Raw genomic sequence first — 72,089 nt, forward strand, 5'->3', positions numbered from 1 at the left:
ACCTTCAAGTTTCACGTGATCCCCCAGAGTTGCACATAACTTTCTTTCTATCCACATTTATGTCTTACTATCATAAAGTAAGAACAGTCATACAGGATCAGACTAAACATCTGTCTAGCCGGGTATCCTGTTTCTGACAGCAGCCTGGGGGAGAGTATAAGAAAATGTCAAGCATGTACTGATCCTTTCTTGGTGTACTCTCCTACCTTCTACTGAATCAAGGCTTTGGGACTTCCTGAGCCAGAGATAATACTAACATTTTTCATCCTTCCTCTCAATTCCATTAGCAGTGCAAGCCTCAGAAACTTACTTTCTATTTTATTCAAAACCCCTTCTTGTTTTCCTACATACGGCACCTTATATAAGCACTTTTCTTGCATTGAACCATAAAGCTCCTATGTTATTTTCTCCATTTAAATTCCTCTTTGGAACTCACTTCTTCCTTGACATCCACCTGGATAATTTAGTAGTAATTTATTTCATTTATGTACCCTGTTAGTTTGCCACTCATTGATGTGAGGGGAAGGGTGTGGGGATCTCTAGGGAAGCTGTGAGCTGTGCAGGCTCTGGGAGGAAGGCTGCATTTGAGCTCTGTAAGAAAGAGCAGGGAGGACTTAAGGCACTTAGTCCAAGACAAAATACTTGAAAGCTAACAGCTCTGGGAGCCTTTCAGCTTCAGAAACCCAGTGTTTCTGTGCAAGACAAACATATAGTCCAGATCCCAATATGACAAGAAACAATGCAATTGCCACTGACACTGTTTTTGAATGATGTGGATAATCAAATAGTAAAATCAAATAGTAAAATCATTTCTTTGGCTCCTGGTGCCCTACAGGTTGTGGCTGGTTCTCTTCTAAATCAAACCTTGTCTGAAAAAGATAAATGTTGTTAAACTACACAGTGCCTCCCTCCCCCTTCTTTGCAGCAGGAAGCAAATGCCTCTGTGAAAGTACTGTGGTGTGAGCAAACACAATATTGAGCCAGGAAATGTGTATTCAGGAGCATGTGAAAACCTGAAGGGAAATGTAGGCCTAAAAAAAAACCCAGAACCATACCCAATAACCATTTCCCCTTTCCTGCCAAGTATAAAGGAAATTAAAATTGCTTGCTACTTTAGTGCACATTGATTTTCAGAAAATGCATTCTAGAAGTGCTGTGATTGTGAATTAGGCCACTTATTTCCAACTTCAGTATTGGCATGTTTGCTTGGACGACTTGATAAGCTGATGCCAGTATTGTAAGAAGAGCGGATCCACAGTCTTTGCAGCTGTAACGTGAAAATCTCTAGGCTCCTAAATTTGAACTATTGCCCTTATCACTGAACTAGTTACTCAAATTCTTATCTTAATAGACAGGAAGAAATCAGGAAGGAGGAGGTGATCTCTAAAAAATTTATACATAGGAAGGAAGCAAGAGACATTACTGAGTCATTCTTTGTCACATGGTGGCCATCTCCAGCTGTGACAGAGTTTATCATTTTTTCTCTTGCTATTTTTACATGCTGATAGTTTCAGCTTAACTGGAACACAAGATGAAGTCTGTGTGTCAGCCAATCCAGTTCTGACCCATACTCTCTTATCTCTGTGAAGAGGTTCCCTTCTGCTTTAGCATCTTCTCAGCTAATTTGGACGATCTTAAACCTATCCATATTTTGTGATATAAGACAGATCAGAAATATGTCCTCATCATTCACTCTAAGCAAATTAGAAGATGTTGAAATGGTTTGCCTTCTAGGCAAACTCATAATTGTATTACTCAAATGTTTTACTCTGGAAGCAGTGACTTATTTCTCCTTTCATTCTCATAGGAAAAACAATCTGAAATCACCTGCTTCCCCTTCACTTTCAGCTCTCAACAATTTTGATGACATGCAGCTGTCTTTATGCATCTCAGTTTTACAGACTGGTCCTCCTCCTACATCAGTTTCAAATATAGACTCCTCCTGTTCTTGTTGCCACGTTTTCACTGTTGCTAACCATCTTTCAAGTCAGTCAAATATTGTGGTACTTGCTAGTGAGAAACAGACACAAGAATCAGTTGAAAAACTTGGCTGCAATAAATGGGAGAAAAAAAAGTCTGTCATAAGCAAGTTATGTCCCACTTTTGCATTCTGCGAGTAAACTCATATTTGTTGAGATCAATTTCCAAGAGATTGACAATTTTCTGCACCCAAACTCCCTTTGTGTAGAATGGGTGGGAAGCAACTTGTTAGAGACGTAGCAGCAGTGCTTATTACTCTGCTGTTTTCAAGTTTTCAGTTGTACAGGATTATATACGCGCCAAAAGAAAAGTGTTATCCTAAATTTCAGGGTTGGGATTTTTCACTAGAGCAAAGTAAATATTTCCATGCTTTGGAACATTAAAACTGGTAGTGGACTAGAAAGTATTAGGAGGTGAGAATTTTTCAGAAGTAAAACTTGTTTTTTATTTTTTTTTATTATCCTGCTGAACTAACGTCACACCAACACAATAAAATAGCTGCTGTGCTTGTACCAGGGTCAGAGCTTTAGTCATAGTTTTATCAGTGTTACTATTTTGGGGAAATAAAGCCATTCACCTTCTAGCTTCTGTATGCATATCTCTGATTTGGAAATAAACAAAAAGCCACTGCACTCAAGTACAGTGCAGTACTATTCCTTGTCATCCGTTTGTTTTTTTTCATTAATTGGAATGATGGTGGATGTTGATCTGGAGGAGACAAACAGATAATTCATATGCCAAAAGCTCAGTTAGGAATACAGACTGAAAAAAAGATAAATAACTGTATGCAGCTGTGACTGCTGCCAGCTGGCACATTTTCTTTGCTGGTCTGCCATGTACATCTGCAAATATTTTATTTTATTAATGATAATAGTAGCATTGGCCTCCTAGTATTGAATCTTTCCCTGCATTTCTGGTTTGGAAAACTTGTGCTATGATTCCTCTTCCTCTTATTAAAACTACTATTGTTATTGTTATTAACATAGTCATGTTTAAGATGTGAACTATGACCTCTAATGATAATGATAACTGCTACAAAAATACACCAGCAAACTTACCCTCTGACACAAGAGATAAGATACATGGATGGAAAATATAGTGAAATTGTATTCAGCACCGTGTATGGAAGCTGGACATGTCATCATCTTTATTGCTGCTGAGGTTTTTGAAAGACTAAAGTGAAAGGAGAAGATGAAGGTAGGCTTGTATGAGGATAATGAAGTTGTTTTGCTGTTATTGAGGATTTCCTGCCTCTGGTGGAGAACACTGCAGAGAGCACCAGCAGTTACCCAGAAGGAGAAACAAGTATGCGTGGGAGATATCATGGGTGACTTATGGCCTTGAATTAGTCTCTAAATGTACAAGGTAGATATGAGTCTCTGAGGCATGGTCTATACATGCAAGTAAAGATGAAAAGAACTGTCATACATTTGAATGTGTGACAAATTATAATAGTGAAGGAATGTTCAGTGAGATGGACTAGTCTCTGAAGTGCTAATGGCCTGGGGCTATGCCTTGTGGACATCCAGATTCTGAATATACTCTTTCACTCCTGCTGTATCTTCATTAGGTGGGGTGGCTGTTGGAATCGACTTTGTGTGGATACTGATCAACACCCAATTCACTATGAAGCTATTTCTGGCCTTTCAGTAGCCCTATTTGAACTAACCTGGCCCAGCCCAGTGCTGTTGTCAAAACTGCATAATCCATGGATTTAGTTGAAGCTTTGTACAATTTAGTGTTGTTGGTGCTGCTGGAATTGCAGTTTTAAGTTCATATTCTGGAGTTGGATGATAGTGTTCATGAGCCTATTAATGGATTCTGCTAATACTCTGGATTTTAAGCCTGTAGGTGTTCTGACAGAAACTGAGTAGGCCTGGAATGCCTACAGGCAGGATGGGCAGTGAATACAGAGGCAAGCTGTTGGCAAAGCCTTGTGCAGGAATGGCTGAAACTTACCTAACTTACCTAAGCAAGATTTAAGAGAGTTAGAAACATTTTTAATAGTTGATTTATCTGTCGGTGTGCTGAGAATTCACTGTTTTCTCTACTACCTTCAGTGTGCTCTAACTCCTTTGCTGACCACATTCCCTACTTTTCAAACCACATCTTTGGTCCTGTGCTTCTCCTATTTGCTCCTCTGCAAGGAACTTCACTACCCATGACATGCATTGCAAGGGCTTGGAGACAGCTGTCATATGTCTTGATTTGGAATGGTGGTAATGAAGGACTGGTAATACAACCACTTCTCTTTTTTTTAATTTTCAACTTCTATAATTATGAATTTTAATATGAATTTTAATTTTAATATGAATTTATTCACTGAAATTATGTCTCTGTTGTACTATGTAATTAACCATAGGCTTTATTTGCTATATTTTAAACCTCACTGCCTGCTACCTTATCAGTTGTTCTGTAGATGTGTATAGATATTTTTTTTATTAGGTTTAAGAGCTTGTAAATTAATAGAGTAGTTCTGAGAGCTTCCGTATGTACCTGCCCGAAAAAATAGCAATGGTGACTTGATATATGATTTGTCTTTGCTTTCAGTTTGCGGAATGCATCTGAGAGACAAGATTCCTGCTAGCCAATTTATTTTTTAGATAACAAGGAATGTCTAGAAGTACATTCAGAAGGAAAACACAGTAATTAATTTGTCACTGAAACCTGAGGGGTCCTCTTCCTCATATAGGTGATAATGAAGGTTTTGCATGTAATTAGCAGGAATAATTAGCACGTTTCTGGTAACAAATAGACGGAGTGCTTCTCTGCAAATAAATTAATTGTTGTGTTAACACAGGCAATTGTCTCTTTATTGTCTGACAATGGCCCTTGTTTGCACTAAAGCTTATTTCAGTCCTTAGCAGCTTTACACAAATAGGAAAGAGAATCTATAAAATTGTGGCTCATCCATCTGCTTCTGAGAAACTTCAAGACCACCAGGGGACTTGTTTGTCAAGGCTTGTTAAACAATTTGTAATCTTGAACATGTGTTTCAGTATATTAACAAATGAATTGTTCAAATTAACTTAGTGGGCAAGCCAGGAAAACCACAGTAATCAATCAAATCCCGAGTCTGGGCATCCAGGAACAGAAATCTCCAAGAAATAATACAGCAATAAAATCATAGCGAAGCTACGTGGGAGCCAAATGAATCCCGGAACGTTACATATAACCACGCAGCAAAGCGGGACTGTTGTTACGTAGTTATGGTCCTCATAGTGCGAAATCACGTTGTGATGTATGTACCCTTAGCGGCGAAGAACCGCGGCAGACAGCCCCTAATGCCTGCTCCTGTTCCTTTCTGAATTGCTGAAAGGCTACTGCTGAGATAAGCCTTTCTTTTGCTTTAGTCCCCTCTTCTCAGATCTAATTGTTATCTCAGCAGTAATCTTATATTAACTTCTGGGGAGCTGTTTGTGTTGAAGTCACGGCTAGCTTTAGTCCTATCTAATGGATCTATGGAAAAAAGAGGGAGAGGAAAGGAGAGAAATGTAGTTTGAAGATAGGATACTACATGTACCCTATTGGATTGGGTAAAATCATGCATTTGTTTTGTGGGAAGTACTGGCTCTTGTATATTTTTCCTCTTCCGGTGACGATTCTCCATCATTTCTCTGGAATGAAAACGTTGGGTATGTATATATGTATATGTACATATATATATTATTTATTTTTCTTGAGGGCAGGGTTACCATATTTTTCCAAAATATCAATTTGTAATTTCATTTTCAGATGAATATTTATCTTCATGTGTGTGGAGTTTTTTTAATTTTTTTTATTTTTTATTTTTTCCATTGCTTCCTAAATTGCACTGCTTTTGACAATTGATGTTAGAGTAATAACAGTACAAAAACTAAAATTAATCCCCAAACATAATGCTGGCAGTTTATGGAATGCATTTTAAAGCTAGCCCTGCATTTTTTAAAGAGAAATCTTTTCTAATAAATATATTTTATTGTATAAATAAATAAAACTTATTGGAAAAAAAAAAAAACAGGAAAAAAAAAAAAAGAAAATTAGTTTCCTAAACTAATGTTTTCTGCATTAAGTGAAAACGTAACCATTAGTCATAACATCCCCTTTTCTTGCCTTATTGGAGAGATGTTACTTGTACTACATACGTGTTTTTTGTTGTAGTTGACTAATATTATGCATGGGAATACTAAACAAAACATATGACCAAACAGTACTTTTGCAAGTATCTATACAATTGTGAAATCTGAGGCACATCTATACTTGTAGCTGGTTGACTTCAATGCCCCCAGACTAGCATAGTGCATGTCAGTGAGCTAACTTTAGAGTAGGAAAGAGGCCTATGAATGGCCTACCTCAATGATCAGGTGATCTTTAGGACCTCTGAACTGCTTGGAAGATGTGTGGCTTCTGGGAGATGTGAAAGCTTCTGTCATTCAGTTTTGCCTGCGATTTCTGCCTCCTGGGTTTTTAGGCTGGCTGCCACTGTTTTTCTTGTGTGTTGTCTGGTGAACATTTTCTATCATCTCATTTTGTTTTCTTCTAGTGCATGAACAGCACTTAAACTCATTGTGTGGGGTATCTCTACTTGTATGCTCTGTCTCTCTTTGCATGCTCTCAGAACATTCAACTGACCAAGGAATTAAATAACAGCAACCCTGAAGGAAAGCCAATTTGATGGTAGCTGCAAAGGCAGAAGAGCATTAGAATTATTTTTCTGGCTCACAGGTTCATTACTGCCATCAGCTTTAAGCCTATATAAGGTTTGGTAATTTGACTAAGTTATACCACACAAGACATCTCAAAGTAGAAACATATTTTATGGAAGTGTAAACATTATTGTTCTTTTTGATCCCTGCATAATTCAGTTTATGTTGTGCTGTGCTGATTGTTGACAGCTAGGGAAGAGAATTTAAGCCAAAGGATTACTGATACCATGCAGAGGTGGCAATGGTGGTCCTGATACAGGCTGACTGACTGGTCAAAACAGTCTGTGATTCACTCATTACTCCATTTACACTCCTGTGGGCTCCTCAGTAGTGCAGGGTGCCAGTGTATCATCTCTTCTGGGTGCCTGAACCCCTTCCTTGTTGCACTCCTTAGTGCTGCTCTGTTTGTGCAGGGCATGTGCATTCAATCCTAAGAAAGCTTTGGTATGCACAGCTGTGTAAGAGGAATGTATGAGATTTACATTTCTACCTGGTTGGTCACTTGTAAGCAGTATGCATGGTTCTAAAGAGGGGTAAAGGCTGTGATGAGTGCCTCAATATGTGGTGCAGCCGAGAGACACTATTCATGTTTGAGTTGCTGACTACTGTATTGTATGCAAAGAATTTGGTGGGATGAACTCAATGTAATTTCCCAGCTTTTAGACAAAGCATTCGAGATTTTTTACTTCTACTGCTTTGGAGACTCCTGTATATGATGACAGCATAGTAGTGGTGTCATCTCTTTACCTGCATTCTTTTTGTAACAAGCTAAAATCATGTTCTTTATGAAATCATTCACAAATCTGTTATTCCAATAGAAATTGAAGTAACAGTTTCAGTTCCTGCGTAATCTCAGTGCTTTATCTCTGTTGAGATAAATTAGGTGATCCACAAATTTGAAATGTATCAGAATGTGACAGACATACGTTAGCAGCTTTCTGTAGTAACTCTTCAAAAAGTTATTAACACCAGAACCTCTTGGAATCACACACTGCTGCTGTATATAATAATGAGTAATGAAGACCAAACAACCTGTAGTGTTTGACTAAATCAATTTCTGCAAATTTCTCTAATATGGTCCAAAATCCACTACAGTGGATGACAATCTTAGCAAACAAGCAGATTTGGTGCTAATTTTCTCTGAATGCTCAGCAGTACTGATAACTTTCAAAAACCTTATGGAATTTGCTTTAGCCATTGCTGATAGCCGGACTTAAGGTAGAGGAATTAACAGAAGGCACTTAGAAAAGCTAGAAAAGGTTTAGTTGGCTGTTGTTTAGATTTTTCCTCTTGATTTAGTTTTAATCTAATCTCTTCTGGGCACCAAGCAGAGCTGAAAAGTGAGTGATTTTTTTATCTAAATTGAAGTGATAGCAATTGATCAGGTTTTCATCATCTGTCTTTGCTGTCTTTGGCTCTTCCTCTGTGATCTAAAGTTGACTGAAGGAAATGAAAACTTACTTGAATTCTTTAGATATATGTCTGTTTACAGATCAGTATGTTGAAGCACGGTGGTACAGGGCACAGTTATGTTTCTTGCCATGAACAGAACATCTTTATTGATTTAATTGAGAGCAAGAACAAATTTGATGCTACATTAAAACTCAGGATGAATCTTAGCCTTGCACCATGACTTGGGAACTAGTCATTAGACATTGGAACTACTAGTCAGTAGTTATACTTACAGTGTAACAGAGATTGGGGTCATCCTAGTAAGGGTACAGGTAATGCTAATCTCCACCCTTTTCCTTTTGTTACTCAGAAAAGGTCTGAGAAGGCCTTAAAATATATATCTGCAAAAATATATTGATAAATATCTTGTAGAAGTCTTCTAGGCTTCATACATTCCATTCACACATAGGGAATTCTTCCAGCTCAGGTTATATGTTAATGGAACTTTCTGCTTGCGAACTGTGATGCTTTTTAACTTTAGGCAGTAGGAACAACTTCCCTTGTCCCCCCAAGTCAATGAAACAATGCTTTGAGCACTGATTCTCTTTATAATTGAGTAGGCTATAATTTCAACTTTTTTTTTTTTTCTTCTTCATTGAATCATTCTATTTTCAAACACTCTGGCACTGAAATACATTCAGGATTTTGGGGGTATCTATGATATTTATTGCAATAAATGCCTTTAAATACTTCTTGCTAATTTACCATATGTTCCAGACTTGATCTAAGCATTAGAGTAAACACTGGCAGCTCAGATTATTCTGAAACAGAGGAGAAAGACCTAAGAACCAGCAAAGGCTCTTGTTTACCATGAATATAAATGCTTTTCTGTTGTTGTTTATTTTTCCTCCTATATTGTGTAGGTGGCTTTTCCCCTGTATTCAAGGGTGGAAAAAGTATTGGCTCAGAGCAAGTCTTTTTTTGTTTGGATCTCTACCTATTGCTCATTCTTACTGATGCTGACTGAAGCATCAACAAAACACTCTGAAACATTTATTCGCTGTCATTGTCTATAAACTGCAAACAGCATCTGAGACTTCATTGGACCTTTTATAATATTCCAGAGGGGTAAAAAAAAATTCAGCAAGCATTGGAATTTAACATTCTTATTACTAATCAACAGCTTCCAACCATCACGTAAACAACTCTTATTGAAGCTCCGGGTAAAACTGCAATATGTTTCATAGTGGCAAGATAGGTTTTAGGTGGCAGTAGCTTCTTTAGACCCTGCGAGTGTTACTAATTCCAGTCACTCAGCACTGTCATTTATCCGAATGAGTGCGTGTAGAATGAAAGTTGCTGTTGATGGCACTGTCCTTTTCTAGTCTAAGGAGTGTTTATTGCTGTGATAGTAGAAAATGAAATCATATGCACCAGGCTAATGAAATGCTGTAGATGTTGTCACTGTATGCTGAAATCTAAAGATACGTAATGGAACAGACCTGATTATGTCTGTGAGCATTCAAAGGATGTCTGTGGATTACTGTCATTAATTACTTCAGCTGCTTAATAAGAAAACAACAAGAATGAATAGCCATAAACTTCAGCAGGAAGGAGGAAACTTATATTTGAAGAATGAATCAGGAAGCCTTGCAAGAATTCATTCTTGGGTTAAGGATTCAATCACTGAAACTGTTTTCTGTGTGGAGGGGATATGAAGAGACGACTGGAGTTGAAAAAGTCAGGAAAAAAAAAAAAGGGTATTTGGGGAAGTGTGTAGAGCACAGTAAAAACATTCCATGTTTTCATAATAGTAAGTATCAGTTTAAGGAAGCCTAACCTTTCCATGTCTGGTGAGTTCCAGTTTTAAGAAGGATGGATCCCAAATTCAGATTAATCTTTCTCACTTTATAAAAAAGAGGTTGAGATATTTGGCAAGTTTCAAACTCTACAAAGTCAACTCAGGTCCCTTTTTAGGAGCAATTATGCAATAGCAAAGGCTGCCAAGGGCTGTTTTGTAACCGGTATCACTGGAATATGCAAGACTCAACAAGATACTTATCTGTCAGGGGTGATGTAGGATTAGTGAAATTATGCTGCAGGAAGCTTGGATTCAGATAGCCTTTGAAATCCTACAGACTGAAATTTTTCTTAACCTACATGATTCTAGGAACACATTCGAAGAGCTGTTACATAATGGGATCAGTATTAAAAGGAAAATGTATGTATACTGCTCCAAAATCAATGCCAGTTTCTTTCCATGGATACTACAGCAGATACAAAGAACACAATAACACTATTTGATAGAGTGAATTCTCAGCTACAAAATATTATTTTTCAGTGTAGTCACCATCTTTAGCAAAGTTATCATTAAAAGGTACCTTTGGCAGTCACCTAATCTGGACACCCGTTCAAGCATTGTGAATGTCACAGACTGTAGTTCATAGAGTTGGAGAAGAACAATTTGACTAGTCCAGAATTTCCAGTGAGTCCTAGAAAGGTGAACAGAGCTTTAAGGATACAAAACTGATGGATACTCCTCAAATTTACTGAACACTACTTACCTCTGTTTGTGCTTACATATAACGGTGACAATTTTGCTACTTCCTAGAAACTTGTTCTTTTGTCCACAATGCTGTTTTATTCTTACTCTTCCTATTTATTTTAAGCCATTTTAATATGATCTTCTTCATTCATAATCTGTGACGATAATTCCATTCCTGTCCTCTTTTTCAGAGGTTCCTGTAGGTTTTGGAAGGGTCATGGAATCTCTTCCCATGTTCCTTCTTTGTGGGTGAGCCATCTGAGTGGCTTGTCAATGCTAGTTTTGAGGCGGGCTATCAAGCACAGGTTGAATTACATGTGGATCATCTGTATCTCAGTGACTTCTGGAGAACACTATTTTTTTCCCCCAAAATTTAAATTTACAGCACAGTTATGTAGTAGAATTTATGCAGTGGTATGCTTGCTAACATGTTAGCTTGGACCATAATTCCTCCCCATTTCTCTTCCCATTTCCCTTTCCTTTTTTCTCCTTTTTCCTTTCCTTTTCCTTCCTTGTTAGCTATACTTTTTTTTTTTTTTTTTTTTCATTCTTTAATGTGATAAATTCTTGCAGAGTTTATTAATAGATATTGTAATGTGCATAAAAGCATGATCTACACAAAGACAAATAGGGAAAAATGTAACTGAAAGCAGTGATTGTTTAAAGCTGGAGGGCAATTGGAATGTGAAGCAAGAGAACACACCAAGACACATTGTAAGAACCTTAGGAGCTGAGAAAAGGAGTGCTGTGTCTAGTAGATACAGATGCCAAATTAGAGGTGAAGCTAAAAGTGAGGCTAACTGTTGTTGTTGTGTTTATAGAAATACGTTTTCTTTCCTAAGAATGTGAGGTGTGTAAATTGAGTACTTTTATAAAAAAATTTTTGGGGAGGTTTAAGTTTTCTATAATCCAGCCATTCAGCAGCCCCGAGAGTCAAGACATCTGCTCTGGAGATGTCATGCCTTGATGAGCCTTAAAGCATTGTGATTTTTTGACATAATGCTGAAATGAAATCTTTGATGCCTGTCAGCTGCTGGCTGCTTGGAATGCTTTTGTTATTTTCTTTTTTTTTTATTGCATTTTCAGCGTGATGTTTACTACGCACAATATGAATGTGTGTCATTTTAAAGAGCAGCTTTAATTCCTTTTATCCAATGAGCTTTCTGTAGAAGTGATAAATTCCTAGAAGTTAACATTCTTTAGGTGGAGAATGCTGGCACAGCTCTGTGTATGCGTGCAAGAGTACAGAGTGGGGGTAAAAGGCTGTGTGAATTTCTGCATGTAGTAGAAGAAAGATGCCACCGGATGTAGCGCTGCATCTCACGTGATCATTTTGGCACCACTGATCAGTGCTTATTACACCTGATGTGAGTTTCAGCCAGGTTGATGTCAGGCTTCATAAAATGAAAGCAAAGTCTTTTGGATGCGCTGTTACGGTGCTACTTATAGAAACTGTAAAACCAGATGGTGAACTCCTGACTCATATAGGTGAGTGATGCAGGAGCAGGCCCACTGTCACGGAATGATGGTGGCCAAGAAGACTTGAAAGACGTGTGATCATACAGCATAGGAGCAGACAGCTTCTGTTGGCAGTAATAGATGCCACCTGTGATCTGTGAAGTGATCATGGACCCAGTTAGGATGGATGGTTTACACTAATGCTATGACAACCCTTAGGGCAGTTTCTGTGCAGCATTTTATCTTCTGTTTATTAAAGGTGGCATCTGCCCAGCTGTTCTTCACCAGCGATAGTCACTTTTTGTTTAGGTTAAAGGGAGAGAACAGTGAACTCACTTCATGCAGTGATGGCAGAAATAACATGAGGCCAGTGTCCAAGGCTGTGGAAAAGCCAAACAGGAACTCTGACCTCTGGGATAAGAAGTTTCAGAGGGAATGCCTGCTGTATCAGCTGATGTGCAGCTGTCTGTGCATGAGGGCCAGCAGAGAAGAGAAAGAAATAGAGGAGCAGAGATGGCAAACAAAGATGTTTGCAGAGTTTAAATGTACAGTACTTACTGGAAAGGCAGTCTTAGATTTCAAAATAATTATATTCATCACTGGTATTGTTTTTTTCCTTTTTCTGTTCAGTGAAGCTGGACTGATGTATAATCTTTCTTTCTCAAACAAGCGCAAATGAGTGAGGTCCCAACTACTGAAAGACTCTCAGTCAAGGTGGAAACAAATTTTGCTTAATTTCCTCAAGCATCAGTACCTGTGGCAGTTTTGTGACACATGCCCAGGCCTCCCCACTACTTCTGGGGTCTCTCCTGTGAGGTGTTAAAAATTCTGGCACCAAGCCTACAGCATGATAGATGACAGATGATAGATGATTTTGAATGTGCACTTGGCCCCATGACTTCAGTGGGAGTACTTACATGCTTAAAGTAAACACATGCTTAAGTGCTGCACTGCTGCGGAGCCAGAATTCCCAATGACCTGCAGGATCCTTTCTTCGGAAATCAAATTAATGCATTTCTGTCCTCTATAAATCTATCCACTATTAGGTGTCTTCATGCAGAGATGATATCAAGCTTGTTTCATGAACACAGGGCCTTGGATCTGGTGCTAACTTGGTATTAGCCCATGCTCTACTGACATTTAGGAGGCCCAACACTGTGCTATTTAATGGAGGTGACTGAGTCTATATTTGTCTGTGCAAAGTTTGTTGGTTGCATTATGCATACAGATTTATGTAATTAGGACAGTAAATTCCATAACTATGGCTGCAAATGTGAGCCATTTCTCTAGAACTTATTGTAGCTGTTGCATTCGTGAAGTATTCTTTTTTGTTCACTTGTTTGGTAATACAGCTTTGGTTATGCCAGGATTCTTAATGGTCTATCATACTCTTTCATGCTTTTAGCAAAACTATGGCAATAAAAGCTTTAGTTATAGGCAAGCCTTCTGTTTAGTTCAGTTTTCTTGAGATTCTAGTTGCTGCTTTATAAAATAACCAGCCATTGTCTTGGAAGCTGAGTAGGAAGCTGCATTTAACTTGATCTTCCTTACAAACATAAGCAAAATATAAGCACAATGAAGTAATCGTTATGACCATTTTATATTAAAAATAAAATGAAGAAATCCTAGTATTATGCAGCGAAATCACAGTTAAAAGCAATCAGTTCAATTTATAGAAAGAACAATATTGCTCATCACAGGAAAGACATTTATGAAATTGATTCATCAGGAATCTTTAATTCATAGTTTGTGATATATTATACTTGTGGAAGTTGTCTCTGTGGCTTAGGAATGTCACTAATGTATCAGAAGAAGATCAAGCTTGCAATTTTTTCATTAAGAAATGCCATATTTAGTATTTTCTAGAAAGTTTTCCTGTTAGTGATGAGTCAAAAATCCAGGAAAGGGGAAGTGATCTTTGAATAAATCCTTAACATGGCCCAGAGTGTATTTCAAGAAATTACTATTTGTCAGGCTGGAGGAATTGGAACAAATCTAAAGCTTGCATCCTATGGAAGGCAAAAAGGAATGACTGTGAATATTTAACTTCAACATGGAAAAACACATTATCTATTGGACGTGATAGGATATTTGTGCCTGGTGAAGAAATAGCTTGGATGTCTGCAAGATAACAACTGATATGAAAATGGTGTGTAAACATTGAAGTTGTAGGTAAAACATAAAAACATTCATTGTTTCTTCCAGTGCAGGAATAAGGACCATGACGTGAGTCTGGTGGCATCCTTGTTCAGAACAGTCAAACCAAAAAGTGAAACTGGAACAACTGGACGTTTCCTTTGTGCATCTTGTATTTCCAAGAACAGATTCTGAGTTCTTCCTCCGTGTGAGGGACAAATGTTTTTTTTAACTTTTAAATGGTTCTTATCATTTAAAATAATTCCCGAACAAATAATGATAAAAATGAGAATTAGAAGCTTGCTTGATGGTTCAGTCCAGCAAATTGTATGTAATGTATGCAAATTGTATGAGGCCCAAACATATTGAATACCCATCAAAAAGAGCAGCTACTTTTTTGCCATTTTTGACAACAATTTGCTGACATTAAAATTGACTATTATGTAGAGCTTTTGAATGCCTTGTGTAATGTGAATTCTTTCGTTTGCATGAGGGAAATATCTAATGGTAGCAGACTGCTTATTTTGGACAACTTAAAATGACTTGCTGCAAGCATCTTAAATGAAATGCTGGCTGAATAACCACAAGCTCAATTATAATTCTGAATTATTTTCTACTGTGCTTGCCACTTTGTCCCTAGCAGCCAGAGAAGATGATGCCTCATTGGTGACTGGTCTTGTGACACATGCATGTACACCCTCTAAATATTAGCAAAGTAAACACTCAGTGTAGGAACTCATCAGTAATTTCATGAGGCAAATTCTGATAAGTACATCACCTATGAATTGTAGTGCAAACTGTCAGAGTACTGGAACTATTGGAACTGGACATCTATGTAGCTCAAAATCAGCAAGTGCTGGGCTTTTCCCCTTCTGCTTCCATCTGTCAAGGCCAAAACTGATCATGTAAATCAGCTATCTTGTGTTTTTCTTCCTAAATGGAAAAATATATAACTTCATAAGAAAAATATGTCTTAAAATTTCATTCTCTCTTAGGTATCTTTTAATATCAGTTACTAATCGCTTATGGAGATTCTCCTTAAAGAAAGCAAAACATAGTTGCCCCAGATGACCAGAGTCTTGGAAAGAGATATCATGAAACTACAAGTTCTGCAACATATTTTTCCTTGCTGACTGTATTTCTTTGCAATTCTTTCATGCTACTTTCAAGAATTCTGTTATATCTGGAATAAACAGTAGATATGATACGTAAGGTAATCCTCCATCAGCTCCGGAGAGAAGCCATAATGGCACAGATAATCCTCTTGGTAAGGATCAGGTGTGGTGTGTGTATGTAACCAATGGGACCGCACACAGTTTATAGAAGTTAAAAAGTTAGAAGCTTTGGCTTACAGATGTTGAGTATTTATACTTACTGTTTGTTTGGAACAATGCACTAAAATCTCCCTTTTCCCTGGTTTGGTACGTGGAACAGATCCATACCTAATTTCCATCAGCACAAATACCTAAAGAATTGTTTGAAAATGTTTTATTCCCTTTGGCCCTGAAGGTTCCTCTGGAATTCATCATGTTGACTGACTACTTGCATTGCCCAGTTACTTGTAAAAATTTAGCTCACTGTCATCTCTTCCTTTCAGCAACAGAGAATGATACAGCACAACTTTGGGAAACGGCAGCATTAAATTAGAGATGCAAGCTGCAGACTGCAATATTAAAAATGTGTTCTCCTACTGTGGCCTAATTTGCCTTTTTCTTTTTATGCTGATAATGTATCTGAACCCACACTGTGAGCAGTGTGTAATAAGTTTCTAGGCTTTTGGCATCTGTTATGGACAAACTGTGGATTCTTTGCAACTTCAAACAGCAAACGAAATGAGAAGATCGATGGTATTCGTGTCTAGATGTGTGACATGGAAATCTGCCTAAACAAATGTAAGTTTGCAGCGGGAGCACTTAAATTGTGTTGAGGCTAAAAAAGCATATCTTGCTTATCACATGAATTAATTAACTGCGAAACATTTTCTTTCTCCTGTTTTTACAGAAAGTAAAGGGATGGGAATTTGAATCCAGCATTACAAAACTCTGTGTGTCTGGCTCAGAGAAAGCCCTGAAACCACAGAATGTTGGAAGCATAACTGAGGGAAGGATTGCTGCGTGCTTGCCTTGTTGATACTTTTCCTCAGGCATTTGCTACTGGCCACTGTCAGAGGCAGGATACCCAGCTAGATAGACCTTTGGTCTGACCCAGTATGGCCACTCTTATATAAGAATACATGCGAGCTGGGGTGATTTTGATCTTCAGCCCCTTCCAGGGCTGGGTCACGACTGAGGATGAATGAAGCTGTGACTGGAGTTAATTTTAAATCTGTTACTCAGGTTTGGAGCAATTTCAAGGAATGTTGTGCTGTCCAAAAATATGAAAATCCAGTGTATGTACAGTGCTTCTCAGAAGAAGTAAATTTTGTATGTTCAAACATTGAAAAAGGATTTGGAGTAACAAAGAGAAATTATGACTGTAATTTAGCAATGGAAAATATGTTGATGGGTGTAGCAGAAATGCTAAGTCATGGCTCGAACCTCTGATTGAGCACTTGGTGGAAGGCAGGGCCAACCCAGGGGAGCTCCATTGCATGTAATGCACCTGGATGATGGGAAAGGGGTACCACAAGGATCCTCCCCTTCCCAGACTTCACGTAAGAGCTGGCAGTGGACATGAGGAGATCTCTGAGTGCCCGAGGCCTTCCAAGGGTAAGCAGATTTTTTTTTCCCCTTTGTGTCTATACACATAGCTGCTGTATTAGCGCTTATCCTTACTTGCAGCAGCCTAAGACTTTGCTACCCTGCAATTATTGCTGTGCTTTCCATCACATTATAGTGTTACAATGGATGTTTTGCTTACACCCTTCCAGTGTAGCTGGGTATCAGTTTTGCATAAGTAGTGTGAAAACTAATTATTGTTCTCCTTATTATTATTTTTTTTAAAGTAGGGTATTTTTTGTAGCAATATTCTGTAGTATACGTCACTAACATGCTAAGCACAAGAAGCCCTCTTTTTATTTGGAATCTTCAGAAATTGCAACATAACAATATTTTAAGCTGATATGATAGTAGCCATTTTTTTTAAATGAGAGATTCTATAATCTTCCTGAGATGCACTTTCCCTTTCCAGATCACAGGCATTTACTGAAAGCTTCATTTAAATGACTGGTGATGATACTTTTAAAAGTGTAAGTTAGATTCAGAGTTCTGCCAGTAATGGAATAAATAATTAATTCCTTTGTTTAAGTGATACACCCTCTATCCTTAATCTCTACTGCTAGGAACATAGATGTGGCCCTGGATTATTGCCCCTTTGTGACTATGGAATATGAGAGGTCTGAGTGTGACACTGTGAGGTCACCTTCCTGAAGCCCACAGTGAGGGGAAGCCACATTGGGAGTGGGCAAGTGAATTCAGATTTGACTTTAAGGGAGCATGGTCAAGTGCTGCTTTTAACCGTAGCTGTTTACATTGTGGTGAGTAAAAAGAGGATTAATACCATTGTACTTGAACCAGTAGCTGAACTGTTTTCAGTGTCTGGTTTTATACTGGCTAGTGTTTGGGTAGAAGCAAGATGTGTTCAGTAGCTGCTGTCAAATAAGGGAGCTTTTCACTGTCAGTATTTATTGATATTTACCCTTCAGATGCCTGAAACAGTGTTAAAATGGAGTAGCTTCCCATGCAGATGTCCAAACTGTTATTTGATTGTTGCGCGAGAAATACCTATTATAATTCAAAATATAAAGAGTGGTCCAGTCCAGTACATTTGCTGTGGCAAGAGATTCTCACTCCATGCAGTTTGATATTGCTCGCCTGAACTGATTTGGTGCAGTTCTCCTTCAAATGCCCTTTGGATAGCATGATCTAAAGGTGGAAAATGAATATGGAGCTAAATCTATTCTACAGTACTCAGACCAGAAGAAAGAGAATGTTGCAAAGGAAGCAGGAAGTCTGAGAAAGTCTTGATCTAATTTCCATAAATGTTTGTTCTAAACATACAGCAAATACCAATATAAAAAAAACTATTGAAATAATCCAGTTACTCTCCTTTTTCTGCAATTTTGCTGATTACAACTCCTTCTATAACAGTTTTTTTTCCCTTTGAGTGCTATTATTCTGTACAGTTGTATGAGCCTGTATTTAAAAGTAATGCAAAGGGGAAAAGAAAATCCTGCAGTCTCAGCAGCACATATCTGGAGGGGCCACAGTTTCTGTTGAAATGAAGTTGTTAATGGAATTAGATTCACAGTGACATACTGTGAAAGATTTTTCTTTATTGCACCCCTAAGATTTATGAAGGAAATGGTCCAGACTCTAGCAAATTCTTGTGAACAGTGAGGAATATGTTTTAGTGTGCCAGATGAGAGCAAATGAAATTGTAGTGTATATTTCAGCTGGGATGGCCTTCTGGAAAAGTTCACTGTCTTCACACAAATGTAGGGGTTGGAAGGGATCTCTGGAGATCATACAGTCCAACCCTCTGCTAAAGCAGGTTCCCAATAGTTGGTTACACAAGAAAGCATCCATGAGAGTTTTGAATATCTCCAGAGAAGGAGACCCCACAGCCTCTCTTGGCAGCCTGTTCCAGTGCTCTGTCACCCCTAAAGTAAAGAGAATTTTCATTCATGATTATATGGAACTTCGTGTGTTCCAGTTTGTGCCCACTGCTCCTTGTCCTGATGTAGGACACTGTTGAATATGTCAGCACATCTTCCTAGCTTTGTATCATTACCAAACTTGCTGAGTGTGGACTTTATCCTTTCTTCCAAGTCACTGACAAAGACGCTGAAGAGGACCAGACCCAGCACTGACTCTTGAGGAGCACTGCTGGGTACAGGCCTCCAACCAGACTGCCACTGATCACTGCCCTTTGAGCTTTGCCAATCAGCCTGTTCTCAGTCCAACTCATGGGACAGCTGTCTGCTCATCTATTCCATGCTTTCTAAGCTTCACTACAAGGATCTTGTGGGAGGCAGTGTCAAAAGCCTCACTCAAGGCACACAATTCTCTTTTCCTGAGATTTGATATCTGAACAGCTACCAGACTAATATCTGTGGTAAGAAGGTAGAAAAAAAATCTCTTTAGTGGAATTTACTCTTTATATTTCAAAAGCAGTTGAAAGAACTCGTATGAGTAGTAGTAAATGAGAATGAGGCTGTGGAGGGAAAGAAAGACTGTGAAGTAAAAAGAAAGAAAGTAAGGGAACTTCAGAGATTAGATAAGCAGCTATAATTTTCAGTACATACTTGCTCCAAACCTCAGAAGACACTATGGTTCGTATATCACTGGATTTTGACCTGTGTTGGAAATTCTTTTTAGCAGAACTACTGTAATAAATTGGCAAAAAGCATATACGTTTTCTTTGAAACGTTTTGCATTTTTGCCAATGTAAGCAAGAGAAATGCTTTTACCATAAGACTTTAGCTTTCCTATAACCCTTCATTTCATCTTCGTTTCACTCTTAACATATTTTAGCAGTGGCTTATGTCGTTTTTTCTTGCACTGATTTATTTTTTTGGCATTTTTTTGCAATTTTAGAAGGGGGTTTGTTGTAATGTGTCGTGGAACATTTATTTTTCTGCATATCTTTGTCTCTCATATTCAATCATCATAGCATATCAATGGACAACACTGAATGTTAAAACATATGAAGTTAAATTAGACTCTTCTGCTTCACAATAGTTCCATAGGCAGAAGCCTCCCTGCCACTTAGAAAGTAACTAGCAAGTAATGTATACTTTAAGCTGAAAATATATTGGCATTAAAAGTTTGAATTGTAATCACAAATGAGCAAGTATCAAAAACAGTGATGGATGGAATGAAGCCAAGAATTTATCAGTTTTTCAAAACACCATTACAAGAAGCATAGTTGATTTTTTTTTTTCTTTAGTTACACATCCATAGATATTATGCAGGCTGCATATTGAATCACGACAGAAAGATCTTTGGTGTATGAGGTGGTGGGTTTTGCTTCTTCAAGTTTTTCCTTTGCTGCTGTTTAATTTGGAATTGGTCTCTATTCCCATTCATTTTAATTGTCTGCTATGAATTTAGAGGTTTTATGTTGGTATATTTGGCATACTTCCATTTTATCCTTCCTTGCCATGCTGGAAATGGGCTCCAGATCAGACACTGCAAAGGATATGCGTTTAGAATCATTCTTTTGAAAACAGGCCTATCCCCAGAAGCACACATCTGCTCCTTGATGCTGCTTTGCAACTACAAATGCTCGTCACTGATGCAATCTTTCAGTGTCTAATAATAGTATGCGAACCAATATAGTGAATATCTCTCTAGCTTCTCATTCACTGACATTTTCAGGCTATTTATGAAGGCCAGAGGGTTGAAAATGTTGAATCTGGAGCAAACAGGTTCTTCGCCCAACTACCTTTGAGCATCAGCATTTGAATACTGCAGAAGAGTGTTTTTTGTCTCCTGAAATTCTTATTTGTAACCTTTGTGGTCAGCTGAAGTGTCAGTGTCTCCTTCTTCGCTTCTTGGCTAGCATCATTTTTCTTCACAAATCCCATATGACATACCTGGGGATACCTGGTAGTAGGCATGCTCATTGCTAATGAGGATACTTGAATTCTTCAGCCATGCTTTCTTGAGTTGGTTGATCCCACTGACACGGAGAAATACCATGTTTTGTGACACAGGGCTGACGTCTTCCATGATGGTTCTAAAGGTGTGTGGCTGTTTTACTATGATATATCACAGTTGGTGCATTTTTCTACTCTGGGGCTGTAGCTACATAACATGGCCTTTTCCATTTTGTGATTTTAATATCCTGACATCGGTGATATTTTCTCAGGTATGGTTTAAAGCTTAGAATAGTGTGTCAGGCGTGATCCTTTGCTTTTATGCAGACATCATTTCTTAGATGGAACAAGTCTTTTAATCTCTCTGTTCCTAGTTTTATCTCAAGGTAATGTAGTTAGGTGTATTGTTGTTCAGAGAGGTGCTGTGTGATGAGTCTGAATGAATTGCTTGCAAAGATTTGTGTTAAAGATCTTGTTTAATGCTATGGGTCTTGCCAAGTTTCTGTGTGGAAGACTGATCTTCAGGCTCCCTGTTGTAAGCTTGGAACAGAAAATAATGGAAGGGAGGAGAATTCAGGAGTGAAAATGCATGTAGTGTGTGATCTACTTTGTGCTGGCCTCTTGCTCTTGTTTTTGAACCTAGTGATTATTTTTAATTAAGCCAAACTCTTTTTCTGCCACTTTGTTATGGCTCTTAGGCATGATCTTACTCTCCTAATGCATGTCTTCCTAAATCCCACTGCACTTTCCTGCCCAAAAGGTGAGCCTCAAAGAGATGGGAAATACACCTTTAAAGTTTTTTTTTTCCTCCCGTGTGAGCACATAAATGAAAGAGATTTTGGCTTGTTGAGAGTTTTCCTTGTTATGGTACAGAGTTTATTTTGTTTAAAATAAACTGAAATTTTCTGTTTGAGTAAATTTTATTTTGCTGACAAAGTCTGTGGTGCTTAAAGTGAAACCCTCTTTGGTAACCGAACAAAGCCACCAGATATGTTATTTGACTTGACAGTCTGGTGTTTGATTAATCAAACTGTTAATTTGATTTTAAATGACTGATGCTCTTTTAGTATGTCTGACTTAAGTGCCGTTTATAATTACGGTACTGAATCAAAGGCTTTTCTCAACCATTGTACAGATTAATTTGGAAAGATGTGTTTTGATTTTAGTAGTCATAAAAAAAATAGCATTGGTGTTTACTTTAAAGCACAAATATGTTCAAAGAAACACATAGTTAAAGTGATAAAGCAATGCCCTCACACTTTTTATCTGAAAAAGGAATGCAAGGGTGCAATCTTTAATAAGTTATATAAACAGCACACTTCATCTTCTAAAGAGATAACTAGTTTGGAAGCATTTGCAGCAGTTTGATTGGTGGGTACTTAGCTTTGTGTAGTGAACATATATCATGCAAAACTTTTGTGAAACTGCTGGAGGTAGAGGATCACATGCAGCTGCTGTGTCTTACAGTTTGCTGGGAATCTGTAAATTCCCAGTGAACTTGGAAGCTAAGTAATGGTATCCTGTAGCAGTTCATAACTGTGTGTGTTGAGATGTATTTTCGCATGGGTTGTTGTTCAGGTGTTAGGATAACTGGATGTCTGACTGCAAGTGAAAATCACACATCTTGGGTAAGGTCCTAGCATTACAAACACAGTTAAGCACATGCTTCGTTGAAGTCACCCATCTTGTCTCATTTGCTCTGATCAGTACAAGAATTCTTAAAATAAATGCAGATGCGATCTATTAATTTCTATGTATACGATATCTGTAACTGTAGCAGAGTGACTGCATCTGAAGAAAACCATACTAATGGCTATAACAACACTCACTAGTGATTTTCATGACCCAAAATTAAACACATGGTAAATTCATTGTCTAGTAAATGTGAAAAGTAGTCCAGAAGTATCAGTCTTGACGTAGCAAAGAAAAAATGTCTGGAGGCATTATTTTTGCCTATTTATAAACTATGTGTGTTGGATGATGTATTCTTTTCCCTAGTTTTCTTCACAAGCTGCTTGAATATCTCAAGGGAATATTGAAATCCTGTAACCGTATAGCAGATAACAATCCCTTAACAATGTCACTGTTAATTCCAAATTTTTTATTTATTTATTTATTTATTTATTTTTGTGCACTGTAGTTAAGTAGGTGTTTAAAAAAGTAATCTAAATTTAGTGAAAGTTTTCCATGCCTCCATTATTGGTTTCCTGACTATATACAGTTTTAAGAAGCCTGATTTTCAGAGGAAGGATACTCAGCGCTTCTTGGAAACGAATTGCCAAAAAGGTGACTTAGGTATCCGGACAGCCAAACTCATTAGTTATTCTTGAAAATCTTGAAAGAAGGACACTGGACAGCACAATCTCTATTTCTGTAGGTATTTCAGTTTTCTGTTCACAGAATCACATTTCTTTGTTCTCATATCATAATTTCATAAATTTTTCTGTCACTGCATCTTTGCAGGCTACATAGACCTAAATTTTGACTGTAAAACCAAGTTAAACCATCTTCTTGAGGTTTTTTCTTTTGTTTTTCATATATTGTAGAGAGCAGTATGAAAGGATCAGAAGTCATTCTATTTATTTCCTAAGCATGCGCTCTAGAGGAAAAAGATTATTCTGTCAATGAAAGAAGTGTGGGGAAATCATTTATCTCTCCCCACCTCTATTCAAACCCTAGGAAGCTTATAATTCTCAATTAGCATCCTGAGATGACCCTTAACATAGTTGGCATATGATTGCTAACACAGATATTGGCGTATTTAGACAAGTCCTGTAGTTTTTCAGTTTACTGGAGGTTCTACAAGGCTCTGTTCTTAGCTTGTGGTTAAGTACATCCAAGAAGAAGGTATATCAGTACTTCCATCTGATACTTATTTCTGTTTCTTGGTTCTGTCTTCTTGTTCAGTTCACAATTGGTCTTCAGAAGTAGAATATATTTGTGAGAGTTGTGCAACCTGGATATTCAGGGCGCCAGAGTAGAGTGATTCTGAGTTGTGGATACAGAGAATCACTCTGGACCCTGATTTACTATACCCATCTGTGCTCAAAGCATTGTAGATTTGGGGTGCAGAGCTATGTAATTGTGATCAGTGCATTTTTTTCCACTTTACATTACTAAAACTCCTTCTGGAAGGTTGCAGTGACTTGGAAAAGGGGTGAGTTTGAAGTTCAAGCTAGAAAAATCTACCAAGCAGCAGCAATGGTAGTGGCTGTGAAGCCAATAAGAATGGTATTTTTCATAGGTTGCCAGAAGCCCATAGGTCCAAGCAGAAGGTAGGAGCTGCCATCCTATGCATGTCTTGGATTTGTGAGTAGAAACGGTTTTTTGAGATTGAAGAAAGAAAATTCTTTTACTGAAAGAACCCCAGGGAGCTGGGCTAGAATGAAATTCAACTAATTGTAATACCCAGCTGAGATTAGAAGCCCTGTTCTATAGCCCACAAGAAGAGGCAATTTTAGACAGCAGCAACACTGAACTATCCTTTCAAGTTGTCTGTCTCTCAGCATTGACATATGTAGGGAACCTTTGCTGATGGGGCTCTTAATTAGGCACCCCAGAGAAATTCCTGAAGTCGTTGAGGTGAATTTGGGGCTCAGTGAGATTTAACTTTTTCAATTTGCCCTCCTGTACATAATAAAGAAATATACAGAAGAATATTGGAACATTTAAATTCAACCGAAAGTTGTAAGTTTAATCTTGAGAATGGATCGCTAAACCTAACTCTGTTAAGCATCTTACTTTGCAAGGCTGAGTGGTTGAATCAAAGCATAGAACTTGAGGTTTTTTTCCAGTTGATTTTCATTTGTGCTACTTTTATTACATTTGAACATAATTTTACAGTCAGAAGTTAAACTTTTCCATTTATATATCATAGTTTATGAGTGTATCATATTTGATGATGCTATGCAGAAATATTGTTTGATTTGGATGACTGTCTCAAAGAGAAACAGAGGTGATAGTACTACTAACCTGTACTGGCAGCTGTAGAGACCTGAAATAAAAGTAAGGATATTCATTAAATAATAATACATGTGAATAAAGATCCTTTCATAAGAAGAGGAGTGGATATTTTCTTTTCCCAGTAGCCCAAGTTTTTGCAAAGTTTAAGTTTGGGATGTGCTTCACTCATTCTCAAACTTGTTCTGTCTAAACTCAAAATCTAGATTGCAGTGAGCTTAATTATAATTTTTCTTTTTCTTTACATGTTTTACATAGATCCCCTGATAAGTCGGCAGAATGGCAAGAGTTGGATTATTTTTCAGAACAAGTAACTCTTCTGCCTCTTGTAACAGTTTATGTGTAAGAGATGTGATATTGAAAAAAAAAAATACAAAAACACAACCAACTGTAACTACCATTCATTTATAAACATCTTTGCAAGCTTTCCAGATAGGCTCTTGGAGCCTGGAATATGCAGCTCCTTGCAGGCAGCAGTTTCTTTTCTTTCCAGCAGTGAACTCCCAAAGAAATTCCATCACGGAGAAGACATTACTGTGGGGAAAGGGAGGAATGTGAACCGGCGTATTCTGATAGGTTGCTGCTTTGTAACTATTATTAGCAGGACGTATAAGCCTCTGTGCTGGCAGTTCGTGGTCTTGTTCTCCTTCAGAACATCTTTGACTTAAAGAATTTCTATCATGGCAGGTAGGCTAAAAGTGAAGGGAAATGGTGTTTATAATTAAAAAAAAAAAAAAATCTTGCTGAAAACCTCTCGAGTGTTTTTTGACTTCATTATAGGTAAATGACTGTGTGGCAGTTGTGTTACTATAGCTGTCTTCAGCTATTTTTTTCTTTTGTAAAGTGGAAGCTGAGTTTTATAGATGTAATTAGGAAATCGATCCTGCACTGTCTATGGTTTGAAATTAGGGCTATTAACCTCAAGTATTTAGTGCTTTAGATATACCGATGCATAGTATTTAAAGTGAAAAAGAACAGCTATTTAGATTTGTTGGTGTGTCTGGCACGGTTACTGGAGCTATCTGAATTTTTTTGGATATCACTACCCAGCATTTAATTGTGTGGTTAAGGGAGTGTCAGCTGCTGGTTGGGTTCCTAAGCACAGTTTTACCCACTCACCAGTTTTGGCTGGGAGCTTGTACTCATTTTAGTACTGTGCATTACTGGCCTGGATTTGCCATATCCTGAGCGTGCCAAAGTGCTGATGTTCAGCTCTGGGTTGGTTGGAGCAAGGACTGAAAGAATTATTTACAGTGGTATGGAAGGGCAAGCAGCAAATTCTTAATCCATGCCAAACAAATTATGGGAGATATGAGACAGCATGCACAGTATGGATGGGAGTCTGGGTATATAATACAACAAGGGACTTTAGAGAGATTATTCTTAGTGGTTTGCACCAAGGGTCATTCTGTTGAAGATCTTTGTATGGAAGAAACTGATAGAGGGACAACAGATCTGTGCAGATAGGTGGTTTCTGCTAATTTTCCTTTGATGTTAATATACTAACTCAGCTTGGAGTATCTGTTAATTACTCAGGATAGAGTTCTTGCTGCCACTAGTGTACTGGGTAATATTTTCAGGGTTTTTTCCATGGGTGTGGACTACAGAGGAGTGAGTGCTGAGGCATCTAAGGCAGTTTGGAGTTCTGTGGGGGTTACTGTTTACATTGCTCAGATTAGCTTGCAAAGTTATGTGCTCTGGAATAAGACTACACTTTAATGCTGCTTTGTACCTTTTCAGACTGCATGTAGGTTAGACATATGTTTGTCACCCTCCCCCCACCATTTCTTTGTTTAAATCTTAATTGAGGAGCCTAAAGATGTTCTCTTACTAATTGCCCACCTTTTAACAATCAGAAGACATCTCACTTTTCCCTGTACAAAGTATATCCTTGAGCATACTGATCTGTGGATTCCTCTTTTGTTCTCAGATGCTTAATAGTTCTCACCTCGGCGCTATGGTTTAGGGCACAAGTCCTTATCCATCCTGTGCTAATGAAGATTTTGGAAGGTGTACTGTTGAATTGGTGATTCAAAGAGCATGTGGGGAGCAGGGAGGCAAGAAGAAAATGATGTGTATATTCCACACAGACCCGTATATGTTCTCCCCTCAGAGAATTCCAGTTCAGTTCTTTTCCAGGTTTCTATGTTTCCCATGCAAAAAATCAGGTGTCAGTTTTCCACCCCCCTAACCTGAATGTGATCAGTGCAAAAACATAGAGCTATTATGTTCAGTTTATCAGCACTTCGTAATGTTCACCTACTACCTTCCAGTGGGTCTTGATTATGTAATTATCTCAATTATAGTATATTTTATCTGGTTGCTTGTTCTTAATTACTTGAGACCAAACACTGTTATCCCAACTCCTTGTCAAATTAACTTAGTCCTCCATTGATTAGAGGAATTAAATCAAGGTCACTTAAAATGACTGTGCAGGAATATTCAGCATCTACGGAAATGTTTTGGTAAGTATTCATAAGAGTCAGTCATGTTAACTTGCTTGGAACTGAAAGCATGTGAATGAAGATAAAAGAGCTGCAGTCCAGTTGGAAAGGATGAGTTGCTGAACGTACCAGTGTCCTGCAGAGCCAATTTAATCATTCTGTGATTTAATCGTGCTGAGATTGCCTCATAACTCTGAGGTACATTTGGCTCGTTGTAATGTTGAGAGAATCTTTCATTTGGGATGCACACTCCACTCAGCAAACCATGTTGCTAATTGTAGTTAGAAAGAAGGCAATAGGTATTTAACTGGTGAGTAGCTGCTCACTCTACTTTGAGTGCAAGGCTTGTCTGTGTTAATGGGAATGTTTTCATTGTCTGCTACATAAGATAGGACTGGATTCTCAAGTTTTTATGAATGCCATCTGCAACCTAATGCTTTAAAGCTTTTTTTTTTTACTACCTGTTCGAAGTTTTTATACTGTGGTGAGGTAGGAGGGAGGGTATTCTATTGAACACACTTATGCTGATAAATTTTCTTGACATATTTGTAGATTAATACAGAAGACTACTAAAATTCTCTGGTCTGGCCCTATTGAGATGACAGAATTTCACTCAGTCATCTTTGTAGGAAACCTGTTACTTTTCATTCTGCAGTAGTTTATGGTTTAGGGGTATATTTTGAAGATATGTCCATGTACACATGAATATATATATATATATATATGCAGCTTAAACTTAATTTATGATGAAAATTTAGTCAAATAGTCAAATAGAAGATATAAACACTCTTGAAATTTACAATCTCTAAAGGGTAATTTTTCTACCTAGAAAAATTAATGTAATTAGAATAACATTATATTGCAGATACATTGATAATATTACAAAGTTCTGAAACAGAATTGACATGTTGTCCTCTTTATGGCTGGCTTAAAAACCCCTGCTTTTTGCTTTCATTCTCCCGTGTTGTGCTTACAGCTTCTATCTGATAAGGAATTAATCACGTTTTGTCTTCCTGAGTCTTTTCTAAAACTTGTAGTGGACAAAATGAAAGGAAAACATAAGGACTGCTTGGAAGTTCTAGGTGATTTCATTTTATAAATCCTTTCAGGAGATCCTGTGTTTACTAAGTGAACTACATGGGGTTAATTTACTAAAGTGTTCAGAAGGAATTAGCCAGATGAGTAAAGAAGCCTTACCTAGAGCTGCTTCTCTTTGGCAGGAACAAAAGTAAAACAAATCAGTGGCAGGATGAGTGGATCTGGTTAAATAATAATGTCTCTGCAGCAGGAAGTCTGTCTGTCAACTGAAAGGTGAGACAGCGACATAATGACAATGCCCTGTAGATCAACTCTGAGGGTAAAAAACCACCACCAACAACACAGCCCAGGCCTTTACCTGAAAGAAAATATATGATGACAGTATTCACAACAGCATTTTTTAGTTTCTAAGCTCAGGTATCTGAAAACAGATTTCTTCTGGAGGTGATTCACATGCAGATTCCTTGTTGCTGGTGGAATACCCCAGGGCAAATGAGAGCTGTGTTTGGCCATTGCTGTTTGCACGGTGAAACTGAGTGCTGCTTTTTCAGTGCAGTACCTGTGTTAAGCTGAACAGCAGTGATATTGAAGTACTCCTTGAGTAGTTTTGGCATTTCTTTTTTTTCCCCCTTGGAATAAGAGGTGGGTCCTGCAAGTCTTCAGCTTTTGCATGGAAATGAACTGTGCGAGGGTAAATGTCATGCCCAGGTTGTGACCTGAGGACTGGGGGGGTATGTAGTTGGCTTTGTGTCAGCAATGGCAGAAATAAGACTTGACAGAGTATGTATAAGATGATGAAAACACTTGCAAAAGCTTTTGTGTCTCTGATGCTCTGTTATTTGTATTTCCATTCTAGAGGAGTGGAATGCTCCTAGGGCTTGTGCCAATTCCATCAAATTTGGGAGTGTTTGTAAATGATCATTGTCTCTGAGATGCTCCAGATATATAATGCTATTAAGTACGGATTTTACAGCTGACAGAAATTTGAAAACTTCAGTCTCCATTTCTAAGCCTTAGACAGTGTGATATTTATCAAAATCACCATTTTAAAAGATATATGAAATCTTCACACACTGCTATCAAGAGATCCCAAACTGACATTTTTTTTGTGTGTGCTTAAAACATCTACGGGAAGCAAATGTGTTCAACTGTTTTGAAATGATCAATTCTGTTCTCATTTCCATCTGGTAATTGCAGTGAAAGATTTACCTGCTGCACAGTGGAAACGCCTTTGTTTCTGGACATGGCTGCTTAGCAACAGGCCAGATATGTACTGTCAAACAAATAAAACAAAAGCTTCATCTGCTGCTTCGAGCCCAACTTCATTGTTACTGAGATGCTCAACTGGGTCATCTAGCTGAACTCAGCTCTCCACTACATCACAGTTTCACTGTAGGAATCCATTTGCTCCTCACATTACCTAGCAAGGTTATAACTGCATGGGAGTGTTCTAATGTCACCTATATTACTCATTTTCAATTATTTTTTCCTCATCATTGGGGGAGAAGGAAAACCTGCTGTATGAAATGTCCAGTTTTCAAAAGTAGCCTTCTTGGTTACCCTGGGACAATGAGGTATACATATATATATATATTTACTAAGTTCCTGCTACACCTACAGCTTAGACTTTCCCTTCTGTTACCTCTCTTGCTTTGCTCAAAACAAGAATCAGAATGGATTTCTTGGAACCAATCTGAAAAAAAAATAAAAAGAAAGAAAAAAAGAACAGAAAGCCCAAGTCCCAGAAGGAGCAGTCAGGCAGAAATGCTCCTGTCAAAGGGAAATTACCGTAGAGGCAAGTAGATAATCAATAGTAATCAGGCTGGTGACTAAAATACAGCAGTTTCCCTCAAAACTTGTGTTGTATTCATCTGCAGTGGGTCAGAGGCCAAGGCAGACAGATTGCAACTGTGGTAAGCTTTTCAGAAAGGTCCAGGAATGTGACAAATTTGTAGTTTATTAATTGCTGGAACTTGTCACTAAGGCTGTGGTTGCTTACTGCAGTTTGCAGTCCAAGCAAATGCAAGCAGGGGGGTTGCTCCTCTCTGTTTCACTGTGTCTGCATTCCTGTTATTGTCAGTTCAGGAAGCACAAATGACATCTGTCAGTTGTATATCCACATGCAAGTTATATGGGGGCTAGATATGGGGGAGGCAGTGAAAAGGATTCTGGAAAGAACTGACATATAAAATAAACTGAAGCATAGAGGATAATTTCAAAAATGTTTCTGAAACCCATTGCCAAAGGTGGGCATCTTATGTCCTTAACTCCCATGCACTGTGCATATCATTGTACAACAGACACGCAAATATTTACATGTAAGCCAAAAATGAATTTTGGCTTTTCCAGGTGGGCACTAGAAGCAATTGCTCCTGGCATGGTGAAATAAATAGTCAAGGAAACTGTGGCATCAAAATAGAGAAATATTCCAGAACTGCTTCTTGTATTTGCAAGCTTCAGCACTGGAGTGGGAAGTAGCAAGCAAGGCTTGAAGAGTAAAATGCTTTGACTTATAGATTTTGAAGTAGTCAGTACCCATATGAAGTCTGTAGTGTATGGTCTGGAATATTAATTTTACAGGCTAATCCATCTGGCCATCTGCTCATCTGAAATTCAAACAGGGCTGTGTATTACACGTTAATGCCCTATAGCAACCGATAGCTGTAAATGATCAGCAGAATATGTCATTCTGTCTTGCTCGTCCATCAGTGAATGAGTGTGACATGTCATTTAATACATCAGCTACTGATTATTCCTGATGGGAGGGTGATAAAGCAAATGACTGAGCCAGTAGTGATGCGTCTTGTGGATCCATTTTTTTTTTTGTTGCTCTCTCCTATGGTCCAATTATTATGGGTTGTGCCAAAGGCTAGAGGAAAGATTGTGTTTAGATCTTCAGATTGGAAGTAACGCGACAAATAATTTCCTCTGAGAATTACTTTCCTGTGGAAACAATTGGTCTTGACTAAGTAGTCAAGACCAATATTTCAAGCTCATGACTAGCCTCTGGAAACCATGAATGTATGCAGGTTTTTTCAGACCTAGTAAAAATTTGATTTGACATGGTTCCAACAACCAAACTGATGTTTTCTGTGCAGAATTAAGATACTGAGTATTTTAATTTGCACCTTGCTTTATGAAACATTAAATAGCCAATATTTTGATTTAATATATTTAAATCACTATTTGCCTATTTTTTAAAAATTAACTCAATTTTATGTGGTCCAATAGTTGCCTTTCCTTCTAACATTGAACCATAAATTCTAATTACCTTCGTTAATGAATGATGCCTTTGGGAAGTATGTGATTTGAGTACTTGCTGATGTCTTTGTCATGGCAATGGCAAACTTGGAATGTTTTAAGTTTGGGGGGTATTATAATTGTATTCATTTATCTATGTTCTTATGGTATTTGATATGTAATAAGCATGAAATGTTCCACTCTAAGCAATAGTTATTAATTCTTTATGTTCTGGCTGCGTCTCACAGCAAGAGAACGATTTACAGAAATAAAATGCAAGGTAGATTTTTTTGCTCCTATGCTTTCCATTACAATTGTGACCTCCTTTTTTTTTCTTTTTTTTTTTCTTTTCTTTTTTTAACTATTCAACTCTGAGATACTCAAAGATTTTTTCTTAAAATGTTAAACTGACTTTCTGCTCTTTTGTTGAGTGAAGTTGCTTAAAGTTTGTTTTCTTCTTTCCTATTCTTCAGAATGCATACAGTGAAAAATGTTTCACTGAACTGTAGAAAAATCGTTGAATCTGGACATCTCTTCCCAAGGAGGGAAGATTTAGATTGAAAATCAGGAAGAAGTTCTTTACCAAGAGTGTGGTGAGGTGCTGGAACAGGCTGAACAGGCTGTCGAGAGAGGCTGTGGATGCCACATCCCTGGCCAGCTTGGATGAGACCCTGGGCAGCCTGGTCTAATATTAGATATAGAGGCTGGTGGCCCTGCCTGTGGCAAGGGGGTTGGAGCTTGATGATCCTTGAGGTCCCTTCCAGCCCAAGCCATTCTATGATTCTGTTTTCCCCAGAATCTAAAAATGATTTTTCTCTTGGAAATGTTGCTTATATTTTTCCCAGTGTGTGTGAAGAACGGTGGAACAATCTGAATTGCAATGTTTAGAACAAACTTTAAAGACCTTGGAAAACTATGAAGTATGTAATTATTTGCTTAAACTCTTAGTCTTCGTAATGAATTTACTTTTTAATTGTAGTAAAAAAAGAAGTTATAGTGCTCTAGGAAACATATTTCTGTAAACTTTGAATCCACAGCAATTTTGATAGCATGTTTTAGCTTAGATTATGATTATGAATTGTTGCATTACAAAAATTCCATTTAAAACCACTTTGAACCAAAAAAGGTAAATGCCTTTATGTAGGCGAATAACAATTATTTAACAATTATTAGAAATCAAAGGGAGATTCAGAAGAATTCTTTTTTTATGGAAGAAGGCAAACTGTGTGTAAATCATCACATGAAGTAGATGTTGTTTTTCTGGTCTTTGCTGTTAGTAATAGTGAAATAAAAAAATAAGAGACATTTTTATTGGGTGTGAAGGAGGGGATAGAAATAAATTTGTTCTCTAAGAGCTCTGAGTTTTGTTTGGCATTGTTTGGGTGCCACAGACCTCAATAACAAAGAACGCTTTCAGTTTGCCTTACTGTTGAGGCTGACTAAGAGCAGAGATTGGGACTTAAGAATAAGGCTAGGTAGAGCCTTGGGAGAGAATTAAATAATTTATAGTTTTGTTTCCTTTTCATTGGAAGACAACAGAATGTGGAAAAGACACAAGCAAAAATACTGTGCATCTCCTAAGCAAGCAGATCTTCACTGTTTCCTAGTCTACCATGACCTGAAAGGAAGAAGCAAATTACATTAGCATCTTTGTATTGGTTTTAAATGTAAGTGCAAATTTCAATCTTTACTTCAATCAGAAGTAAATATAATAATTAGATGAAATAATAATGTGGGGTTTTAAAACTCCCTGGCAACCTTTAGCCTTTTTTGAATCTTTTTTTGTAAATGAATGACTTCATGTCTCAGTCTGCATATTAGTAAGACATCAACCAGTTTTACTGAAGACACACTTTCTTTTCTAAATTTACCTTCTCTGGTTTCTCTTTCTGTGACTTTTCTTGAGGCTTTTCTACATTTTAATATACCCAGAATTAATTTCAAATTAAATATAATATACTTTCTGGGGTTGAAGTCTCATTTGGTCTGAAAAGAAAATTAATAAGTTACTTGGAATGCATTGATAGTGTGTGTCATCATGACTGTGTTCAAAGGAAAAACAGAAGAACTCTGCTTGCTACTAACTTATTTCTATTTTTCTGTTGTTGCTCTGTTTAATGCCCGTTCTGACAACTTAAAATATCGAACAAAGGAAGTAAATATGTGCTATGGAAGCCATAGATCATAAAATATTCATATGTTTAGAAAAAATACACATTTAAGTTTCTTTTGGTCTCTTCAGGATGACTTTTGTTTCACAGTTTCAGTTTCAATAAAAGACACTGCATGCACTAAACAGATAAAATTTCCATTTATGTGTGGGAGAATGGAGCCAAGTTTTGCTATCGGCTCTACTACTGTAATTGTGTTGTAACTGCCTTGGAGTTTCTATGGCATCATCTTGTCAGAAGTAGTCAGTGATTAATGAGGAATACAGGAAATGTATACTCTAGGAAATTGTCAATAGTGATATCTAACCACTGGGCCGATTTCTTCCTTCACCCCCAGAAATGAAACTAACTTCAGCTCTAGGTGCTTTCTGCAGATGTTCATATATTGTGCTGCGATGTCATGCAAAGCTGTACTAGAGCAATTTGAGTACGCCTTAATTTTGTGGCTAGGGCACTTTCTTTAAAAACAGGAAATGAACATGTTTTGTCTCAAGAGAACATATTAGCCATGTCTCCCGAGATCTGATTATATGGTTTAGTTACTCCACTGGTATTTAAAGCAAGGACACCAGTAGTTTTTTCATTGCTATTAAAAGTATGCAAAATTCCTGCTTACAGGAGAGATATAGATAACCTACCTCACTGCCCATGTGATGGGAGGAGGAGGACCTTCCACTGAGGATTGGTGGCCATTTGTCTGGGATTTTAGTGCAGTGGTGTGGGGAGTTATAAAACACTGATACGTGACTGAAGTTGTCTTTGTCCCTGAACTCTCCCTTGCCAAAACCAGCAGTAGCAGTGACACAGACTAGCAACTTTTTATTTATCCCTTAAACAGGTTCTAGGATGGTGGAGGCTGTCCTCTTTGTGGGATACATACTAGCCGCGTGGCACAGAACATCAGTGAGTTTGGCTGCCAAAGGCTGTATTTTTGTCAGAATCATTTACCTTTTAATTCTGCTTGTGCTGGATATGTGTGTTCAGATACAGAGAGATAAAAGACTGAAAAAAAATGCACTGTTTTGTCAAAGTGCAATTGTACAGGCATTCCCTCTGCCAAGAAGAAGGGTGCAAAAGCACTGTAGAAGGTGAGATGTCAAAAATAAACCTCACTGTATTCCAGGTCTACAGCAAAGATTTTTTAAAATCTTCAGTGTAGTCTAATATTGAGACCTCAAGATTTATATCAGAGAAGCTTGCCCTGCTGAAGCATCATCACCTATTTTACAAAAACATTTACAGTGTAAAATGTAATGATCCTAGTACTACAGGTTTTGGAACAACTAATCAAAATAAGCTGATAAAATGTCTAAGCTGCAAATGAAAAAGAACCATCAAGCTAAACTAAACTGGGGGAGAAGTGAGGAGGAAGGAAGGAGGAGGTCAGTAATGTGGCAGCTCCTATTCAGACAGGCAAGCTGCATTTGTAAGTGATGAGGTGGTGTGAATGTGACAGGAGAAATCCAGACAATAAGTTTGAGTGATATCTTTTTTCCTCTGCTGCTTCACTGTACGTTAGGAAAGGAGGTAGTTTTTAGACTTGAAATTGCACTTTTAGCCACACAGAAATATCCCTCAGCAGAAAGGAATGAATAAAGATTACTTAAAAAATAGTAAATTTGATGAGAGTGTTCTTTCTGTCCAAAGTTGCTATTTCTAAGTTATTTTCATCACTTTTTGGGATGGTTCAACATGTTTTCCAAGTGTTACATCTGTTTGTACAGTTTACAAAATCTAGTCTCAGAACAGAACTTGTACCGTCTGATGAGATTTTCCAGTCACATGGTTGGAAAAATGACTTCCAAATATTAAGTCTACAAGTGAATCGTTATAAAGAATAGTTTATGTGCATCCTCTTGTATTTGTTTTGCTTGTAAGCAGTGAATACTAAATGACTGAATGATTTGCACAAATTGTCTTATTTTCAAACAGCCTAAATGTGGAAATAGAGACAGTTCTTTCTGACTGGTCTTGAACTAGATCTAAGGGTAAGAAACAGATGCCCCCTATTTCTATCTATATTTAAATGCTTTTTTTTTTTTTTCTTTTCTTTTTTTTTTTTTTTCCCCCCCAAGTATACTTTGCTATTGTTCACAAGCAGACAGGAAATCCTGAGTGAACAGTGATGACTGTTTCCACTGTCTTATGTTTTATAAGAAATGTCTTCATTATGTGAAACAAGTGTAAAATGCTACCACATGGATATGTCTCTAAGTGATAATTTGAGAAAGATAGGAACAGAGAATGTATCCCAACAGAGCTGTGATTACGGTAGCAATGTTAGCTCTTAGATAAGCTTTACTATTAAAACTGTGACACACTACCTAAGATGCTCAGTTACTTGTGAGCTTTCCACTTTAGTTTACACAGTAGTTGTAACTAAATATCAAGACTATCTTCACTAAGTCAAATGTCAATCCTTGATTCTTCCTGGAGAACTGGAACAAGAAAGTCTATAACAGGATGTATAGAAGTTTCTTGTGTGAGAACTGGGCACAAGAGTTGGAATCTGGCAGTGATCACAAACCCACATGTAAAAAGATGTTCACGTTTGTAGTTGCTGGTTTTACTGTGTTTAAGAGGTGTCTCCAACAAGGTGTACATTGTGCATGTAAGTGAAGAGAGTAAATTTCACTTTGAGTGAATAAGCCTCTGGGCTTATTTTTTCCCAACACTTTTGTGTAATCACCAGAGCGTGCCTCCTCCTTTAGCTAATATTTGTAGTAACTTTATATGTTAAAACAAGGCTGTGTAGTAGCTGTTGGTAGCTTAACCATGTGGCTTCAAAATTAGCCTTTGACCTTTCTTAGCCTAATCAGGAAATTGACTTTAAGAGTTATTCCTTAACGTGGGATATGTGGTTAAAGTTAAACATCACTAATAGGAAGTCTAGTAACAGGAAATGTGTGAATGCTAATCCATACAAACATAAACAAACCTTTGGCTTACTTATAATTTTATTGGAATTTTCCTCTTGACTCACTTTCCTTCACTAAGTCAGAAAAATTACAATGGCTTGTTAAAGTCTTTGAAGGGCTTCAACTTTTTTTTTTGTGGCTGTAGATTTATTTCTACTTAGGAAACCTTTAAAATGGGGGGTAGGACTTTGTCAAGAATTAATGATCAATTGTTCAATTCACCTTCTTTACAGTCTAATTAATAAAGTTATTCACCAGAAATGTCTCCTTGGGCTCAAAACAAGAATATTCAGGCACAGCATTAAAGATTGCTTTACTTATTGACTTTACATCGGATAATTTTGAGAGAAAGATTTAACAGAATTGCCTACTTCTGTAAGATTGTTTTGAAGCCTCTTCAGAAACAAGTTAGTCAGAAAAAGCCAGTAATGAATACTATTCCAGTTCAGAAAACTATCCATGAGAATTTGAAAGATTTTTGTTATTTTCATTGGATCCTTTTCATGTCTTGATAGGAAGGCAGGCTAGTGTGACCTGGTGCTACATATTAATCATCTAATCACTATAGGTATAAATTCAGACTTTTTGGAAAACCTTTGAATTTTACTTCAGATTTCATACTAAATGCACAGAAACTTCACATTACTATTGAGCTCCATTAAGCTCAATAGGTTATTGTGTATGTCCATTGACACAGATCAGCTTCCGGGATTAGGGCCAAGGTAATTTTAGTGGGAAGAGCTTCCTTAAAGTCAGGAGAAAAATCTTAGGGGAGCAGAACAGCCTGGTCTGAAAAGATTGTTTCTCAAAATCTTACAGTTTGTGTAGTTTCTCTCTTAACCTCTCTAGAATAAATAAATCAGTGATATTCACCAAAGAAACAGGCAAAGTATTTACTATGCAAGTTAAAGCAAGGAGCATGTAAAGCATCATAATAAGAATAGTTTCATAATGATGTGTGTTCACTTCATGTGTATTTACAACACTGTCTAACCCACAAAACACACAACTTACAGCATTTCTTTAGATAATTTTGTTCCTAAGGGAACACTGTCAACAAAGTTCTTAAGATGTGCAAATTATGTTAGCTTCAATAAAAATGTTATTGGATGTAAAATGAGTATCAGATGACTATCTAAAATGTATTTACTGATTAAGAACTGTGAAGTAAGTTGTATGAGTATCCATACAGCCTTGTTAAATAAATTTGGGATTAATTCTGTTTACCTTGATATGGAATTTTCTACAGACCTCATAGAACTTTCCCCTTAGGTCACAGTAAAGTTCCACTCCTCTTTTAGTATTAAGTCTTCTTTCTGTTTTCAGAGCCCTATTTGCAGACTTCAGTGTTGGAGTCATTCACACTACTGTCGTCCAAAAGCTCTTTGCCTATAATACCCAGGCAAACATGAAAAATTGGTTTATATCACAGCCTTGTTAAAAACCTGTTTTGCAAAGTGGTGTGATGATGACTGAGAAATATGCTTCCACTTGAATTTAGTCATGTCTTTAAAAAAAAAGTTACTATGTAAAGGTGTGAGTATTTATACAGGCAAATGTTAGGGTCTGGTTATTTCATTGGTCTCTTGGAGTCCTTCCTGAAGTCAGTAAATTTAAAAATACTGTTTCATTTTAAGGTAATGGAATTTAATGAGAGAAAAAACTGTAAAGAAGAGGAAGAAGAGGTGGAGTGAGCGTCAGAATAGTTTTAAGCTTTTTTTTTTTTTTTTTCTTTTTCTTTTTCTTTCTTTCTTTCTTTTTTTTTTTTTCCTTTTTTCCTACCTAAAATAAAGATTTTCTTTTTCTTTTCAATGTTACTGTTTGGCAAGGATCTTCACCGTTTCCTTTGAACAACAGTCTTTTATGGTGAATTTCAATCATGCAGTAAATTTAGTGTTTTTAAATACTTGAACCTTGTGATGCTGATCTTTTTCCACAGGAACAAACTCCTCACTTTTTCAATGAGTATACTTTCTTTTCCTCTTCAAGTGTTGCTTCTTGTTTTCTTTCAAAAACTGCTGGAGCATTGGGGAAAGAAGTCTGTTCTTCTGAGACTTGTTTTGATAGAATATAAATGACTGTTAACCAGGTAGTGCAAATCATAATCCTTCTGTACTTCAGTGCCTTAAGGTTGACATTCTAATGAGAATGTAATTTACCTAGTTAAAAGGTTATCTATGAAATGAAGCTATTCTTTGTGTTGGGGTGTACACAGAACTGAGTGGATATACCTAGTGACAGTGGGTACTGCATACTTCTCCCAGGAAAGTGAGGTCTGGTAATTTACCCTGAAGACCAGATTTGAGGCCTTGTAGCTGTAAGTTCACAAAGCACGAGGCAACTATCCCAGGTTTTATACTTCAGGCTTGTGTTTATCTTCTGATACACTGGAGGATTGTGCTGCCATCCACTGAGACCTGAAAAGGCTGGAGCAGTGGACTGACAAAAGTCCCATAAAATTGAGCAGAAAGAAGTGCCAAGTCCTGCATCTGGGAAGGAACAACTCCATCTACCAATATAAACTGGGTGCTAACCAACTGGAATGCAGCTTTGCAGAAAGAGATCTCTGGATCCCGGTGTAACCAAGTTGAATGTGAGCCAGCAGTGTGCTCTTGTGGCAAAGTCTGTTGGCGGCCCAGACTGCATTAGGTGAAGTGCTGCAAGCAAGTCAAGGGAGGTGACCTTTCTCCTTGGTAATGATGAGGTCAGGTATGGAGACCAGTTCTGGGATCGCCAATGCAGGAGACACTGGTGCACACTGAAGAGAGTCCACAGGCTGCCCACAGGTGTTGTGAACTTTCTTTCCTTGCAGCTATTCATAGGACATCAGGACATGGTTCTTGCAATTGGCTGTAGATAGCTCTCCCTGAGGAGGAGGGTTGGACCAGATGACCTCCAGAGGTCCTTTCCAACCCAACCCATACTTTTCTGTACTTCTGAATGTGGCTTTTTTCCATCCATTTGCATGCAGTGGATTCAGACTGTTCAAGTGTTGGCTTTATGACTAGAGAATGTCATTGTAGGAGCCACTTCATGATCACGTAAAATAGAACAGTGGCCTAAGGCTTGAATGGAAATGGAGTCATCAAGCAGAAGAATATGCACTGTGTGGCTGCTTGATTGCTAGTTCTAGTTTGGCTTTACTTTTAGTAAGGAAAGTTGTTACTTCTCATCTGTGAGGTGAAATGAGTTAGCGGACTTACTTCACCCTTAATGGACAAATATTCTTGTACTGTAAATTTACATTTAGACCCAGATGACATCCTTACTGGTGTTCTCAGACTAAGATCTAGTATTGGAAAATCTAGAATTACATTTACCTGTCTTCCATCTTCAAACACAATTGGAAGACGCAGGCCCATTTCTTATGTTTTATTTTGTATATGGGATGTTGTCATCTAGAGTCATCAGTCTGGATCAGTACCTTCATAGACAAAAGCAATACATAATCTTGTTTAATTGTTCACTCCTTCAGAAGATTTTTATACATCATAAATAACAAAACCGAAGCCTTGCCTTCTACAAAGGCAAACAAACATTTTTCAATTTTTGTTGTTGAACTGTGCAGCTAAATAAGCAACGGGTTCTAAATGAGCTTTTTTATACCATATGTCCCACATCCTGAACTGGTGGTTTGGTCTTATTTTTCAACTGCATGCACACCTGCTTCCTCATCTATAAGGGCTGTTTCTCATTCACAGCTCTCATGATTATATTCATTCAGAGTTAATGGCAGGTAAGTTCCATTAATTTCAAACTCTTATTATGACCATAAAGGCTACACAATGCATATTTTAAAGTAGTTTGAGAAAATATTTATACAAACAATGTGAATGGTAACCGCAAATGTACACATGCTGCAAGAACAGCAGCAGCACGCTGTGCTGTCTTTCATAAGGCTAACAAACTTTATAAAGGGATATTTCTGTCACAATTATGGTGATAGCCGGCAGTAAATCTGTGTAAAAACTTTTTTAGCTAAACCAGTGCAACTCAAAGAAGCGTATATTGGTTTAGGTACCTAATTAATTCAGAACTGCTCAGATCTTGTTCCAGTCTTGACAAAAAGTTGGAAGATGATCTGTGTAAACACAAAACAACAACAAAATGGTGAGGGAGGGGAAAACAACCAACTAAACCCCATCTGCAATGTCTGATGGCAAATTCAGTTCAGTATGATCCTACAACCCAAATCAATTTGGAACTCCTAAACGATTCTCACATGGTGGGAGAGACCTATTAAAATCTATGACTATTTCAGGAACTCCTTAATGAATGGTGTCTATACCTTAGTGAACCTTCCATTTTATCAATTGCCCTCTCATGGCTGAGGGTCTGCAGCACATCCTTGGCAGCTCTTCTATAAAGTACTTCAAAATCAAAACATTCTCAAGTCAGAAACTGGGAGTGGAAGCTGAAAGTCCCTGCTGATTTTCATTCTGCATCACCCTTAGGAATTTCTGCTTTTATGAAGAACGGCCAGTAACTTCAATTTTGAAACATGCTGTTTAGTCAACCCAAAATATTTTGCTACAGTTCCCTTCCTTGGAAAGCCTCCTTGACTTAACTCAAAATGTCTGTGTTTAAAATGTAATTTTTTTTTTTTTTTTTGTGGTTTAATTCATTTCCTTCTTTTCTTGATACAGCAAAGGCATCTCTGTGTTGAGCCGTCACATCCAAAAGAGGCTGACAGCATCTGAAGGCAGAGCGGTATGCTTTGATGAGAAAATGCAAATCCCAAACAAAACATTTGCAGAACTACTAATCTCTATATCAGTAAAATTGAACCATTATATATTTTTTTTATAGAATGACTCAAAGGTAAGGATGATTCCTTGTAACAAATCCAGCAAATAACTTCACATACACACATCCCATTTATTTCAGCACCAGAGGCTAATTTTTACCTGATTGAGATTAATGTCAGAACTCCCCCTGTGTTTTGAGCAACCAAGGTTTGATATTTTTTGGTCTAAGCATTGCCTTATTAGTAGTTTGAGAGCTTGTATGTCGTAGCAGGAAGCTACCAGAGGCAAAATATGCACTTACTGTTAAGACAAAGGTTAGAATCGGGTGAGGTTGACTTCTTTATTTTCTGAGGTTTTCATACTTGGTTCTTTACAAAATTAACGTATGATTTTATTCAAACTGCTCTGTCAAATATAGTCAAAAGGGGTTTCTAAATTTGGAATAGGGTGTGGCATTTTGAATTGGGTTTAGAAATTTTGGGTAACAGAAGCTGTCGTTAGTTTTCATGGTAATGAATTCTACACTTTGAAATGAGAGGTCTTGGCTGTTGTAGCTGTTGATGCAAAAGCAAAGGGAGTGAAACTCACAGACAATTTGGAAAGTATTGTGATTATTTTTAATTTTAGTTCTTTGACTGTACTATAATAATTGTAGCTAATTCATTAATTGCTGTTTGCAGTGCTGTTGTATGAAGAAAAAATGTGTATCTACCAGTCTGTTTGCATGATTTGTGTTTTGATATATTTCCCTTATTTAGTTCAACTTTTACCATACCACCTACAGAGAAAATAATTTAATTTAGCAGAAGCTGTTTTCATTCTGAGCAAACCTTGATTTAAAGCTATGGGGGTTGTAATTACATTTAATTATAATGAGTTTGGGTTTTGCAAAAACCTCAGTAGTCTAGTTTGGGTTATAAATTCCCACATCAGTTCATGGTGGGCCTGAAGACTGGCAGTTCACTGCATTATGTTCCATAATTTTTTTTTCCACCAGGAGAACCTGACTAGGAAAGTGAACTTAATCCAAGGTTTAGAATTTTCCACTCTTCTATGTTTAATAGAAACTGGGACTTTGGAATAAATTTCTATGTGCATGCCTGCAGGTAAGCTGTTGCTTGTACCTGGACTTACGTATTGGCGTAGACCCACCCAATAACATAGTTCACTGGGAAGAAACATTATCTCCCGCTGGACATTTTTCCCTTCTGACCATCACTAGCCAAAGGGCGAACTTTCTCAAAGGCTTTGCAGCCAGGAAAGGCAAAAAGTGTTTATTAAAAAGCTCAAGAAAAGAAATACGTGGGGCATGGAGCTGTGCTAAGTTCAAATGTTATCAGAAAAGGATGTTTAACCTGAGAAGCTTTGGTTGTAGTGTTAGAGTGTAGGAAGGAAAGTGACTTTGAAAAGGTTGTTACTTGGGATGAGAGGCAGGAGGGGTATTCCTTAATTTTCGCTTTTGGTAAAGAACTTTTCCATCAATTATCATGCCAGTTATAAGGAATTCTTTCTGTAGGACAAGTGGTACCATATAATTATCCCCAAAATGGATGTATTTGAAAGTAAAGCAAAATGCTAAGAAAATTAATAAATTTAAGGAGTACACATTTAGTAAGGAAAAGAAAGAAGTTTGTAAGAGTCTCTGAATATGCCAAAAGGATTATTCTGATTTCTATTTCTATTTTCGCAGTCTTTCTGTTATGCTGATTCATTCCTTTTGACTTTGAATAATCTTTTTACTTCTTCCCTTGAATTCTAGCCCTATTTTCTTTAAAATAATTCTGTTATCTTACACTATCTCAAAGAAAATAAGCAAAAGTTGTCCTATTTTTTTTTCTAGCTTCTTCCTCTTTCTTTATTTTCAGAATTTAACTGAAGACTCTAATAGTTGACTATGAGTTTGATTTCTGGATCAAAAAAGTTTTAAGGCATGTTCTGAAATTTTTCCTAAGCTTACTGCTGTTGCCTTGACAATATATTATGTAAGGAATTAAGCTGTTTCTTGATATCATCATTGATAACTCCATTGAGTTAGACTTATTAAACTCAGTGTGGCTAGTATTTATCTTTAACTAGAGACTTCTACCCGTCACCATTTAAACAGTCCCTGAGGCTGTCAGTGTTCTTTTAATTTTATTCCAGCATTGCTATTAAGTTACTGGAGCATTTTTAGTCAGCTGTTCCTTCAGCAGATCTTACACAATAGATGGATCTTAGCATTGCTGCAATCAATCTGCTTACATTTCCTGTAGATCTGTAACAAAAATATGTAGCTGATTTCCCTTCTGGTTCTTCTCAAAAGTCTGTTGTCATATATTGGTTGGACTTTAGTAACTTCTGTTTAGATATATTTGATTTTGTGATTTGTTTATCAGAAAACGCTGCTTCTGTCTCTCTAAGATTCTGCTGAAGCTCTGTGGAGTTTCCCATCCACACTTTGATGTTAAGGTACTTCATGACAGGAGCAGCTTGTTCTCCAGGCATTTGGGGATTTCTCCATTTAACTCCCCAAGGTATGGTTCTAATCATCTTATTCTCAGAATCTTTCCCCAGAGGTGCTCTTCTGTGTTTCTTATTGACTCCACAGTATGGATCCATTTTGCTTTCCTGTCAAGCATTGAGCTGTTCTAGTAGTGCCTCATTCAGTTCTCTGGTTCTTCCTATTAATCTTTTTTCAGTCTACAGAAGGGGAAGAGGTATAGTAGTTATTTATATTGATAGCTGTAAATCCTACTCCTCTCCTGTTTTAATTTGGAAACTCAAACAGGAAAAGCATTTTGTATGGGGATGAAATTAAATTAAAAGATTACCCATAGTTTGAAGCTTTCTAAGAAGAACAGATTTTTTAAAATTCCTCCAGTGATGGAAGTGTTCATTTTATGGTAAGTGCTAATATACTTCAAAGGTAGAGGGAACAGGTGAAAGTCAAACCAGTGCTTCTGCTAAAAATTGAAAGCCAGCCTATCAGTGCTCTTTACTTTCAGAGTAAAACTGACAAGTTTCCTGAAATATCTAGTTCAAACGTGTTGTTTACCTGCAGCTAACAGGCGTTTGTTTCTGAAGCTAGTGGAAGCAGTTTTCATTCTTCCTGCCTCAGTGATTGATTTGTTTCTTTCTGTTATTTTTTAATTTTTTATTTATTTATTTTTAAAAATTATTTTCTTTCAGGGAACTTAATTGCACTGTTTTTTGTTTTGTTTTGGTTTGTTTGTTTGTTTTTTCCCCATAAATAAACACATCAAATGTCATGGCATTAGCATAGTCATAAAAATGTCAAGTATTTGCTGCATTTGCAGCATGTCACAGTTTACTAAAGAAGGTATTTTCTCTTTCAATTAACATGAGTCTCTGGAGCGTGACTTTGAATGGGCAGCTCTTAAAATGGTGGCAATTGGTGACTACAGATTATTCCCCTTAGGGATAAGAATAGATTGTCCCCAAAGCAGGATAATTTTGGTCCTCAAAAGCAGTAGATCTTAAAGGAATACCCAGATATATATGGCCACTTAATGTATGCTACTGACCCTATGGTTGTATTCTGTGCAAGCTCATGTTGTGTCTGGCTGACCCCAATGATCTCCCACAAGAACCTAGGTTACAAATTTCTTTGCCTGTCATCATAATCCACATATTATCATTTGTTCCTTGGGTAGTATTATTTATTCTTTAATACAGAAGAGTGACTGATGTTATATCGTTAAGATGACTAGATCTTAAAAAGAAACAGGTACATATTAATAAATATTATTTTGTCTTGTATCTAAACATGTATAGACTGTTGCACTGCCTGTGCTAACTACAATAGCTTTGTTTTAGTCAGTAATTTCCTGACAGGATTTGGGACTGTGAATCTCAGTTGTAAGGATACAAGTAGGTGAAAATGGGAGTTTCATATACAATCAGAATTTTTTTAAATGGTAAGTTTATGTAAAGCAAATATTTTAAACTTCTGTCCAAAGTTCCTTCTTCTTTCTCGTCTGTTATCAGGGGAAATAGCTATAGAATTCAATGTACTTATATACTTAAAAATTTTGAGATGGGAACCCAAGTTATTATCTGAGTTTTCTGTTTTTGATCATGTCCAGAGATCATCCACTCGATTTGTGATTGATATCTTCATTAAGCTTATGAGCGCAATGGTAAGAGAGACTGCTGCCTTAAAAGGTTCCTTGGCACTGGTTTTTCTATGCATGGAAGGACATCTGGTATGGCCACTGGAGAAGAAAGCAAGTGTGCTGTGTGCTGGGTAGCCTCATCCCTACTTTGAACTGCTTGCTACAGGTTTTGGTGCTGCATTGCAGCACAGCTCTGTTTCTGTCCTTGTTTGGATGGGCAGGAAATTCTCATTTTCACTTGTGGGGAATACAGTGGGCTATAAATAAGGCATAGGGCAAAAAGTGCCCAGAAAAAGGTAACCTCTCTGTGGGTATATTGACAGAAGGTGAGAGCCCCTCCAATGTGAGAGCAGTCATTACGGATCACCTCCCTTTTTGGTCTTCCTAATGTGTCTTAGACCTCATCCGTTAAGAGACAGAAATCACAACTCTTGGTTGGATTTACTGTTCCGTTTTATGGGACAGGCAAAACAGTACCAGCTGATGATGATATGGCATATGGATGCCCACTGGACGTGGATTGCATCAGATGGCTTACTTCATGTGGTGGTAAGTGCTGCTGATTGTCCTGGTTAGGAGCTGAAAATGGATAGCTGGATCTGCATCCAAGGACCACTCTTCTGACCCGCTCTGTCTGTACAGACACTTTTGGGATGACTTTTCCTTGTACATCTAACTACTTGAGCATGTCTGGTGCGTCCTGACAGAGTCCACCTGCAGTTGCATGTGCCTCCCCATGAGCTGAAGGGAGATGATGATGACTTGGGTCTGAGAGCTGAAGTGAATGCAGAGAGTTGTGCGCACACCCACTCACTGCAGTGGATGGGAAGGACAGATCTGCTCATTCATCCTCCTTCCTCTCTCTTTACATTCTCCTCTGGCCTATGAAATTTGATGACTTCTGTAATTTTCAGACATGTCCGCCCTTTCCTCGTCTGGCGGGTATCAGTTTGTATTCCCTGAAGTGATGATAGGATTATGTCAGAGATATCAAAGGAGATGGCTTTGGCCGCAGTCAGCAGTGATAACAAAAAGTTGCAAGTCAGATTTTGTAATCTGTCTGTTGCACATCCAGGCCCTAAGGATGGATTCAAATATACATATGAACATTTCAGAAAATATTCCACATGACAGTGCCATAGGAATAATCTCTTTCAAAATCCCAAGCACTGAAGTGTTTGCAGTTGCCTAATATGTACTTTTCTGATCATTAAATTCTGCTCTGTGCTCTGAAACAACAGAGCCGTTTTCAGCAAGTAGAAGCAGGTCCTGCCCTAACCTCAGGGATGCAAGGCGCTAGAAGTAGGGCAGTGTGCCTCTATTTAGCAGTGAGGCCACATGAAATAAGCAGAAGTCAAGTACCAAAAAGCTTACACACACAATTATTTGTTTGCAAGTGGTATGAAAAAAAAAAACCAACAAAAATCCATTTGTACATATGAAAATGATGGTAAGTTCTACCAACATCTCTCTTTAAAATGAAGACAGTTACTGGATAATGTGTGCTTTCCATTCAGTAGTTCACATCCTACTCTGTCAGCATCTCTCCTGCTCGTGGTAAAGACAACTTCAGATTTGACACTGACATCGCAAAGAGAGAAGCAATATAATTTAGCTGTGTTATCCAATCTGTGTGCACTTTGAGGCATCTGTGGCTGTCCCAGGCTGCTACAGCCTGATCAGGAGATTCCCAGCTGTAGGAGACCACTGGATTTTATTCCTTATTCATCTCACACTGCCTATGCTCAGAAAGCATAAATGCTTTAGCACTGTGGCCTCATATGAAGTCAGTCACTTTTGCATGTCAAGTATCAAAAGGAAATGTATAAGCAAAATGGGAAGCGTGGTAAGATGTCAGGGAAAGGAAAACAAAGAAGTGACATGAAGAACATTGCATCTCTTTGGGGGTGACTTCACTGAGATACAGGTTGAAGGGACAGACTCCCTTACTACTGCTTCTCAGAACTGAAAGATTAAACACTGCTTTGCTGGAGGCCAGTTCTCTCTGTCTGCATCCATATACAGATAATTTGTTCCAGTGCACGGGGACATATACTACAATGTTGAAGTCAATGGGAATTTTGCTGCTGAACACGGGAAGAAACATTGCACTTCTGTCTCTGGTAATTGATGTCACCAAGAGTTTGGAGCAGTTCTGCTCTTTTCTTACAGAAATCTCATTTTGTGTTTTATTCTTTGTGCGTAATGCCTCCACTGTGAGTGGTATTTTGCCATGCTGCTGCCCAGGGTACTGTCCCTCATGAATTCAAGTAGTAAGCCATGCACTGGAAAGGCATATGATACCAGAATCCACCGGCAAAGAAGTCATTAAGACAGCAGAGTAGAGGAGGACACATGAAAAAAACAGTTTAACAAAGTAGATGCCTGTGAACAAGAAATAGGATCTGGGAAGGGGCTTTAGGTGAACTCACAGCCTGGAACAGCCACGGCTGGACTGGATCCTAGAGGTGTTGCTCTCTCAGCTGCTCCTTCCTCTCTGGCACCTTTCCAGTGCAGATGGTGCAGCTGAGGCTGCATGGCCTCAGGCAGAGTGCTGCAGCAGCATGCTGATAGCTGGCCTAGCAAAACACATTTTTTCTCATTCCTTTTTTTTTTTTTCTTTTTTTTTTTTTTTCCCCCCCTTGGCTGTTCAGTATCAGCTGTGCTCCAGCTCTGGACTTACTGTTCTCCATGGGTTGAACACAGAGAGGATTCAGACTCTAACGCCAACTGAGCGTGCTTTTTCTTGTCTCTGGATGTCAGTCTGACAGCAGGTTGGTGTTATCAGTGTCCTGGGAGCAGTAAGCATTACCCGCCTGCTGTTTTTCCAGTTTTTTTGCCCCTCCCCAAAATGAACTAAGCAGACAGACAGCCTGAACAGAGAAATGGCAGAACAACCGTCTTAAAGCGGTCAAGATTTCTTGTGTTAGGTAACATGCTGGAGCCTGTGCAAACCTGGACCCTGTTGATTATGTGGAGTAGTCCAGGATATGCACAGCTGCAGTCTTCTGGCACTGTCAGCATTTTCTTTTTTCCAATATCTGAACTCAAGCAGGCTGACACTATGTTTTTTGTGAGGCCAGTGTTCTCCCAGTAATATTTATGTGCACCAAAAGTTGGTGTGATCTTGAGGATCAGCTGCCATTTGGTGGTGGCTGCAAATCCCTGGAGTGGGAAAGAAGGTTTGATGACTCCTGTCCTAGAGCTGAGCTTTTTAGTTTTTTTTTTACATTTACATTGCACTCTGAGACCTCCACATCTTCTCTAAAGTTGTTCTTACTTAGGTCTTGGGTAAATGGTCTATTTTAGATATTCAGTCATACTCTTTTCTGTTAAGAAACTACTAAGCAGAAAACAAATATCTCTGGGGTATTCTTTTAATTTGAATTCCACCTCTTTTCTCCAAAATAACTTCAGGAGTGTTAACATGATGTCACTGAGTTTGAACAGCAGCAAAGCTGAGACACAAAGACAGAAATATGCAGCCTGTCTCAGGACGTGCTGAGACATCCCCCTGCAGCTGTATGGGCTATCAGCACATCTCCGCCCTTTCACCAGAGACAACCTCTGAGGGGTAACTTTGCCTTCAGACTTCAGTCGCGTATTATTTGCTCTCAGCCAGAGCTTTTTGCCTGTCTTCTGGGAGCGCTGATCCACTCACCGCAGCTAAGCACTACATACGAAGCCTTTCCTACGCGTGTTCTCTCTCTCTTAAAAAAACAAAAAAAAAAAAAAAAAAACAAAAAAAAGAAAAAGAAAAAAGCTGTCAGTATTTCAGAAGCTACGAGCAGCAGATCTTTGTGTACTTTAATCCATAAATAAACATTTCTTCTTTTGAACTTCATTAAAATTGGATGTGTTTTCACTGTAAAACATTCCGGCATCCCTATCCTTTAGACATATATGGTGATGCATATTGCAATTAATTTTAGTTTGTAGGCATACTTGTGGTATAGAAATACTGATTTTTTTTTTTATTTTTTATTTTTTTAAATAGACTTGAATAAGAGCCAGACAAGAAGATATTCTGCTTATAACCACGCTTTCAGTGCATGACATAAAACTGCTCCTGCTGTTTGGGCCAAATACATTTGTGCTGTGATGATCCATCTTGCAGGGAAGCTGTGCCATGGTGCACGTGGTTTGCCTGCTACAACAGTGTATCCGACTTTCTTTGGTAATGCTTGTGGATGAATCGCATTCACATCTTCAGCTTCTCCTTTTATGCCTTTGACCTGAAGAAAGGAATTCCTGCTTTTAAATGCTCATCAATCAATGCTGCGTAGCTAAGCTGATATTAGAGCTAAGGCTAAGCCAGTGTTCATTTAGCCAACTGTAAAATTACTGACAACATTCATCAGCAAATGATTTTAATTAGAGCAGCATAATGAGATCAGTAGATTAAGACTTAAGCAAATGACTAAAACTAAAGAGTGATTCTGCTGACAAACAAGTCCTGATGAGAGTAAGGATGAAACTTTTGTCACCAGTGTTTGAATAGAATGTGGGAAAGGAGAGACTTCCTAATCTTGTGAGAAATCACTTAAAAATAACACCTTTGCACTGGAGTGCTGTGTTAACCCAGCTGATGTCAGGAAGGCTTTGCTAAAGGTGAACAAGTGCTATGTGATTTTTCTGCATAGCCCTGCAGGGCAGTCACACCACTTTCCTGGCACAGGTAGAGGTTGGTTGTGTGCTTTCCTGATGTGCCATAAATCTGGAGTCCTCAGTACAGCAGAGATGTGGTCCTGCTGGAGCATGTCCAGAGGAGGGCCACAAAAATGATCCAAAGGATGGAACACCTTTCCTGCAAGGACAGGCTAAGGGAGCTGGAGCTGTGCAGCCTGGAAAAGAGAAGGCTCCAGGGAGACCTGAGAGCAGCCTCTCAGTATCTACAGGGGGCTGTAAGGAAGAAGGGGACCCTTTAGCAGGGTCTGCTGTGACAGAACAAAGGGAAATGGCTTCAAAGTAAAAACATGGAAATTTGGATTAGATATGAGTTTACTACAAGGCTAGTGAGACACTGGCACATGTTGCTTAGAGAGGTGGTGGGTGCCCCATCCCAGGGTCAGGCTGGATGGGGCTCTGAGCACCTGATCTAGTATAGGTGTTCCTGTTCATTGCAGGGGGGTTGGACCAGATGGTCTTTAGGGGTCCCTTCCAATTCAGATGATTCTATGGTTCTGTGATACCAGAGCTGGAAAGGGGCTACAAAAGGTGGGACTGAAAGGACAGGGAAGGGATATGTGGAGGGGCAGTGGAATAGGAGCTCCCAAGGGTTGTGGCTACTATTAGAAACATGGAGACAAAGCACTGAGAGAAGGAGAAAGAAGTATCTGCAGTATTTTAAGAAAGAAATAAGAATAGAGAAGCAAAAAGAAAAGGAACACTTTGTGTTTTACAGTAGAAAAGTTTGGGCGACTGTCCTTTTCTCCCTGCTTTGTTCTGATTCCTGTTGAAGTATTCTGGCCCTGTTTTATTTCCATGCTCGCCGTCTTCCTGAGGCCTGCTGGCAGAGGCAGGTTTTCACAGCCTGCAGTGCTAATTCCAAGAAGCACAAAGAAAGCCAAGCCATGCCGGGCGGTGTGACTCACCTTGGAAATATTGGTGCTTTCTGGCCGAGTGAAAGTGGAAAGTTTAAGCCTTGCTTGACCAGGTATATTAATGGACATTGCCACAGCAGAAGAACCCTCATCTGCACATCCTTCTCAGCAAAGAATAGGAGAGCAGCATTATGCGCTATCATCATTGTATAATGATTTATTATTAAAATAAAAATAAAAATCAGTGAGCAAAGTACTGGGTTAATTCCTAAATCCCCCAAAACTCAGCATTCCAGCTGAACATGGCTGAAATATCAACTATCATATGATGAATATTTTAAAGAAGATTCTATTATACACCTAGGGGTTCATTCGCTTCTGTAATGAGGACAGTTACCTCTGGGGAAAGGAAGCAGTATTATGCTTGCCACTTAACCAGGGCCTCGTTTGACAGGCATCAGCTCAGAATGTATATGTATATATAGGGAACCACAGTTGCTTGTCTCTATCTCACCAAGAGGAAAATGTTGTGCCGTGCAGTACTTTGGATTTCTATCTATGGATTTGTGCATGGCACTGAGTGGGATTCAGGCTATTTTTATTCCTGAATCTGATTGTTGAGGTGGAATCCATTGCCTACTAAATATTAAATCAGCAGGTTTTTTTTAAAGAGCAACACCGTCTCTGCTGATTTGAACATCCTTATGTGGCCCTGAGGAAAAGAGAAACAAAGGCAAGATGAGAAAACTATCATCCTTTGCATTCTTCTTAATATTAATGATTTCTCTAAAGTTTTCAAACTGCTGAACACAAAAAGTGAGATAGAACTTTAACATGGTTGGGAAATGACCCAGGTGAAAAAAAAATAAAATAAAACATTCATTATAAAAACAGAAGTGAAACTTCTGGAGTTGAATTATGAGTTGGAAGAGATGGAAAACATGATCTGTTTTTTAAATTTTTTTAAAGTAAGTTTTGTTTAATTGCTTCCAAACAAACATTGCTGGGAAATCTTAAGAATGCTTCCATTCAAAAATATTTGGAGAGTTTCATGCAGTTATATAATTTCTGTCAGATTTTGCATTGAGTATTGCTTCTGAAAAAGAACATTTGCAAATGCTGAAGTTTTGAGATATCTGCCCAACTTGCATGCAGACAGACTAGCAATTGGCATAGTAGGCAATACCCGAAGGTAGCAATTGTGAGGTTTAAGAACAACATTTCTAATATACCTGTAGGTTCCTATGTGAACACTTATGCCCCACCACACAAATAAACGCCCACCTCTGTCATACTTAAAGTATCTCCAGAAAAAATCACTTTTATGATAATGAACAATGACAGTGGCATGATAAATTTTGGAAACTTTTCTGTTTTTATGTTCTGCAAGTATAAACATCACCCCTTCAGTTCCAGAAACCAAAATGAATAATTGTTATGACAATCTTCTAGATGCAGTCAAGACTCTTATAAATTTTCTGGTTGCTGACTGTTGAGATGAAAGCCAACTGTTAAGATGGAAGTCCCTATCCCATTCTGTGGTAGAAGAATTCCAGAGCTTCGACTAATTTCAAATAATTCTCCTTATATAGCCAGATGAATTATTTAGGTTTCAGTACACAAGTGATCTATTCTGATGCCTTTTGTTAGATGAACTGACCCTTAATGCAATAAAGGAACAATCTGAAAATTCTCATTAAGTTGATGCTTTTGCATAATTCACATGCATTTTTTAAGATCGTATTACATATTTATCAGTTTTTATTAGTCACAGAGTTGCTGTCGTGAGTGCTGTGTAAATATGTGAATATCTCAGCTGCTTTGTGGGGGTGAGGGAAAGTGAAGAAAAAGGAAAAGAAAATCAAATATGAAAAAGGGGTTGGAATAAGTGAGAGTAGAAATTAGGAAGGAGTCTGAGCATTGGAGTTCCTAGTCTCTGTACGTGAATAATTAGAGCTTACAGAGTTTCCTTCCTAGTATTGGTCTTGGTGTATAGTGGGAGTTTTGATAATTTTTTGCTGCTATTAAAAAGCTAATAGTTACTCTTTCTCACCTTGAGATAGGGGTTAAATGATCTTAAATTGGTCAGGGACCATGAAGCTATTTCTGATCCTATCTGTTCATCTGCTCCTTATGTTGTTTCTAGTTGTGAATGAAAAATAAAAATGCTTTGTCTTCTGATGAAATTTTTAATTTCTGGATTTTGCTTTGGATTTGTGTCCCACCTGATGTGATGCCTGCATATATTAGGAACATAAGACTCTAACATAAAGCTACATCAAGATTTGGAAAGTTTGAATAAACCATTGGCTTATTTCTTCAGACTGTGATAAAAAATATTTCCACTATCACGTAGATTTTTTTACATTTTTAACAGCGAACTGGGAGAAAGGGATGATTGGAGTAGTAAGCAAACATCTGCACAAAGCATGTAACTTCATCCCACGTGTCTCATTATGTTGCATGATGCTTAGTTTAAAGACAGGCTGAGTCCATGGGGTTTGAAAGACAGTGATATCTCTGGAAATCCCAGGCCAAAGAAATCTCTCTTTTTTTTTTTTTATTTTTAATATTCCATACTGACCTAACGTATTCCTTAGCCCCCTGACACATTTAGATTTGGTTTGTTAAGAAGATGTGAGGGAATAATTCTTAGTTGGCATACAGCAGTCAGATGAGGACCTTCCATGAAGCCTGAAGGTTATCTGCTGCCTGTAGGCAGAGTTCAGCAATATTACATCTCTGGTGGTCATAATAGAAAGGCAGAGCTTCTACCAGCCCTATCTATTATGCCATTTCATAGATTGTATTGAATCAAGAGTCCTCATCTGTGTATTTTTCATAGGCATACCTAGGCATGCTGGTAGTCAGCAATCAGTTTAACACTCAGACAATGATTTTTACTTGTAGTGCAATGGATGAGAAGGAGTGACTGCTGATAATCTTATCTCATCTTTACAAGACCCTGCAGAGGGAAACAAGTGAGTGGTTTGAACATGCTGCCACTAGACGTAATGAAGATTTCTTGAAACAATGAGAGGTTAGGGGAACTGAGCTATTGACATGGCAGTTTGTGCTTGAGAGAGCTCTGAAGGTCGAAAGGAAGGTTATTGGCCATAAACTTGCAAGTTTCTCTCCTCCAAAGGCCTCAGCATGAACCTTGCACTGCCAGGGTCTTGTTCAGGAGTCATATGACTGATGTGATCTCTGCCTGAGATCTCTAGAAGGCTTATTTAATTGCCATGTGCACCTAGCCCCTGTTTTGCTGCTAACTGCCTGCTCATTTTTCTTCCCAACCACTGGGAAGAAAAGAAAGCTGGTTTTCTGTTACTACTGCTGATTTTAGCCAGGAGCAGTTGGAGTGACAGAAATCTATAAAAGGGGCTCATGGTTGGAAGTAGAGCGCTACATGCTGAGTGTTGCCTGCCAGTGTTTTACTGGGATTTTAAGGGGGGGGGGGAGGAAAGTAAGAGTCCTCATCTTTGTTTTTAATTAATGCAGACACCATTTTCATTCTGAAGTGTCACACACTGGAAATCAAAGGAGCCTTGTATAAATAATAAGAAAAAAAAAAGAAAGGTTCTCTCGATTAGTAATGGAAAACATTTTCAAAGATCTACAGAATTATGATAGACCTGGCACTTCCTCAAGGTGAAAGTCTCTCAAAATCACAACATAAATTATTGATTTGTCCAAGTCTATTCTCCATAGGAGATTTACAATCTCATTTTCATAGTTGTCTTAGGGAGGGAGGGGGAAGAAATGCTTATCTAGGTCAGAATGAAAGCATCTTATTTTTACAAAATAATAATAATAAAAATGTACTTTAGCTATAGTGAGGTTCTGTGCAATGCAGTTACAGAGCTGTCTGATGTGTCATTTATATAATGTCAGAAATAATTTAAACAAATTGTGCTAGTGTAATCAGAGTCACAATTATATCACACCTTAGATACAAAGAAAGATTATTGTGAGCAGTAAGCAAGATATGTAAAGAAGATGTCTGGCTTTCCCTGGTTATTTTTGTTCATCAGAATTGGCTTGACCAAAACAGAACTTTAGAAATAAAAAGCTGAAGGTAGAAAGTATGAAGATTGTGGCAAATTAGAAGGGAATATGATACAAATCTATCCCTTTCTTCCCACTGCCTTGGTTCAAACACAGCCATGAATAGATCAAGTAAATAAAGAACAAGAAAATTAAGTGTGGCGTTTCAGAGAAGATTTATAGCTCTTGGAGAGCTTACTGTGAGAGTACTTCTCTAGATCCATGAAGAAGGGATCTGGCTGTTGAGGAGTCAAAGACTGTGAAAATGGGGATAAAATTAGTCAGTTCTAATCACCACAGGCAAGAGAAGTGAGTATCAGCATACAAAGCAGGAGGGAGTGATGGGCAGAAATGAACTGAACAAGCAGGTAGGAATGGTTGTGTGATGCCTCATCTTCTCTGATGCAGAACAGCGACAGAATTCAGATGTTTTCAATCTCTATGTTATGTGATGATGGAGAGGGTTAAAATTTAGTGTTCAATCTAAGGAAGAGCCAATTAAGGAAAAAACAAAACAAAACAAAAAAAAACACCTCAAGGACTGTATATAAAAGAAAATGGAAATATCTTCAAATGACTGACAAGTAAACTCTAGTGATTTTAGATGTTTATTGAGTGAGGTCTAATCAGGGAAAACACAATAAAGAATTTGGTTGCCATTTACTGTCCTGATAAAAGAAGACAAACGAGAGAACCCACGTGCTGAAAGAGTTGGAAAACTTGCTTTATTGCCAAGGGGAATAATGTAGATTTCCCATTTCCAGATTTTCTGCTCAGTTTTGGCACTCTTCATTTGTTGATTATTCCATCTCTGTTTTACGGTATTTTAGGTGAGCAGTTAATGCACCACATCTAGAATGGTTACATGAGATAATAAAAAAAAATGTAGAGGTAAAAATATTTTCTTTTAATTTCTTAGAAAAAATAAAATTATGGCGTGTAAGGAATATTACCCTGGTCCTAGTCTGATGGGTCTGGCTCTGTGATGAATCTCCCAGGTTGTTCTTCCCAGCATGCAGAGGAATCCAAGCCAGTGTTGTAGTTGAAATAGGCAGAATTAGGAAATACTTTTCTCTGTCACATACAGATATTGAGGGAGCTACTGTACTGCAAAAGGTGGTATCATATCCTTAGATCACAGATCACTTTTCTGAACATGACTGCATTCCAATCCCTTTCCAAAGACTGAATTCATATATCCACTGTGGAAAAGAAATGTTCTTATTCATGAGTGTGAGGATTCATACTTACCATGCTGCAGTTTTGCCAGAGGACTGGTGATTGTCATACAGCAAGCAGTTCAAACCAGGAATCCCCCTGGGCTGGTGAGTTTGTCTAGCATGGAGTTCTTTCCTTTTCTTCCCATTCTAAGCATACCCTTAGGGCTCCTGCATGGCTTTGATTCTGGTCTTGTTTATGTTGGTGTAAATCAGGAGTCACTCAGTTCCCATAAGTGCAGTTCAGGTAGATGGGATCACATTCCAACATATGGTATTCAACCCCTCTAATTCTGTTAAAGGAGCTTCATCTAGCTAAGATTTGCATAGACCTTCTGTGTTGTAGTTTAGCCATGCAACATTTAATCTGGTGTTCTTCATAATAACTATTTTTTACATAAAATGAAACAGCCTCCACTTAAGATTCTAAAATGCTCTTTACAAACTTTCATTAACTAAGTTTCATGACATTCCTCTAACAACGAGGTTCAATTAATCAGTTTCATTGTACAACTGCTGCATCCCATCAAATGTAACTCCTAGACCAGACTTAAAAAACCTAAACCAAAAAGCATGCTAAGACAAGATTAAGTACGCAGTATTAATTTAAATTGCCTTCAGAATTCAAAGCAGGATGTCTTATTTAGTTTATGGGAAACTTTTGGGAGAAAAGAAAAACAAACAGATATATTTCCTTGATATGGAACATACAGAAGATATTTCAGATAGGAAACAGACTTTGTGGACAGATTGGAGTGAGACTGAAAACTCAGTCTGTTCAATTACAAGTGTGTTTTGGAGTTACTGCATTTTACAGTTGTCCCTGAGGGATTTTCTGAGATATTTAGGCAGCTATCGGGAAATCACGGAGCAAAATTTCCTCATTAGCATTGGAAATCTATGTTTAAAGTGTACAATAATTCAGTTGAAAATGGTTTAACTTCTTATGATTTTCCTGCCTTCTCCTCTGCCATCTTTCCTCCTGGTGAGCAGTGACTCTTGGCACATTATGTGCTCTGTGATGATCTGTGGGCTGCTGTGAGGGGTTCATTCTTTGTGGAAGTACCTGTGTCTTCCAGAAGACACTTTCCATTTTTGGGCAATGATGCTCTGGTTTGTGGTGTGACAGTCTCTAGGCAAAGGACGTAATGCAGATAATTCTGCAGAGGAGTTCTGTTTCTGGCTCAGCAAAGCAATTGAGACCACGACATGGTCATCAGAGGATAACCAAGCAGTTCAATTTTCAGTTACAAAAATCGAGCTTACATACAAGTCTCTTCTGATGAAATCCTATCTATCTGTCTGTCTGTCTGTCTGTCTATCTATCTATCTATCTATCTATCATCTATCTATCTTTTTTTAGGGTAATATTTTCAGGAATGCTCAATTGTAAGTAAACACATACCGTTAATATGATCTCAGTTGCAGCAATAAGGGGAACCTGGGACCAAGCTTTTAATTTTGGATTCCTGATAGCTCAGCTGGTGGTCTTTGGACCTTGTTAATGCTCCCTTAATTCATACTCTTATTCCCTTGAGCTATAGCTTAACTGTGTTTCACTACACATTGACTCTTAATAAAATTTGTTGAATGACAAAGTTCAAGGTTGGTGCTTCCCTACAATTAAATGTTTTTAGCTTTCAGCACAGCCAGTCATGTTGTGCTTAGTTTGGTTTGCATTGCTTAGGGCTTTGTGAACAGTTGGGTTGCATGGTGCTGTTGTAACCCCAGTTCAAGTCGTGTTATGACCTCTCTCCAGCCCTGATTATTTATGTGTTTCCTGCAGTTCACCGGGGAAGTGTGTGTTGGCTTCCAAACAAAGATTGCTGCCTATTATATATAACCTAAAAATACAACTGTGAACATGTGTAGGAGCAAGAAGAATGATTTTTTTTTTTTTCCTGGAGTTTATGAACATCCTGTTGAATTTATTTCAAAACCTCAAAGTTTAGATAGATTTTTTTAGAAGTTTATTGTTCAAAAGTTGCTGTAATTACAACAGCTGACAAACGGATAGGTGCAAAGTATAATCAATTTCACTCATAGGCTGCATGAAGCAGTTTAAATTATTGCATTTATGCATTGCCATCTTTACCAGAAACCTGGAGTCTAGATGAGAAATGACTGAGATTTGGTAATGACCTACATATGTACATTGTTAAAAAAGAATGAGTGGAGATATGGATGTTAGAAATGCCCTGTTACCCAAAAGCAAGTAGAGTGATGTGTCCCAAACCTATTCATTCAACACTCTCCCACCCCTTTTGATTACTAAATACATCTTTCTGCTCCAAATGTCTGTTTACATTTGTTTAGCTATGTTTCCCCAGAAGATGACACGTATATATTCCTCCTCTGTGTGTCTGTGTATACGCCACATGTAGTTATATCTGGGTGTTTTCCTTCCATAGCACCTGATGAAGAAAGCTGATTTCACCCAAATTTGACTGGAGAATACAATTGTCAAATCCACGTAATTTTCTACAAGTTTATTATAGTAAGTGTATAGAGAGAGGAAAGTGACAGCTTGTACAAGTGCCTTTGCACATTACAAAGTAACTTCACAATTTTAATAGAGAGTATTCACCTACAATCTCCTTAAAAACAGTAACAAAATCCTGAAATCAAAGACTGTTGCATTTCATTGTGTGCTACTGGAGCACACAATAAGAGAAAGATAAAGAAACACTCATATGGTAGTGACAGCATCTTACAAAAGGGCAAAATTCTTAATTCCCCTGCAAGCTAACACATACCACTGCTGTTTGGTGCTGCCATACAATAGCAGAGGGAAGGCAGAAGGCCATCTTAGAAAAGACAGTTGATTTGGAAATACAAATATATCTCATTGCTTTTACACTATAGATTCTTGCCTGGACCTGTGAATTCCTGCAGTTTGCACTCACCTAACCCCCTAGATAATCACAGTGCTCTTATGAAGATCCTGTTACCATATGCTATAAATTTTTTTTCACCTCACGCATTCCTATGAATATCTCAGAACCTGGTTGGATCCAACATCCAAACAGACAGAGCAAAACAATGCAGAATGTCATAGCAGGAATGATAAGTGTGACACTGGATGTGTGAAATCCATAAAAATGCCACAAGTGGCTGTGCTGGGAAGGAGAGGAATAAGCAGTAGCAGGGTGGAAAAGTGAACTGAGATTAGAGTCCAAGGCCAATTGCACAGGAAGGATGGAGAGAGGTGAGACGGAGTTCAGAGGGCAGGCAGGCAGTGTGAAGGAAAGAACAACTTCCAGATGTAGAAAATTGCAGGGAGGAGACCAAAAGGAAGCAATTGTCACAGACAGTAAATAGCTATGCTATTATAGTAATTCAAATTAATAAATATTTATATTATAAAGCTGCCCAAAGGACTTGGTTCTCACTGAGCTGCACTCTGAGTAGATATGAATGCAGTCCCATTTTGGCTTCTTACTGATATTTTATTGAAAAGCATCTGACAGAAGAGCAGCTCCAAGAACGCAGGTGTTTTGGACAAACTGTTTTTCCGTCTTCCTTTCTGCACACTGTAGACTCTCTTGTGCCCTTCAAAAACTCCAACATGTTCAGTGCTATTCAAACACAGCAGAAGAAAGTGGACGTGTGGAAGTGCACTAGCACAGCCGATTCTCCATGTTTGCTGCATGCATCTACTGTGCTTGGTGATCAGCTCTCGTGCTTTCAGTGGACATAAGGATCACAGTATACCTCAGTCCCTTTTAGATGTCTGCACTTACAGGGTTGAGGCTGGGCTAAAGAGACCTAGCACTTCATAGAATCATGTAATAATTAAAACTGGAAGAGGTCTCCAGAAGTCATCTGGTCCAACACAAAGCAACCAAAATTCAGATTTAAATCAGGTTGCTTAGGACTTGGTCCAGTCAAGTTTCAAAAATCTCCTAAGATTCCACCACACCCTGGACAATCTCTTCCAGTACTTACTCACACCCAGTTTGAATATTTTTACTATTATGTCCAATTAGAGCTTGTCTTGCTGCAACTTGTTTTGACTGTTGCCTCTTGCTGAGCGCCTCAGAGAAGAGTTTGGTTCCACCCTCATGATTACTGCTTTATCTGGAGCAGAAGACTGCAATTAGGTTCTCTCCTGGCCTTCTTCAGCCTGAACAAACGTGTTTCAGTAGCCTTTCCTTGACTGTTGTCTCCTCCAGCCCCCAACTAAGTGGCATTTCTCAGGATTGTTTTCTGTTTTCTCCAGACTGGATGCAGATGCAACCTCTCAAGTTCTGAATTAAAGCAGTCATTCCTCTTGTCTGTTTGGCTGTTCTTTTGTGCTGCTACAGCATAATCTGCAATTATTCCTCGCTCTTTGCCCAGGCCCCATTTACAGAGTTGTTAGTTAGTCAGTCATTCCCCAGCCTGTACTACTGCAAGGAACATTTCCATTCCCAGGGCAGAGCAGAAACTTTTCCCCTCAGCTGGTGTCAGCAATGACATTTCATATTCCTTCAGCCTTGTTCCCTGATGAAGAAATTAGTGTCAAGTCATTCACTGGTTCCTTTGTATCACAACCTGTAACTAGAATGCACTCAGACTTTGAGCTGTGGACCATTATCCTTAAACTGTGGTAGTTCAGGCAAATTTGTATCTGCTGTGCTGTAGGTCATCCACTTGCCAGGGTGTCATGTTAATTTATTGGGAAGCTCTGTAGCCAGTGGAGAAAAAAAGAGTGGACCAGAAGTGAAAGTATTTTATATGTAGGTTTCTTCCATCTTTGTGGAAAAGTCTCATGCAATTGATTATGATTCACATTAAGAATATGTCACCAAAATCACTCCAGTATCCTGGAGGAAAAAAAAAAAAAGAAAAAGGTTAGAATGAAAATGTGTCCTAAAAAAACCCCTCTTGAGTGAATAGGAATCCTTTGCATGTGTCTATTTCTTTCAATCAAAGCACTGAAAGATGGTGTAATAGTTAAGAAGAAATTTCTTGGACTTTATCATAAGTAGTAGCTTCCTTATGTGCGTGAATATATATATATATATACTTAAATTGAGGTAAATTAACAAAGCACAAAGTCTGTTTTCATTGATTTTGCCCCTTCACCCCCTGAAATCTTGAGCAGCCAAAAGCCTGTTGCCTTTCTGCAGTCCCTGGGGTGCAGAGGGCATCAAACAGTTCACATTCTGAAAGTCTTCCAAAGTCACTTCATTTGAAATTCAGCACAGTATTTTCCCAGTTGGGCAAAAGGAGTAGTTGAATGCTGTGGTCAATTTGTAATTTAGTTCCTTTCTGCCTATGTGAAATGAATGTTTCATGGCCTCAACAGAGGCTGAGGGCTTGGAGGGCCCTTTTCTAAGTGCAGCTTGGGAGAGGGAAGTGCATCCTGGTTCTGTCTGCTGTGAAATATATCTCAGACTTCCATTTCCAGCATTTGTCTCTCTTGCACATGCAAAAATAAATGAGACTGAGGCTCATTTATGGAGATGCAAACCTTCTGTTGATGGAGGAATGCTTGGTTTATTAAAAAAAGAAAAAAAAGAAAAAAGAAAAAGAAAAAACAAAGTCATACTAGATTTTCTTAAGAAAAGCTGACTATATATGTATATATATATATATATATATATATATATATATATATATATATATATGTATATATAGTTCATTTATTTATTTCAAATCAACTTACCTGATCAGCTAGTGGTTTGAGAAATGGGCTGCTGGCATGCAGCATGGGAATGGTTAGCAGTAATAGCCTGGCCGATCAATCAGTATCTTACACCACGGCTGACACATTCTTATGGCCTTGCAAACCTTCTCACACAAATAGTTTTGCTAATGTGAAGATTTCTGCTTACTTTCAGGAGAATGTGAGAGAATGCAGACTACACGTGCCTGGATAGTTAGCAGTGAGTAAAGCAGACCTATACTTGTTATGTTGAATTGAGTTCTGTTTTCAAATATACTTTGCAGGCTGATAAAGCAGATGACATTCTCATCTTGTTATTGTTCATTAACCTAAGGATGTGAAACTGTGCTGCATATCTGGTCTCTCTTCTCTTCCCAGACATCGCCCCCATTCTTGTATAAATAGTGCAAGTTCATCCATCACTGGTAATCAGAAGACTGTCAGGATCTACTGACTGCAAAATTTGTGAGTTCTCAGAATTTAATTTGAAATACAGAAAGCTGTATTTGAGAAAATGCTGGAAAGGGAAAAGGAAAGAGATGTATTTCCCAGAATAACGGTTCTTGTTTTGCACCAGATTTTCCATTATTTTTTCTTAATGATGTGGACTGTTTCTCTTCCGTGCTGTTGTTCACACTTGGCCTGCTGTCAGTGAAGCTTATAAACAGAGCAATTGCTGTAAATGAAGTCTGGAATACATATACAAATGCATACGTAAAGAAAAAATAATCCTGATGTTATTAATCTCATGAAAATTAATGTAACAGAAGTGGGCCTTGAGTCATAGCATAGTTTAAACGTAGGGAATTTATTTAAACTCATTTCCAAGGCAGTTTTGATAGTTTTGAAAAATAAACACTTTGTTTAAGACAAATCTCTGGAAAGCCTTCTGTTCATTCCAGTGCATGTTAACATTCCTGTGCTCGGGACCTCCCTGAACTCCCTTATTCTGTGATTTTCAGGCTGTTGACTTTGCCTTTTTTTTTTTGCTGGTAGTGTCAGGCTTGCTTGTCCAATCTCAGCTGTGTGGTTGAGGCACTCATCATTATCCATTGTTTGAATGAAGTCTTGTTGTGTGCTCTGACTGATTGATTACTTATTCTAAATAAACAAAGGCTTACACTCAAGATCCTTGCAACATTTCTTGCCCATCTAGTCCACTTGTATACACAGAAGGCCAACTGTCCCTCTGCTATTTGTGTATTCAAACAGATAACTTTTTTCATGATCAGAATAATTATCTTGGAAAAGAAGAGACAGAGAAGTTCAGATGGAAGTACTATTTCTCTAAGCCTGTTTGATCTCTCCCTTTAACCTAAACTGCTTTTCAGGGTGATTCTTTAACACAGTACCAGCTATTACATTCATGAACTCCATTTGTTCCTAAGCAGGATAAAGTGAAATCCCAGAAATGCTGGAGAAGAACATTGAAAACCACTGTTCCCATATGAAAAGGAGGAGAAGGCCTCAACTGTGTGGTGGATATCAGTAAGGGGTGATAGAAGGCTCACAGCTTCAGCTGGGAGCAGTATCAGCTGTGAATATAAGCTTTTTGCAGGTGATTTCAATTAATGGTCTTTGCATATTGTTCCTCCATCACAGACATAACCAATTAATATAAACAGTTTTAAAATATGGCAGTACTGCAGAATCAGACTGATAGTTCAGTGTGCTCTGCAGTCTGTAAAAAATTTCTATTGCATTAAGTTGTTTTTCCATCATCCTTACCACTTAATGTCTTGAAAGATAATAGCTGAATAAAACTTTCTATGTCTAGTCTAATGAAAAGATGCAATCTAGTGATACAAATCTGTTTTAATTTTACTGGAGAGGGAAGAGAAATCTCACTCGGGCTGCTGATGTTTTGCAAAGGGGTAATGACTCCTCTATGCTGTGCAAACAGAAGACAACGCAGCTACCTCTTCTCCTATATGCACTGCTCACTTCTACAGCATTTCTATGCAAGGAGGAAAATGCTCTTAAAAAGGTAACATAAACCAAATTCCTTGTAATAAAATTCTTGATGTCACTCTTAAGGGGGACTTTATATGTGGTAAATATATGTAACTGACAAGCTTTATGACAATTCTATAGTTAGTTAGAACCAACAATATTAAAACCTGGTATCTATCCTGATCTATATGGAAAAGGTCATCTCTCTGTCCCCTCTTGCACTCTTTATTGGGATTGGACTGGGGTAAGGAGAGAAGAATTGAACTGGGCTAAGGAGAGAGAAAAAAGAAACGTAAGAAAAGTTTTACTGTTTACAGAAATGCTCACTTATAATGCCATATACATAAAAATACATATGCAGGTTTCCTCATCCTCCTGCATTTAGTGCATAATGGCAAAAAAAATAATTTATCTTTGTGATTACATTTGTTAAATTATTTATTCTTTTGAATTATGGTGTTGCAAACATCATGCAGCTTTTTTTGGGGAGGGGGATGGGGGGGTGAGGGGCATTCTGTGTGTCATCGCTATTTGGAGGAAAATATGTATCTTGAAAAATTAATTGAAGCGAAGATTGGAGACTTTTCCCACATGTACGGGTAGGTCACACGTTGATGTGGGAAGATACTGGGCTTACACCAAATCAAAGTCTGTAAAAATAAGAGAGAAAAGTCAAGATCCATCTTTCCTGTCTGAAAATAGTGACTAATTCACAAGGGACTAATTTAGTATGAACGTTTAGTCATATCTTCCTGTAACTGGGCCACTGTGTGAAACATAATTACCGACCAGTAGCTGTAGATAACAATCATGAGGATGATCTAGTAGAAATGGAGCCCCAAACTTTGTAATTTTAAAAGGTGAGCAGTAATTATGCAATCCTTTTTCATTTTTTGAAGGTAGATGTTCACTGTTATATCATCCTTTCCCCTCTCCACTCCCACCTCCAGTATTAAACCCTATTTGATGAATACAAAGGGGTTTTGACTGGTCAGTGATACTGCATTCCTACTGCAAGTAGCTCTGGAAATGGCAGTTACCTTTTCATCCCTGTCTGAAGTTTCTGAGTTTTCTATATGGGGCTGTTTTTCTTTCTGCATTCTTACGCCCTGTCCATTCCCAGCAGATTTTCAGCTCAGTAATTCTCAGGATCTGGTAAGTAGGTAATTCCAGTTGCTGTGACTGGTACCTTAGGCTCTATATGCTTCCATGCTGCTTGTTTATTAATATTTGAACAATGCACAGTCTCCCTATGACCCTCATTCCATCTTTTTTTTTTTTTTTCCCCTTGTCAGAGACTCTGCTCTTTTTTGAATAATCATTTTGACTGAATAATCACTGTGCCTCTAGAGACAGACTGCTAATCTCATTTCCATTTAGTTTTTGCATCCTGTACATTCTTATAGCACACAGCATTCTGTCTTCCAGATCCACAATTACCACTATAACTAACATCTGCATCTGGATTCAGTTGTTTTTTTCCTTTCCACTTTTATTTATTTATTTATCTATCGATTTATTTATTTATTTATTCCTGAAGTGGGGTACACATGTGCAATATAGAGTTTTGGAATTCTGTTTGTGGGAGGGTATGAGCATCTCAACAACACACACACAAATATCTTGCTAGTTATCTATGAGAAGACAAGGTAGTAGGAAATAAATCAGGTTCGAGAGAGTTTTATCTCATAGTCCTGCATCAGCTCTCAAAATTTACCCCTAAACTGGAAGTCCCAAACTGTTTGGAGAGTGATAATTTTGTTCATAATCTTAATCCAGAAGTTTTTATATGGCAAAGAAATGGGTTAATCCATATCAAATTTTAGAGAGTTGAAATGAAAGGGTTGGAAAACCAACTTTCCAACTGAATTCTTCCTGGTTTTATGATTCCAGGTACAAACAATGAAGTTCCTGAAGAGAGGTATCATTCCTCAGGATTTTTAACTTGAAGTTAAAATCCTTTAGGGATTAATGAGTCTGAGTAGATCTTATTGATTTAAATATCATACCAGTACATTTATTACATTCAGTCTTTTCTTGAGAGACAAGAACACCTTCCCCAAGAGAAGGGTTTGAAATTTTTTTTTTCAGTATAATTTATTCTTTTCATAATTAACTGTTCTTGGATGATTACCTGATACAGAGGCTAGTTTTGCCAGATGATTGAGTACCCATACATCAGGTGACTAAATTGAGCATCCTCCACTCTTTATAGTGTCAGAGAAGGTTAAGAACTAGTCTTTCTGGCCTAGGGTAAACACTAATTGGCATCATATTTTACTGGAAGGTCTTGGCCTTAGTCACAATGGAAAGATGCATCTTTGTAATCAGTAGTTGCGGCTGTCCTTACTTGGTAAGTCACAGCATTCTCCAGGCAATCTTCTTTCCATCCTGTAAGGCTGTTCTTTTACTCAGGAGATATTAAAACAGGCTGTCAGTAACTAGAAGACGTGTTTCCTCAGCTTGTGGAAAAAGATATGCCCCTGAGCCTGAGTAATGAGAATGGATTCAAACCAAATATGGAATTGTTTGGTTGTTTAGAACTGGGGAACTGGCATGATCAAGGAGAAAAAGGGATACGACTTCAGGTGAATAAGTAGATAGCATGAGAAATAACATAATAGGAAAAAAAAAAAAAAAGACTTCTAAACTGCAGAAAACAGTTCATGTAATTATGAGCTTTCTGCACACAGATATTTACATTTGCTGGAAAAAGAAAAATGTGACATAGAAATCAATATTTTTCTGAAATTGATAAGAATTTTCTTTATATTTACAAAGATTTCAAAGCTCAGCTAATGGTCTCTCTGACCTCACAAATCCCTTGATATGTGCACACAAGTTACATAGGCAGTTGGTGCCAGTGGACAGGCCCAGCCCAGGTGAGTACGTAGTTTTGCAAGTAAGCACACAGAATGGCCATCGTATCTCCAAACTGTAATTGCCTCACAGAAAATAAACAGTTATATAATCTTCCCCATTGTCAGGATAATACAAATCAAGAAGATCTTTGATAAGGTCTCACTCTTAATGAAATAAAATTGTTTTTCTCCTTAAGTCCCTCTGAGTCTTTGACTTGATTTGAGGGAACAAGATGCAGAAATTCTTTGCTACAAGAGTGGGCTTGGGCTACTTGGTGCTGCCTGTACTCTGAGAGATGCTGGGCACTCACTGACATTCTGAATTTTGGGAGTTGTTGCTGAGGTTTAGCTTCCAGCAGAATTTCACTTGGGGAAGCCACACTTGGGCACTGGGAAGTGGTGGAATCACCATCCCTGGAGATGTTCATGAACAATGTAGATGTGGTATTTAGGGACATAGTTTAGTGGACAATATTGGTGGTAAGGAGATGGTTAGACTAGATGATCTTGGAGGGCTTGTCCAGCCTTAATTGTTTTATGATTCTTCTGCTAGTGGGACACTGCAATGTCTACATGTCTGCAGTATTCATCTGAAGAAGTATTTATGTTATCCCAGGCAGTTAAGACATAGGACAGGTTGCATTACAGATGTGGTACAAAGAAGGAAGCCATAGTCCATGCTTAATATTGTGAAAGTTCTTCTCATTCACTAGACCAGATAATGAACACTTCATATTGTTTTATCCACTTCATATCAGTTACCATTTGCAAGTGTTCAGAACTGATTAGACCTCTTTTCCACCTCTCAGAATGACATAGAGATTGTTTTAGACATCTAAAGGTTTAAAATAAACAGATTGCTTTTGGGATGACCGTTTGCTTTTAGTAAGAAGCAAGGGGAAAGTCTCCAGCTCCAAACCTGAGCATCACCTTTTGGTGTGTGAAGCCCAGCTCACTTGGGCCGTAGGGCTCAGATCCCCAGTGCTATGGTGCCAACAGGCTCTAGGTCTTATTACATACAACCATGTGTTGTGAGATCCTTCACGGCTCCATAGCTGTCATGTCTGGTCAGATAAGAGGGGAATATTTAAAGTGACTGGTCCTGTGAGAGAAAATGGAGATGGAGTCAGCAAGGAGTGGAAAGAAAAGGGTGGGGAGCTCCCAAGCAAAGAACATGTCCTCGTTTTGTACACAAAAGTGAAATGCAGAGAAAGATTAAGAACAAAAGGAACAAAACAATGTGTACTTTGCCTGCATACCTTCTTCTGAAGGTTAATGCCATGGTGGCTAAGAGTTTTTATCAGATCTCTGGTAAGCAGGGTACTGTAGAAATTACAGTTCCAAATCCACATTTGTTAATAGGTAACATTATGGGCTTGTTACGACTGTGGTGCTTCAGAGAACTTATAATGTGGCTGCAGTTCAAATAAGGGCATTCATGTAGAATTCTTAAAAGATGGTTAACACTGTGCAGAGGGCGTGAGTTTCAAATGCAGAAGCAGGTAGCTACTGCTGCTGTGACTGCAAAAATGAATATTGGGATATTCTATCTTGCAGGTACTACCTTGCTTTGGGAGTTCCTTTCAAAGAATAACTTCTTAGCTTGTATCTTTGCAATCATTAAATGCATATGTCCAGGTACAGGGGTATTCAAGCCTGACTTCAAAAGATAACATAACTTTTAAAAATGGAATCTAAAGTCCAACATATTTAGAATATAGAAAGAAAGAAAAAAAACCAACACCTGCTAGAGATGTTACAGCCAACTAACTCCTGCTAAATAGCATGTGTATACCTGTATTATCATACACATCTTTCAGTATGTGCTTTCTATTGATTTCCCTCTGCCTTTCAGTTTGCTATTTGGAAATGCTGTGAATCTTGTGGGGTGACGTTACTTTCCCTGTAGGTGCCTATGAGATGTACACTATTTCCAGTTTCTGCCTTTCAGTGGCTGTCAGCAGGCAGCTGGCCCCAGAACCTATCTTTAGCAAATGTGAATAACTGGAGAAATTTTGTTTGAAAGGCTGATGGACCTGCCTCATTTGCTGAGAACAATAACAGTGTTTCTCCCCCACTCAGTCCATGTAGCCTGGAGCTCCCTCACATTAATAAATGATGAGATCAACCTCTTTCACCTTCCTGTCTATTTCCAGCTACAGGTATGAAGTTTGGAAAGTGAGCCATGAGTAATACTTGCTGTAATTTGCTTTAAGAGTTAGAGAAGAGCAGAGAAGGGAAACTGTCTTCCTGTTAATGTGTGTAAAAGCTAAGAGTTAAATGTAGTGGAATACTCATTAGCCAAATATTATTACATTAAGCTTTCTTTTCTGCAAGTATCAGAAATCCAGCTGTTCATTTGCATTCAAGATGTTTGGAAGATAAAACTGTAATGAAATATTTAATCTGAGAACTACATTTAGGAGAACTTTTTTTTCAGTATGAGAATGGAAACTGGGAGCAAACTTGACCTTGTTTCCAAAATGGATGAAGTCAATTTTATTTCAGCAAATTTACTGACAGTTTGTGATGCTCTAGGAGCTGGTGCTGTGCTCAGCTAAGCCCAGACTGACAGCTGTTTTAGGAGGTCTTTATCATAATGACTTTAGGAAATGCTGTAAAAAGACCAAATGAATCCTTGTAGAGTTTATTTGTATGATTTTACTGTTTTGTTATTCATTTGGAAATTATCTTATTAATTCACTGCTGAGTCTTACTTGGCTCCTTCTAGATTTTCTGTGGTTGGGTGCACAGTCTCTCTTTCCCCATAAGGCAAAGGTACATCCAACATCTGTGAGACATGAAAACCACATCTATTTTGCATGTATCTTCCTCCTACAATCTCTCTAGTATTCAAGTGAATAAAAGGAAATTAAGCTTGTTTCTTTTTCATTTTTAAATAGTGAGTTTAACTGATTTTACTAGATTTGTGATGCAGGGGTGAAAATGGACATCTCTGTAGGATGCCCATTACCTCAAAACATTTGTAGTATAGAATGTATCTCCTGAGATATGTCAAATTAGAATCACAGAATAATAATGGTAGAAAAGACCTATGGAAAGCATCTAGTCCCACCCCCTGGTACAGCAGGTTTGCTTTATGGGTCATAAAGAGACCCTACAGCAGATAAAAATATGGTTCACTACAAGAGTTTGGAGGTGAACTTAAAGTTCTTGGGCTTTGAGCTAATGCTTTAACAACAGGGATGCTAAATCTTTTGTTTTGAATACCTGTATTGTTAATAAAATCTTTGCTCCTTATAGTATGTACTACCGTCACAGCAATGTATATATGGGACTTTAAATCATCTTGAAGCAACTGAAATGGAGTATGAAGGCTTTCTGTTTATTAGACCTGGTGGGCTTCCAGCTTTATAGAAATAAAGCAATATGAATAATTCATCTATACAAGCTGAAGTTTCAAAACTCTATTTCAGCTGGGTTTTTAAGCTGCTTTTAGAAAAACAAGCATTTCATTTTTGTGTTGATTTTTACTCTGATATTCCTGATTCAAACAATGCTCCCTTATTTACAAATATAAACTTTATTTTTCTCTAGTAAGTTAATTTGTCACGTCCTAGTTATAAACATTCAAAACCAGGCTTGCTAGCATTTTCACTTCGTATGAAGAAGGTTAATTATGAACTAGACTGTGGATCTCAAGTACATCAGCGAGCTAAGTAGCTGGTGACTGCTGCAATCAGTTAACTGCAAGGAAATGAAACAGGACTTATTTACATTTAGAGTGATGCCTGAGTTCTTAATCACCTCAAAGCATTTAAAAATTAACTTTACTACCAACAGCTCAAGAGGCATAATGAACCCCAGGAGGGAGTTTTCTTCTCTTTTATTTTCATTGAAGCCGTCCATTCATTTACATCAGACTACACTCACTTCAGTCTGTTTGCCTGCTAAAGCCTCAAAAGTTTCCTTATTTCATTTTCTTAAATAACTTGTGGTTCATTTGTTATGCTTCATCATAAATTAGTATTAAAACTGTGCAAGAACTCTTGGTAACTACTGAAGTACAAGCAGTCACAAATTCTGTGAGGACAAATAAAAGCAAACAACTCAGTATTTTGTTATTATGCTGTAGATGCATATTATCTGCGTATAAAAAAGGCAACAAAATGCCTTTAATTATCATCTTCATGTTTTCCTGTGCTTTTGCACCCACAGAAGCACATTTTATGGTTTTATATGTGGACACACTGACACTCAAGGAAGAGGGCTACAGTATAATCAAATAAGCAGCTAACAGCCTGACCAGTAATGATATTTGACAATTGGCAATTTAAAAGATGGAAGCAAGTTTCAGTATAGAAACTAGCACAAATTCTCCAGGCTTTCCACCACTGCTTTGTTTTATCTTGACTTTTATTTGCCCTGAATCCCCTAATAGGAGCAATCCTTTCATAAAATACTCAGCCAACCCATTATTTCTATATACTTTTTTTTTTGCATTGCTACAAACATGAAGCATTAACACCTCCAAAAGTGGTCTGTTCCCTTGGGAAAGGTCTCAGCTATGAGGGGAAAGAAAAAAAATCTCGCCTTTGGAAGTTTCCTGTTAAGGTTTGAACTGTTTTCCTGGGTTATTTACAGCTGAAGTGAAGGTGATATTTTGAGAGACAACAGTAATGAGTGGTAACTCAGCAATGCAGCAAAACTTAATAGGGGTGAAACCTAATAGCAGAAGCCTTTTTTTTTTCCTTTCTATCAACTATGTAGTGGGCAAATTGAATTTAGGTGTTTATACATCTATTAAGATAAGCAGAAGTGTTAGTAATACAGATTATTTTGATTTTTTTATATGTGTAAGAGACAGCATGAGAGTTACAGTAAATAGATATCTGGTTACAGTAGATTTATGTGTTTATTTAATAAAGCTACGTGCATGGCTCTTTTAACTTGCTTCTCTTTCTCTGCTCCTTCAGTGAAATACTATCTATAGGCCTAATAAACTTATAAATTACTCTGTTGTGACAGCTTTTGCCACCAGTATTTTTGCAAAGGAATTAGAGTATGCCACCATGAATTTCAGCTCTCTAATTATTTAGGCCTCTTATGATATAGTGTCATCAAACTGAAATAATAGAGTAATTAAGGTGGAAAAAGATCACTAAGATTATCTAGTTCACCCATCAACCTATCACTACTGTGCCACTAACCCACATACCTCAGTACTGCGCTTACCCTTTTCTTGAACACCTCCAGGGATGGTGACTCCATCACCTTCCTGGGCAGCCTGTGCAAATGCGTTAGCACTCTTTCAGAGAATTTTTTCCTGTTATCCAACCTGAACCTACCTGTAGCAGCTTGAGGCCGCTACCTCTCATTGTGCGCCTCTGCTAATGGTGCTGGATTAAAGCTCAGTGGAGACAGATTCTCCATTTTCATATTCTTCAGCTGTTTGTTTTTATCACTTCTTCATTTCAAAATTA

The 72,089-nt window shown here is 38.0% G+C and overlaps 1 long non-coding RNA gene across 7 annotated transcripts; it reads left to right on the forward strand.

Moving 5' to 3' along the window:
- The first annotated feature begins 25,302 nt into the window (after nucleotides 1-25,302).
- Nucleotides 25,303-53,100, forward strand: LOC107308987 (uncharacterized). Of its 7 annotated transcripts, XR_014943151.1 has the most exons (7): nucleotides 25,303-25,384; nucleotides 41,155-41,218; nucleotides 42,254-42,362; nucleotides 43,632-43,769; nucleotides 45,091-45,920; nucleotides 48,026-48,145; nucleotides 48,789-49,312. It is a non-coding gene; the product is annotated as an uncharacterized LOC107308987 (long non-coding RNA). The 7 variants fall into 7 exon arrangements; XR_014943147.1 differs by having other exon boundaries at nucleotides 43,632-45,920; nucleotides 48,789-49,317; XR_014943150.1 differs by having other exon boundaries at nucleotides 43,657-45,920; nucleotides 48,789-49,317.
- Nucleotides 53,101-72,089: the final 18,989 nt, after the last annotated feature.

The sequence above is a fragment of the Coturnix japonica genome, chromosome 2 (assembly GCF_054131305.1).
Source record: "Coturnix japonica strain WE chromosome 2, WE-NBRP24, whole genome shotgun sequence".
NCBI classification, from domain to species: domain Eukaryota; kingdom Metazoa; phylum Chordata; class Aves; order Galliformes; family Phasianidae; genus Coturnix; species Coturnix japonica.